Genomic DNA, 72089 nt, shown 5'->3' on the forward strand with positions numbered 1-72089 from the left:
GTTTTGTCTCCTGCAGCAGGAACGGAAAAAAGAAGAAGGAGAAAACACAAATAAGCAAAACGCAGCCACAATAATTCGTATCCAAACAGATACTAAATCAAATTTTAATACAAGTATTGATAATTTAAGGGTCATAATGGGAATGTTAATAAAATAATAGGGTTTGACTTTTCAAATAAGATTTAGGTTCTGTTTGGATAGAACTTATTGCTGAAAACTGAAAATACTGTAGCAAAATAATTTTTAAATGGGTGAATAGTATTGTGGGACCCATTTTTAATATATATATTTTTTCTAAAAAAGTGTTTGTGGGTCTCATGAACAGTGCGTGAATAGTACCTCTGGTCTCCCACACAGTAACTCCATGTGCATGAACAGTACCCGTTACTATTCACGCGCTGGAGGAAAAAAAAAAAAAAACTGAAAACGTAGCAGACTTAAAACGCAGCAGTAAAATGTGGATCCAAACACATTCTTAATTTTGAAATATCTCAAAATGGAATAGAGGCCAAACAATTTGGAACAGAGTAAGTATTTATTTATATAGAGTTTAATATCATAGTGTAAATTGATTAGGATTATACTCGTTAACAAATACTAAATTGTAACATGTGCTTACACACAAATGCATTCAACAATAGCAATGAACTGATGATGAGGTGGTCTTACCTATGTTAATGAAGTGATCATCTAGACTTTTACCGTAAGTATTATAACTAGATCACTAGGCCCATGTTGGAAAACCCCTTTAGACCATTTTGTTGATTCCTCCTAAGCCATTACCTGCAAGTACGCATAAAACTCAAGTTATGATTTTGATTAAAAGTAATTAACTTTAACATGAAAAGTGTATGAATATCATCAACACCACAAAATTTACTTCCAACTTGACGAGGGAAAATGAACTTTAAGTTGAAAAGTATTTCAATATCATTAACTACACAAAACCCACTTACAATTTAATGGGGAGAAAAAAAATGTTACAAACTTGAAAAGTGTTTAAATATTATCAACTACACAAAACTCAGTTACAATTTGATGAAAGAAATTAACTTCAACATGAAAAATGTTTCAATATCATCGACAACACAAAACCCACTTCAAAATTTCAATGAAAACAATCATAAACTTTAAGTTGAAAAATGTTTCTATTATCAACTAAAAATAAATAAATCCACTTATAATTTGATAAAAAGAAGTAAATTTGTATAAATCGAAAAGTGTTTGAATATCATTAACTACATAAAACTCACTTAAAATAGCTGGCCGTGGACTCCTTTAGTTCCAGCGTCAAAATTAAGAAAATTAATTTAACCCAAAATAGAAAACCTCTACAAATAAGCATGGAGAAAGAAAAAAAAAGCAAAAAAATAAAAAATAATAAAAATAAAAATATCAATTGGTTTGAGAGAAAGAAGCCGGAGGGTTTTTACTGTAGCCGGGGGTTTTTACTGTAACTAATGTAAATGCTCTTTAAGCAATAAAGTTTTATTTTATTTTATATTTTATATTATTTAAAATAATAATAAGTATTCCAAGATTCCGAGAATATGAAAATGGAACCATAAGTTAAATGATATTTTATTCCAAACTCTATTACCACGCACCAAACGTGACCTTACAATTTACGATGTCTGTAAAACAAAAATCCAAAAGGAAAAAGAAAATGGAATCCGTAACGTAAATTCTTTGGGTTTTTTTGGTTTTAAGGGATTTGCTTCAGCTTCAGCTTCAGCTTCAGCTTCTGCTACTGTGTCTGTGTCTGTGTCTGCGAGGGAAAAATAAGTTTGTTCAGCCAATTTCTTCACAATCCCAAAAATACTTTCTCGTCTTCTTCTTCAGGTATCTCTCTCTCTCTCTCTCTCTCTCTCTCTCTCTACTTTTCTTTCAATTTTTTTTTAAGGTATTATAACATTGAATTTGTGTGTACATATATGTCTATATAACTATTGATATATGTTGTTTTATTTCCTCGGATTGGGGATTGTAGGAGAGGAGTTACATAGAAATGTTGCTTAGAATATATAATAGAACACAATAGAATTTGATTTTTTTTTTTTTTAAATTTTTGTACACATGCAACTTTATTATGAACTCTCAATTAAAGTGCTTACTTTTTTATGGATTTTCATTGAGGCTGTCATTTTGCTTTGCCAGTTTGAGTTTCCCTAAATGACTTACTTTTTGCCATATTGGTGTATTTTGATTTTACAAAGTCAAATTCACACTACCCATTTTGATTTCTTTTCTTTCTTCTTCTTTTTTTTAGGTTTTTCCTAATGACTGCAGTGCACTGTGTATTCGGCTTCACAGAAATTGCCTCTCTGTTTTCTTTGGTTGTGAGTTGGGTATATTAGAGGATAATGAAAGATGTTATCAACACTGCATATGTTTAGTTGAAGAAAGTTGATACCGCACCCCTATATAAGAGCATTCCAATTCCAAGAGACTAAAAGTCGTGTGTGCACGCGTGCATGTGTGTGTGTGTGAGATAAAATGGATAAAAGAGTGGAACCTTCACCATTTGAATGGTTAGAGGAATATAATGGGCAGCTATATTCTCCCATGAGAACAAAACGGAAGGTAAGATCAAGGAAAAAGGAATTTATTGGTTGGGGATCGAGACAGCTCATCGAATTTCTTGCTTTGATTGGGAAAGATACCAGCCAGCAAATCTCTCAATATGATGTTACTGCCATTATAAATGACTATGTTAATAAGAACAACCTTCTTCACCCCTCAAAAAAGAAGAGGATTGTTTGCGATGAGAGGCTCCATTTCATTTTTGGAAGGAAAGCAATTAACCGAAACAAAATTTATGAATTGCTAGGAGCACACTTTGCCGAGAATCAATACGAATCTGACGATGATTTGTCATGCAGCTCTGATGAAAGGGAGAATGTTTTTGAGAGCAATGAACGGGAGAATGTTTTGAGTTTTGAGAGGAAAACCCATCAAAAGAAAAAAGTTTATGAAAGTCCAAAAATCGATTTAACTCCAAAAAGCAATTTTGCAGCCATAAGTTTTCCCAATATTAAGCTCGTCTACCTGAAAAAGACTCTAGTTGAGGATCTTCTCAAGGACCCTGAAACCTCTGAAAGCAAGCTAGTAGGAAGTTATGTGAGGATCAAATCTGACCCTTACGATTACCTTCAGAAGAACTCTCACCAGCTTGTGCAAGTTACAGGTGATCTGCTAATTTTTATTCTCTTCTAATTGACAGTAATTTTTATTTACAAAAAATAGTTGTTATGTATTTTCCTTAAATGATCACAATTAAACTTTTATTAATGATCACGTTTCTTGTCAACAGCACTACAGTCCCTGAATAAAATTCCTTTTTGCGCATTGATACACCATTGATAAATAATCCATCATTCCAACTGCTATTAGTGTGTGGTCAATTATGTTTATGTTACTATATACAGAGTTTAATGGGTTTATGTTTTGGTTAGTCCATAATCCATATATGCTATCTTTATTTTGTTAATATATGGTGGTGTTATTATATATTTTCTAGGTCTAAAGAAGGCATCTGGAACTGGCGATACAAATACGGAAGTCCTCCTCCAACTTTCCAATGTGGTAAAAGACACCTGTGTTGCCATGCTTTCGGATGATAATTTTTCTGAGGTAAGAGTTTTGCAGATTGATTTAAAGCTATGAGCTTTAAGCTTAATCTTGATAAGCCTAGTTTATCAAGTTACGTGCTGGTCAGTCAGCATTTGCATGCTTTTTTCTTTATGATATTGAGCCCTTGTTAGGCTCCTAGCCTGTATCAGCACTTTTTTGCACATTAGGGAAAGGATTTGCTGCAACCTTGTATGTTGCAATTGCTGCATAAAGGGTAAGGTGGCAGTCAAAGAGAAGTGACAAGTGTCCCATTGCCGCATAACTGAATTTTTTTTTTTCTTCTTCCTTTCTTTTGGTTTCAGCCCACGTCAATCCATGGGCCCCTTTTTTTAAAAAAATATTTTGTGATTTTACAAATAAACTGCTGTAGATGTAAATTGTGTGATTTTGTAATACACAACTATTCTGTGATTTATGGTGAGTAATTGTTTTAGTAACGCCTAAGTTCAGAGGCAATAGTCTTCTCGGAGCCCCAACTCTTATAGGAACTTCGTATCCTATTCATTCCTTTGCTTTTTGGGTTTATTTGTTTTCTTGCTCTTAGCTGCTAAGTTTGAATAAAATAGTTTTTTTGTGTTAAAAAAAAATGTTATAAAAAACCCATAAAAGTAAAGGTGGTTCTTTAGATGTTAGAAGTGCTAAGATAAATCATTAATAGGCTTTGTAGACTGAGTTTTGGACCTTTTGTTCATCAATAAACAACATCTTTATAGGTGAGCTGTAATTGTTTCTAAAATTGGGAGACTGGTTAGTTTTGCAGTTTGAAGTTATTATTGAAACTGCACTTTTTAACAACTTTTACTGAACGCTCTCAATTTTTTCAAAAAGCCTTACCAAACCCACCCTAAGTCGTAGATTTGAGGCATACGTACTCATTGCTGACTTTGGGTGGGATCCATGCCCGCCCAAGTTTTAAAATGTTGGAAGTCTCTGCGAGGCTGCCTTTTCAACGCCCATCAAATTGCTGCTTTAAATATAGTCCACTTGGTCTTAAGCCTTAGTAGATCTTTCATTGCGCATTTTAGTGAAGGCAGTTACTTTGCCATGGTCATTTTACTGTAAAAACAAAGAGGGAACTGAAAAAAAAAAAAAAAGGAAAATTTTTTTTTGGTTGGGGGGGGGGGGGGGGGGGGGGGCGGTGGGGGTGTGCAGATCAGAAACCATTTGGAGTCAATCAGATGGTTGTTTTCTTTCCTCTTTGTCCATCAACATAATGCTCTTGAATAACTGATTCTTGGAGGTTTGTGGTGAGGATAAAGTATGGTAATGGGTGGGGTAAATGGGATTCTGGATCCTTTTATTTAGGAATCTCATTGGGCAAATGTGTTTAAAGGCGTTGTGATATGGTGGCATATCTTACTGGTATATTGAACAGCATAACCTTGATCATCATATTAATTATCCTGAGGATGGCGAGCTCTTAGATCCCATGGCTTTAAATTCCCATTTTAGGTTGGTGTCCTTTCAGGTTTTTCTTTCTTTTTAAGGTAGGAGAAATCCTCTGAGACCTTGAGAAATAGGCTTAAATATGCATGTAATAAGTCGGAGGCTGGTGTCACTACTCTTTATGGTGTGGACAAAAGATTTGATTTGTTTCACTTGCTGGATGCTGTTCACTGAAAAATGTACTCAAGTACATTTGTGCTATTGATTTTGATTTGGTCTTAAATACATGGATGTTCCTGTGTGCAATATTACAATTTTGGTTGGATGTTGGAATCATATTTCAAGTGGTTTTGAATTCTTCTAAGAAAAAAAAAGTATTTTTTTGTTCCTTTTGTGGTCATCATCGTGAACTCAAAGTTTATTTTTCTGATTAATAAATTTGCATTGCTTACCTATCAAAAATAACAACAGAAAAACATTTGTTCTATTGTGCTTGTATGTGTGGTCTACCTTAGCTTTTTAAAGTTAATTGCAGGAAGAATGTAAGGATTTGCAGCGGAGAATAAAAGATGGCTTGCTCAAAAGGCCAACTGTTGTAAGTATTCTTATCTATACTATTATTTAATGGTCTTCCTCTGTTTGGATTCCTCATTTTTTAGTTCAAAAATGCCCCTACACCCCTATGTTTAAATAGAGACAAAACTAAATGACAATTCAATAATAATGCAACTCTAACTCCCAGTAAAACACTGCCTAAAAAATAGGACCACTCCTATTACTTTTTAAATTGATTTATTCACTTATAAATTAGATTTTCAAAATAAAAATTATATATATATATATAAAATAAAAAAATACAGTTTTTTTTTTCTACAAAATAAGACCACTTAAAAAAAAAGCCTCATCGCACACGCAAAGCGTGTGTGATGAGGCTAGTTGAATTTTGATTTTGATTTTAATTATATATTATTACATTTTGGCTTGGCTAGAGACATGTATTGAGAACTTTGTGCATGTTTGTGTGGTTATTGTTGCACCCTAAATTCTTGGAGGTAATAGAATAGTTCATGGACAGAGAAGAGAAAAATTCTCATAATATGCATAACAAAAGCCTATAGCATGTTGGTTTCTTTTGGCATGATTTATGACCCATTTTTGGAGCTTCTGATTTTCTGAAAATATTTGTGTAGGCATTAGAAAAGGCTTGAACCCTGGTAAGACATCTTAATGTTAAAGCAAATACTTAAGTCTTGCCCTTTGAGGTTTAAAAAAGAAAATATGTAAGGTTCCGATGTGTAATCATCTTTCTACCTCCCCACAAGCAGTTATTTTATAAATTCCTTGCCTAGGCTTTGAGCTGTGTGTCTTAATTGTGAGTAAAACCATCACTAGTGATATTAAGAAATATCATTTTTTTTTAGCTTTGTGCATGCACTCACAATATGAAGGGCCCTCTGTTTTTATTAATAGTGCCACCCCTTCTGTGATATCATACTTCTGCCATCATCTGCCATCACCACTGTTTGGGGAAATTATAATTTTCATCACTGAGCTTTGGTGTAGGTTCAATTTTGGTCCCTCAAATTTGACAACTTTGGATTTGGTCTGTAAAATTACAAATAGGGAAAATTGTGGCCCCTCCATATATATTTTATGTTTATATGACTAATGGGATGCTGAGGTACCTCATTTTTTAGGGACCAAATTTGAACTGACAAAATTAAACTGACCATAGACGGAGATGAAATTGTTCCATTTTTTAAATTTTAGAGACCAAAATTGACGGACCAAAATTCAAATTTTAAATTTAAATTTGAACTTTTATAAATTTGATGGACCAAAATTGAACTTACTCCAATTTTTAGGGACCAAAATTATAATTTACTTGTACTTTTTTTTCTTAGTTTTTATAAGCAAAGATAATTTTTTTTAATTGGAATTTTCTTGCTAAAGTTATAGCAATAGTAAGAAATGTTTTTCAATGTAAGAAGGCTTCAATGGCTGACCAAATGCATTATGCTAATGGCAACTTTCATATGTTCTGGACATTTTGTACTCCATCAAATTGAGGCAGGATGGAAAGTTATAGCAATAGTAAGAAATGTTTTTCAATGTAAGAAGGCTTCAATGGCTGACCAAATGCATTATGCTAATGGCAACTTTCATATGTTCTGGACATTTTATACTCCATCAAATTGAGGCAGGATGGAAAAGATATATAGTATCAGATCCCTTCCATAGAGTAAGCATTTGAGGTTAGAACTTTCTGTAAAAGCTTTGTGCTTTAGTGAAGCTTCCCCTTTCCCTTGGAAGAGTATCCAAAAAACAAAGGCCCCAACTAGAGAAAGTGCCAAATGATTGTTGTAGATTAGGTGCTGTATTTGTAAGAAGGGTGGGTAAACCACAAATCATTTACTTCTCCAATGTGAAGTAGGCAAAAAACTGGGGGACATGATTCTGTTTTTGTTTGAGATGCTGTGGGCTATGACTAGACGAGTTTTGGATTTGTTGTTGACAAGGTCAGTTGGATAGACACCTTAATGTCGGCATATGGAACACTATTCCATTGTGTTTTAAGCAGTGTATTTGGATAGAGAAATGCTCAAAGTTTTGGAGATTATGAGGAATCATTCTTAGACTTGAAGCTTGTGCTGATGAAGACCTAATATGATTGGATGGCTGTCAATGCATGTTTTTATTTCTCTAACTCATTCGAATTATTTGGCCTAGAGCTTTGTAGCTCAACTGGTTGGCATCTTTTTGTGTTTTTAATGGAGACATCCAAGGTTCAAATCCTCCCTCTCCTATTGTAACTATTGAATATAAAAATTAAAATTAAAAACTTATTTGAATTTTTTGATCTTTTTACTTTTTTTTTTTTGAAAGTTTTTTGATTGGCAAGTTTCACAACACAATGGGTCTTTTATGTTAAATGGCACCTCTACTAACCATGAAAATAAGGGGTGGTATGTGAGTCACAAGTTCAATCCCCATTAGGTGTGTAAGTTATAAACCAATAAAAAAAAAAAAAAAATCAAAATCTTATGCTAACAGCAAAAGGATACGTTGCATTTGCAGATTCTTTATCAGCTTCTTTTTGGCTAAACATTAACATCAGTTGCCTTTTTGATTGTCTCTAGTCTTTTGTTCATTTCTCCTTTTTTTGGTTATATTTGGTGTTTCAGTTTTTTGCTAATATTCAATATATTAATGTGGTTCTTAAACCTTTTCTATAGGTGGAGCTTCAACAAAAGGTCCAAATATTGCATGAGGATATTACAAAACATGTAGGTACTAAGTATTTGAAAAATTAACTATTAGCCATCAGATTTGCTTGCACTTTTCTTTGCTTATGTTCTCATTGTTTTTATTTTATTTTTTGAGGTGGGGTCCAAGTTTGTCAATTAAGTGAACGGGGAAAGATATTATCCAGATGGGTAAATAGATTAAACTTCAAACAATAACAATTAATTACTATTGCTATGAAGCAAGCTCATATTTATCTTTGTTACCTTTTCTTAATAACGAGAAACAATTTGAAAGAGGTGAGTCAATTGCTAGAACTATAGGTCCTAGAATCAAAATGAAATAAGCTTACTTTTCACTTGAAATGTTGATGTGGCAAGAACCCAGAATACTGATATGAGTTATAACAAGCCTATGTGAATGCTAAGTTCTAAAAAATATGAACATTTGTGCAAAATGTTGCTGACAACATGGAATTACAATTGATTTTTGTGAAATTATATATAATAGAACTGAATAGAAGAGCTCCTTGCTGCTGCAATAGAAATTTATAACAAAACAAGTATATCATGTTTGAATGGCAACTCTTTTCATTTGCGAGCATTTACTATGTTCGGAATTCCCTTCAAATGTTGCGTCTTATGTACATGTTTGTCTGTTTTGAACCTACATGATGTAAACAAGAACATTTGCAGTCATAATTATTAAAAGAGAAAAAGAAGACATTTCACAGAAAAAAAAAATGGAACTTCACATTGTTCATGAACAAATTTTCTTTATCGAAAAATTTATAATGGATATTGGTTCTATTAGCTTTTCCCTAATGTGGGTGATGTGCTTAGAGTCCAGGAATATATTAATTTTTAAACTATGCATGATTCTTCATTGTTGGGTGCTTTAATATCAAACTGCACATTTGACAAGCTTTGTCAGTATATTACAGTACTGCGTAATACTTTCTTACCTTTAATTAATCTCATGTTGAACTGCAGTTTTTTTTTTTTTTTGGGGCAAACTTTAAGAAATTAATTGTGGTATCTTCCATGTAAGGCTACATGCTCATCATTTCAGCTGTGAATTTTGTCTCATACTTTTGGTGCAATTTTGATTGAATTCATCATCAAACTGACACTTTCTCCATCCTGTCGTGGTTTTGTTCCAGTGGCTTGCAAGAGAAATTCCTATGTTACAAAACCTCATTGATCGAGCCAATGAAAAAGGATGGCGCAGAGAATATCCTTTTAATGATATTTTTAGATTACACACCATGGTTGAATGTTTTGGCCTATCTTGGTATTATTTCTGAATCTGACTCAACTGATGAATCAAGGGATGTGGTTCATATATATAACTGAGTCATTTGTTACACTATTGAACCAAAATCATTTATGTGGAATGTGCATTATGTGGGTGGTACATAAAAATGGTTAATAAGAGGATTTCATGGCTAGGAAATGAAATATTAGTTTGTTCAATGTATATTATTTTGTCCTCTTTTGAAGCTTTTTTATCGAATGATGGTAACATGTTCATAGAACAAAGAGCTTGTATTTTTTTTTCAGGTTAAAATCAAATCCAAGTCTTACACCTATACAGGCCGAATCCATGACCTTGCCCCATCCCTCCCCCCTCCCCCAATCAGTTTATGGGGGAAGGATATACCATTTGGTCCAAAGACCGTTGGCTCCAAAATAAAATATCTGAGACTGTCTTTCCTTATTGATATACTTTTTCTTATGATTTGATTGATAATACATGAAAGTAACTTTTTCCATGTATCTTAAGACTTTAAATCCGTATTTAGGTTGTAACTAAAACCTAATCTGAAACCTGAGATTGCTGGTTCAACTAGGATATAATTCAACCCTGTTTTATGGTTTCAACTTATTGTTTGATGCTGTGCTTGGATGTGGGATTTCAAGGTGAGATTTACTCAAAAGTTGTAATTTGAGAATTCCCTTTTTTTGATTTCCCTTGTTTGGCTTTAGCAGGAAAGTTATTTTAAAAATTCTGTTGAATTTTGAATTTGGCGTTTTATGTTTTTGCATTTTTAAGCATTTGAATCTTAATTTAGAATTCCAAGGGGGGATGAGTAATTTACAAATTCTACCAACATTCTCGGACCACCCACCATTACAGAATTTTGAATTTGAGATATTAAGCATCAAATTGCAAGTTCAAATTCCGAGGGGGAAGGGATCATTTTTAAATTCTACTGACATTATTATTCTCAAACCATATACCTATTTACACCATAACTACCATTATCGCGAGTCGTCACCAACACACAACACACCTCCACTACCACTAACACCAACAGAATGTTATCACACACCACTATTACCAATTCATTACCATCATTATTGTAGCTACTGTAATGTTCTAATTTTTAAATATGATCATCCAATTGATGGAAACTTAAATTGATGGGATTGAAATTCCTGTCAATTTAAAACCTGTCATTTTTTAAATTCTAAAAATTTTACCAGTTCTTCATCCAAACACAGCCTAGGAGTTTCCCAAATTAGATAAGGAAGTAGCGGTTACTGAAAAAATAGTTGGGGAGATGCACCCAACATTTGAATTTTGGCTATTGAATTTCTTGTGTTAGAGCAGGCATTGTGTTCCTGTAACTCGATGGTCTACTACTTCCATCATTTTGAAGTATGCATGTGTTCCCCCGAAGATTATGTTCGTGGTTCATAAATAAGAAAAAGGATGCAGCTAGGCTTGATGGTATGACCCACTTACTGAGAAACTTTTTATGATACATTGTATGCTGGAAATGATGCCAAATTTTTGGCCATTACATTGGTATCACTCATCTTTGGAAGCCGACAATGATGAGAAGAGGGTGGAAGTAATGATGACATTGTCGGTATTGGTTGTGATTGATCTCTGCCCGTGTGTACTTTTGCATCATTCCTATAAATGATCAATAACATGGACAAACAAGGCATGATTGAACCAATACTAGTAACACATGGTTACAAGGAATGTGATATATTCCCCCAGCAGATCCATACCATACACTTTACTGACAATGGTCAGAACACATAATTTTATGACTAGATCCATGGTGAGTTTTATATTATTTCTCATCAACGATAGGGTTTTTTATTTTTATTTTTATTATTTTTGCATAGGATTGGCATTGTGACTATCTTGGACTCAACCTAATATTTTTCTATTCACCCAAAGCAGTTATGAGCCACAACACAAAGGCTTACGTACTATGCTTGTTCATGTTATTTGATAAGCGGTCCAATAATTGCCACCCTGGGCTCCTAAATTTGTTCTCTGTTAAAGCAATTAGAAGTGGTGAGTTATAATTTAGTTAGAAGAAGTAATGCTTTGCAAGATTCCAATTAGAGTTTAGGTCTCTAGGAACTTTTCTCATGAGAGCTCAGGGACTGGAGCAGGGTTTATGATCTATAAGAGGTGCAATAGTTGGAGGAAAAAGTGATCCTTTAAGGCTAGTATGGGATTCTCTGGCTCCTTGGGTAGAGGTGGCGGCCCCTTGGGTGAGAGAGATGCTGCACGTAACAGAAACATAATATACTTTTTTCCCTTGGGAGTTTGCATTATTTGGGTTCTAACATTGTCACATTAGAAAATACGTCTGATAGGATAATTTTCTGCTGCATCTAAAAAAAATCTTCTCACCCATTATTACATTTATTGATACCTTTAGTATTGCTAACCACCAGAGCGTCCTATTTTGAACACTTAATTCACTATTTTGACTCTCTCAAAATGGAAGGAAATTTTGTGTCAGACTTTTGTTAAAGTGTCTTAATTGAATCTGCATGGATGGATCCTCTTTTTTCCTCTAATACTACTACATTTTTAAGACCATCTTCTCACAGCAATGTCATGAAAATTATCTGGTTTTGCATGCCTGCTGTATGTATGTGGTTTTATGTTGTTGATACCCATGCTTTGTTTAATACTTCATCACAAAAAGCAATGTACCATAGGAATGTCGTGTCTTGTATCTTGTAGAGAGAACTTGTGATGGAATTTCGACTTACATAACGAAAAAATTGTAAGTAAACTTTCCCATAAAGCATCTTTGATATCCTTAATTGATTTACGCTTGATCAATACCTGGAGAAAAAGCAGCTGCTCCAGAATCCAGATGAACAGTCACGGCTGTTGCATGAGGTCCCAAAAGTAATTGCTGATGAAATAGGACCAGAAGCTACACCACAGGATACTCCAGAAAATATAAAACAAGCAAACAGTGGTTCACCTAGGTCAATCCTCAGTGGAGCTTCTAAAATTCCTAATCATGTTATAGCAACAAATGGAACTGCATCAGCTTGGACGTCACATAGCACTGATTATGCAGGTGCATCATTTAGATTATTCATTTCTTTCCTTGAAGTGTTTCCCTGAATAGTTGAGGTCTTTTAATCTTGTGTCTGTGTGACAGTGATCGCCACATTTCTGCAATGTTCATGACTGCATTTTTTTATTTTTTAGTTGGGGGTGGGGGGGGGGGGGGGGGTGTTATTTAACATGGATCTTCAGAATTGACTGACCTATTGAGTAAGAAATGGAATTGGTGAAACATAATACTTTATTCTTAAAGTATCTTTGGTTATACTACAATTCATTCAGATGGAATTTGGAAGTCACTCTTCCAGAATCCGTGAAATAGTTCACTTTTTTGGTTTTCCCACGTTAATAAAAATGACTAGTTTTCCAAAGATCGTGCCTAAGATGACATCAAGTAATGAGAGAATCCACTTTTATGTCAAAGATTGTGGTGATGCAATGGAAATCATCATTGATTCATTCCATCTGACGTAATTCCCAAACTACCCTCAGCATCATGAAGAATGCCTTGCACTTCCTGTTGCACGAGTTCAATTTTGAATGATTCCAGTAACGTAGGATTAAATGAGCACACCAAATACATTGAGGTTGATTGCAGTTTTGCATAAGATTTGTTTGTGTGGTTGGTTGGAGAAAAAAGGAGGGGATGAAGAGAGAGAGAGAGAGGGACTATCTTGGTGTTTGGTGAATAAAGGGAATGAAAATTTTGGGAAACCATTACTAAAATTGCATTCCATAAAACCACCAATTTGATGCGTTGCCAAAATAGCTTTTGCAGAGCAATTTTAGCTTGTTTGGGAAGTTGTAACAATTTTTTGTTACAGGCTGACCATGATGGGCATTCATGTTCCAGTTTTGAGGGCAAGTGTCAAGACTCAAGATAGTGATGTTATGTTATATCTTTTAATTGCAAGTGATGACATATATAGAGGAGTCAATCAGTCTCTATTCTAGTTCTAGACTACCATTCTGTCTTACTCATATTTCAATTCCATAAAAGGGGAAATAAATGTATATCTTCAGGGAATGCCACAAGCCCCTTTTATCACCCGCTTTGGTGATATCTATAATTATATTGTTTCCCATTGTCCCTTGTTATGGTGCACTTTAAATTTGCAAGGGGCAGACTATAAAACAAACCGTTCCTCCCCCCCGGCCCCCTTCTTTTTTTTCTTGTCATGATTATCCTTTAAATTCTGATATCTCAATTATCCTTTAGTCTAATCATTTACTTAATTAATCATGCTTTTGTTGCAGAGTTTAATCACAATGTTATTGAAGAACAGTCAGTTCAACCATCACATTTCATAAACAAGAGTAATGGTGAGACACAGCTTGCAAATACAGAGGTGAATAAGTTTGTTGATGAAATGGTGGCAAAGCAGGTAATGACATCTCAAGTGATTGATTTGAGTGATGACGAGGAGGTCGAAGAATTAAGTGTTGCCAAGAAAGTTCCTGATGACATGCTGGGAAGCTTGTTATGGCATTACTTAGATCCCCAAGGAGACATACAGGGGCCCTTTTCTTTAACATCCCTAAAACGTTGGTATGATGCTGATTACTTTCCTCCAGATTTTCAGGTCTGGAGGGCAGATCGGATCCAAGATGGAGCTGTATTATTGAAAGACATACTTGGCCAGAATTTTCCCAATTGAATGTACTAGAGACTAGACTAGATTTGGTGCTCACTAAATCAGGGCATAATCTGTAAATTCAGTTTTAGATTTGAAGGCAAATAGTTGATCTCCCAAGATATTGGGAAATTAAAACAAAGTCTATTTCTTTTTCTTTTTCTTTTTTTACAAGGATTTTTGTTATTTGATGTCCATGAGAATGTGTATCATGAAATAAAAATGATCCTTTGAAACAGTGTATATCTTCTATTGAGTCTTTCTGAGATAGATCTTCACTTATTTAGCTTGAATTTACATAAGAAGGGTAACTGATTGTTTAAATTAGTAATCCAATGTCAGCCTAATTGATTTTTGTTTTGGATAACCAGTCAGAATAATTTCTCTTACCTAAACTTATGGTCCTATTATTATCAATATCTTATTTTGAGGCTGAAGTTCAATAAATCTCATATTTTGTTTTGTTGAAATTACTAGCTTAATTGGTACCAATAGTAGAGGCACCGGTGAGTTGAAGAAGAGATAGCCAACCTAGCCTAGGTGATGGTGTGAGTGAGGGAGACTGTCTGAGTCTCAGAGCATGAGTTAATTTACCTAAACAAAAGAAGAAGAAAAAAAAAATGAAGATCCTAGTATATCATTGCTCCGTATGCTTGAGTTTTCCAATATTAGGTTGAATTTTGATTATGCCACCCAACGGCCACTACTATAAATAAAAGTAAAGACTGGGCAATGGATAAAAGTACAGTAGTTGAATTTGAATTGAATTAATTGATCCATAGTTCATACCCGTGTCCGTGTGATATTATTTGTTCCAAGGTAAAGGTAGTGTGCCTTGAACTTGAAGAAGAGAGAGCCAACCTATACTATACATTTTCTGACCAACTTCTAGCCTTCCTCCCTATCTCCATCATGGGTGAAGTGGGCTTTCTTGGACTTGTTTTTCTAAGGAGTTTTGTTGGGTTTCTTGGCCCATGTCGTGTAGTCTAGTGAGAAAGTATAGTCAATGGGCTTTTGGGTTAAGTATGTTGTGATGGACCTTGAGCCCATATGGGCTAGTACTGCAGGCCCAAGGTTTGTTGAGTGATTTATTGAGTTTTGTTAAGCAAAACCCAACCCGTGTGGTGTAACTGTAGAGTGGTTTCAGATGCCTTTGGCCCTTTTTTTGCTGATTAGCCAAGTACCACCCAATGATATTTTTTCACGTGGTGCTTGTATTAAAAAAAATACATTTTTTCTTAGACATGTAAAAAAAAAAAAAAAAAGAGAGATCATGTTCAATCGAATACCCACTTAACATGTGAGTCCCTCTCTACTTAACTCTGCTTCTATTTTTTTTTTTTTTTTTAAATTTGGATTGTTATTAATTATTGAATTGGTGCTTCTACTTTTTTTTTAGAGTTTCAATCTATGGCATCCGCTTCTAATAATACTCTTTATCATTAGATTAAGACATCAATTAGTTTTTTATGTAAGTGAAGATTGAACCCTAAATCCCTTATTCAATCATCAGAGATTTTACCAGTTAAATTAATTGAAACCATATGAGGCTTCTACTTGAAATAATTATTCTTTTACCTTTTTTTTTTAAGGAAAAATTGTTCTTTTACCTTGAATAGCTCTGTCTACAAAATAACGACAATTTATCTCTAACAATCATTTCTTAGAAACAAACACACACACATCCACAAAGGAGAGGGAAATAGGTTATAACATAAAAGCACACTATAAACTCCACTCAAAATTCATGATCTTTAACGATTTTTTATGTCATGGTAATCAACAAAAGCTAAGGGCAAAATCTAAACAGTGTTAGATTTTAGACCTAAAATGTTTATAAAAAATAACAATGCCAAATAGGAATAAGAGTACACTAAAAATATACAAAGATGTACTCAACAACCTAGCAAAAGTAAAACTACTTTTTGATGTGTTTTTCCTTCTTTTTTTTTTTTCTTTTTTTTTTTCCGAAATAGAATTTTACTCTAACCTATATTTAAGTGTACGTGTGTGGTGGGCCTTTCTGTATTCTGGGTTGGACTGCTCCCGCCATACTGTGGCCCAATAGTTTTGGGGTATAAGAGTCGAGATTGGCTCAACTAAAACCCTCCTTAAGCTAGCTTGTGCACAAGCTAAGACCCTTTTATAGAGATCTTGATCGTGTGTCCACGACAAGGTATGCTGTCATAAAGACATTATGGCAAGAGAGACATATATAACATGATAATAAAAAGAGGTATTCTAACTAAAAAGCTTGCTGCCAACTAAAGATAACTTTGCAACAGGAAAACATGATAATATGAGTATGGCAGGGATAAGTTAGCAACAATGAGAAGAATAATGTTAATGCTTAAATAGTCATGATAAAAGAGGTGAAGTGGATTAGTCTGCTAAACTTGGCTCCTTTGCAAATTTAAGTCCAATAAGAGAACCAATCTCCAATGTGGGCAATCTCACAGGGAAATCCTACCATAAAAATTGCATACTTTGAAAGAATGGACCTAAGTGACTTAATCTTAAATCCTTTAACTTGCTAGAGAGTATGCTATTGAGAGGGAGAGAAGGGAGTAGCCTATTGGTGCATGCCCTATCACACTTTTGTTTTCTCGCTTCACTTCCCACTCTCCTATTTTCTTTCTCTTTGTTTATCTTCTTATGTTTTTTCTCTGTTTTCTATTTCTCTCTTCTTTCTATGTTTATTGTTGTTCTTCCTTGTTCTCCCGTTGTTGTTTACTGTGCACAGCTAAGGCATTTTTATACTACCTTTCGTGATAAGATTTATCGTTTTACCCCTCAACTACTTTGGGCCTAGTATGGGTGTCTTTCCCGGGCCACCCACTGGTTTGTTGGCTGCCCAGCCACCACCACCACTCTATGCTAGCTGCGCCACATTCCATCCCCAAACAAAGGGAGTTTTGTTTTATCTTCTTTCTTTTCGTGACATTCCCCTCCGAAGAAGGGTTGGGTATCCTCTCTTACCAACTCCTATGGCATGCACCTAGTGATTTTAACTCATCTTTCCCTTTTTTGGGTGGTATGTTATCCCAGTAGAACATTTCCCCAAAAAGAGTTTGAATGAGAATCCTATTATAGACTTCCCCCTTCTCCCTACCGCCAAACCATACCCTTTTTTACCTTTGACCCATGGCCCACCGCCTCTGAATTGGTTGAGTACAAGTGGGTGGTGTCTGAGCTTTGTGCATACTCCACTCCCATATGAGTCTATCACTTGTCTGGTGTTCATGAGTTTACCATTGCCTATGGGTTTTTCTAGTCTTACTGTGCGTTCTATTGCTTATTTTTAACTCTTTGTGGCGTGGATGAGTCATTAATCTTTATTCTTTGCATCTCGTTTTTCCTTTGGGCTGTGTATTGCTTGGGTATGGGCCTTTTCTTCTTTAATTCAGCCTCTGTCTCCTTTTACTTATGGTTTGTGAGTCGACTTGTATTCCTGCCACACCACTATATTACTTCTGTCATGATATCGCTTAACTTGTGCTTGATGGGCCTCCTTTGGGCCTACCACGTATTATTCATTTGCTTAGTTCACGCTGCCTAGTATTTTTGCTAGGTCAATTCTCATATCATCTTTGGCTTCCTTGGCCCATTTTATTCCTTTGGGAGTCCTCAACCCACTTTATTCGTTTGGGCATCCTTGGCCCATCTCATTCTTACATTCTCATGGGATTTTGCTAAATCATTCAGGATTTCTTGGCCCAATTATCATGTCCTCTACTTTTGGGGTTTGTTGACCTTTAAACCAATCCCATTTACTAATCTCTCTCTTTGGGCTCCTCTGGTCCATCTTTGCTTGCTTGCTTTCTGCTTCTTATGATTCCCATGAGCTTACTACTTCATTTTCTAGGCTCCCTCAAGCACATTTGCTTTCTTCAGGGCCCTTTTTACATGCCTGTGGACCATTATTCATGCCAATCGGGCTTAGTGGTTTTTCTTACTCTACTAATTCTTCTTCCTTCACCCCTTTTATATTGTTGGGCTTCTTCTTGTTATTGGACTCTTTTGCCAAAATTGGGCATCAACAACATGTATGAAGTTCCTTCCTAGGTACTTAAATCTTGTCCCTTTCGTTATTGTTATTGCTAACAAAAACGCAAATTACTTATTACAAAAGAGATTAAATTCAATAAGGATGCAGTGTAAAATCTTTGGTTTACCCCTCCAATAGCAACATGCCACGTCAGCATTTCACTAATCAATGAATAGGAGAAATCACACGCGATCATTCATGAATTCCTAACCCTCGAATGGAAAACCCAGTGATTGCCATAGACCCTAACAAATGGAGAGGTCACTGGAAAAATTGTTGTAGTCTAAAAAAGTGTCGAAGCCACTGTTTGGTGGTGATTATGACCTTCAGGTTTGGATTTTTCTTGATTTGTTAGAATACGCGGAGTATGAAGCCCATGAACCCAAGTTACTCAACCCAACATCAAATTTTCTTAGTCACCAACATCACAACATCAATTTAATCCCTCTCTCTACCCATTATTCTCTCACTCTCTGTCTCTTTGATTTCTCTTTAATCTGCTCCATACCTAGACACCCATGGCCAAAGACACCAAGCTCCAAACGCAGAAACCCATGGCCAAAGACCCCAAGCTCTACATCTCACGATTTCTTTTTAATTTCTCTTTTATTTAAACGATTTCTCTTCATTAGACCATTTTTTTCATTATTCCATTTTGAACCCGTGGTCTGGGTTTAGAGAGAGAGAGAGAGAACCCGTGATTTGGGTTTAGAGAGAGAAAGAGAGAGGGAGATAAGGTTGGCGGTGAGTTGGAGTAGATCCAGAGGAAGGAGGCCGGCGGTGATTTAGAGCAGATTAAGGGGAAGAAGGCCAGCGGTGGTCTAGAGCAGATCAGGTCCCCAGAGGGAGATAAGTTGGAATACGCGGCCTGTCTACAATACCAAACCACCAACAACAAAGCTGAGTATAAAGCCCTCTTTAAAGGATTAGAATTGGCTAAGTCCTTAGGAGCGAAGTCAGTGAATGGAATGAGTGAAGCTAAGGAAGATCGAATGAAGAAATATCTCAACAAAGTAAAGTGGCTCGTCCAAAAATTTAAAGAGGGTTGTTTTGTTCAACTCCAGAGGGAGAAAAACATGGAAGGGAACGCTTTGGCAAAAGCAGCTTCAACAGGAGGAGTTATGGACGAGTATGACAAAGTCCAATACATGTCGAGCATAGATCTTCCAGAGGTACAACAAGTAAAAGGGGAAGAAAATTGTATGACTCCAATAATAGTTTATCTCAAGGAGGGAAGGCTTTCAAAAGACAAGGACGAGGCTAGAAAATTGAGAATTAGGGCTGCCAAGTATGTCCTCATAGACAAAGTGTTGTACAAACGAGGTTTCTCTCAGCCTTACTTAAGGTGCCTAGCCCTGGACGAGTTAAACTACGTATTGAGGGAAGTTCATGAATGAGCATGCGGGAATCACTCGGGAGCAAGGTCACTAGTCCATAAAGTCGTTCGTGTAGGCTACTACTGGCCAACTATTCAAGCAGACACTAAGGCCTATGTCAAGGTGTGCGACCAATGTCAACGCTTCAGCAACATCCCCAGACAACCGTCAAGGTATCTAACCCTGATGATGACCCCGTGGCCTTTTGCGCAATGGAAATTGGATATCTTAGGTCCCTTTCTACTAGGAACTAGGCAAATGAAATATTTAGTGGTGAGGATCGATTACTTTACTAAGTGGGTGGAAGTCGAACCCTTATCAAAAATTACTCAGCAAAATGTCAAAAACTTTGTTTGGAAGAACATTGTGTGCAGGTTCGGAGTACTTAGGGTATTAGTGTTTGACAACGGACGACAGTTCGACAACACACCTTTTAGAGACTTTTGGGAACAACTAGGGATTAGGAATCATTACACCTCACCCTCCCACCCACAGGCAAACGGACAAGCAGAATTTGTAAACCGGTCCTTATTGAAAATCATCAAGGCCCGGCTTGAAAGGGCAAAGGGAGTATGGCCAAATGAGCTACCAGGTGTTCTATAGGCTTATAGGACAACTGTGAGGACCCCCACAGGGAAACTCCTTTCAAGTTAGCATATGGAAGCGAAGCAGTGATACCTACAGAAGTACACATGGCAAATCACAGGGTGATGAAGTATCAAGATGAGGATAATGAAGAGCAACTTTGTCTCAGCCTTGATTTGATAGACGAGATAAGGATGGAAGCAGAACAAAGGGCATCAAGGCACAAAAATCTTATGGCTAGGCAATATGATGCGATAGTGAAACCCAGGTGCTTCAACATTGGGGACCTCGTCCTTAAAAGGGTCTCTTTCACAACCAAGAACCCAACTCATGGAAAACTGGGGCCTAATTGGGAAGGACCCTATAGGGTCATTAATTGCAAAAGACAGGGATCTTATTGCTTGGAAGCCTTGGACAGACGGAAGCTGGAGCACCCTTGGAACGTTGAGCATCTGAGAAGGTACTATCAATGAAGGGCCAGCCTGGACGAGCGGCACCATAGACGAAATTGAAGTGCTTTCCTCGACTTTATCCATGTTTACTACCCTACGTTTATAACTATTATTGCGTGTTTTAAGTGTTTTTATCTTCTAAGCGTGTTAGACTCTAACTTATGCACTGTCTAAGGACAAGTTTATGGTGGACGAAGTTACGTACTTAGTCTATCTGTTTGTATAAGTATTTTCATTTCCCTAAGGCATTGGCTTCTAAGCGTGTGACATGCTTGTGGATGATGTTTTATACTATGTATATGCAGTTTGAATCTCCAATGTATGTGATACATAAGTCTAACTCCCATAAAGTCTTCCGCAAGAGGGCTAATACCCAAGACAAGAAAAAATCCTTGGATGTGACGTCTATGGGCTTTCCTTAAATGAGGATAAAGCAAAGAAAATAAGCTTAAGGCATACTCGTCCAAAATAATGGACAAGAAGATGCATGCTCGTCCAAAGGATGAGATAAAACCTTAAGGGTAAGCGTCCAAGAAATGGATGAGGAAAAGCATGCGTATAAGAATACTTGAAATCCATGGATAAATATAACTAGCCAAAACAGTCCAATCTATGGATGAGTAAATGCTGGAAGTGTGGCACTCAAAGACTAGAGTGAAATGTCCAGCCTATGGATGAGGAAAAAACTAGCTAAGTTTCTAGACAAATAAAGCTGGAAAATGCAACACCATTCATTGAATATGAATAAATTCCTGAATATAAACGAGCAAAACACCACGAGTGGACAAACCACTTAAAAACCAATATAACATGAATGGTGTAAGCAAGAGATGAACTCGTCCATACAATAACAATCAATAATGGATAAAAAAGTAATGGAAACAAACATTCATTCATCAAAGTTTTAAAAATGGTAGACGACCGCCGTCCAAAAGCCCATAAGGCAATTGTTTGGAAGCTCGTCTTAAAAACTATAGACGAGACAAATGTACTTGAATAAACTTGGATAGTCCAAAACAACGGACCTTCTACTTAAAAAAAAAAAAAAAGAAGAAAAAAAATAAACTGATCAAATTTTTATACTTTTCTTAAGGAATCCTCTCCAGTATTGGGCTCGTCTTGAATTGGTTGAGTGGAGGCATCGTCTTCAATATTGACGTCTTTAGAACTCATTTGGAGAAGAGAGCTGGCAGCACCACCAAGTTGAAGTTTGATAGAGCTAAAGTCAACTTTAGGAAAGTTTTCCTTAGCATTCATATGAAAATCTTCAAACTTAGCTGTATAGTTGGTGTCTAGCAAATCAGTAAATTGCTTGGAAGCTCTAAACTCCTTCAATGCATCCTCTTTGGCCTTCTTAAGGGAACTACTCAGCTCATCATTCCTTTTCTAAAAGTGGTCAAGACGAGTGTCCTTTTCAATAATATCAGTTTTAAGCTCTTCGACGAGAATTCGCAGCTCCTTGGCTTTGTCCCTAGCCTTAGCTACTACTTCAACCCAGCCTTTGAAATCGTCCTTGACTTCCTGGATCCTCTTTTCAAGCAAGATCCTCATCTTGTCTAGCTCCATGGCCTGCCTAGACGCAGTGATGAACTTTGCCATTACCTACACAAGTGATTAGAAATTTTGTTAAAAAACAAAATGCATGTATGTGCTATAATGATGAAGACGAGGTAAAAAAATAAAATTGACTTACCTTGAAAAGATCGCGAACACTTGAGTGCTCAAATTCTCTCAAGGACATGTCGTAGCACACAGCCACGTCCTTGCCAGTTACGGCCTTCTCAAATCTTTCCCAGGCCAAATCCTTGTTCAACAATGTTCATAGGGACCCTTTGAGGAGGCTGAGATGAGGTAGGCATGGTAGTCTTGGACGAAGGAACATTAGCAGGCTCGAATGAGTCTATGTCCTAGATCTGAATGGACGACTGCTGAAAGGTAGGGGGAATAGGGAGACCAGGCATGACAACCCCAATCTTGAACGACGTATGTTTTGCCCTCTTTTCCTTACGACGGCTTGGAAGATTCTCCAAGTCAATAGCCTTTGATAAATTTCTTTTATCACTAACGGCTGGACGAGGCTGATTTTGGACCTCCTGCCTGGTTGCCTCATCCACCACTTCCTTACCTTTGTTCTCTTTCATGGTTGCCATCCCTGAAGGGAAAAACTTTAGTCATCCAAGAAGATAAAAAATAAACTCTTAAAAAAGAAAGGAAAGGATAGAAAACTTACGTCTGCGGACAGTGAGCTCGTGAGCTAGAGCTTCTTTGGACGGCTCGGGACTAAGTCCCCAGATGGCAAGACGCTGAAGACTTACTAAAGAGTGAAAAGCCCTGTCAGTGTATAGACGAGCTTTCTGGATGCGTTCAAGATAGAACCTGCTCAAGGTTGGTCATCTAACACCTATAAAAAAAAAAATTAAAAAAAAAAGAGAAAAAAGAAAAGAAAGAAGAACGAAGAATTGTTAGACGACTACAGGCAAAAAATAAAATATATAATAATAATAATAATAAAATAATAATAATAATAATAATAATAATAATAATAATAATAAAATAATCATAATAAACATACCTTTAGGATGAAGGTTCTCTAACTCTCTAGTATAGGGGGCAAAAGGATCCCTGCCAACCTCGACAGGGTGTCCAGCCCAAAAACCAGAGACGAAGAAAAACTCCATCTTCTAGTTCCTGTCTGATGTGACCAAGGATTTTATTAGCCTACAATCTCTCCCTCTGGCTGTAAATTGGTAAAAGCCAAGGGATTGCTTAATTTATGAGGGCTTGTAGCAGTAGAGGAATTCGTCCACAGTAAGAGGACGATCCACCTCAAACACCTCCCTCCACAAAATTTGCACAGAGATGACTAGCCTCCATGCATTAGGGTTAAACTGACATATTCCTAAGCCTAACTTGGAAAGTAACTCCCTAGAGAAGACATTAAGGGGCAATCTCAAACCCCTTAAAAGGTAAGCCTGATAAATACCTACACCAAAACGGGGTTAACAACACCACTTCCCACGAACACCTAGCCTAGGGTTTAGGTCATCCAGAATTTTGTACCAATTCCTAAGGGATGTCAACCTCTTTTCATTCGTCTTGGAGTGGATCCCTACAGCACAACTATATATTGTTTCAACCTCGTTTTGAAGGGTAGACGAAGAAGTGCTTGAGGTACCAGCCCTAGACCCAGACGTTGCCCTCGTCCTAAGCTACTCCTGTAAAACCTCAACGGGAAACCCAGGAACACCTGACGTGTACTTGTCTGTAGTATTACCCCCAGAACTACTGTTACTACCACTACTACTATCGGTACTAGAGCCACTAGAACTAATAGTATCGTGATACTCGCCTATAGCCTTGTCAACGTTATTACTAGACGAAGAAAGGATAGTCTCAGACATGTTGAAATTTGAAGGAAAACCTAATAAGGAGAATGGAGAGAAAACCTGGCTCTAGACGAGTAAGGACTAAGGATGCGTGAATACTTCTAGACGAGGCTTTGGACAATGAATGTCAAGAAAGAAAATTTAGGAAATGCAAGGGGTAGGAGAGGAATTCTACTATTTATAGGTGTTGAAATTTGGCATCTGAAATGACATGCCCAACTAAAGAGCGCCGCGTGGCATTTTTCTTGAAAAACTAAATCGACACGGCAGGTCATCAATGAAATCATGACACGTGGCACAATCTGGGATGATAAAATTCAACCATAGAAATTGTGAAACATGGGACGACATCCAACTACTAGTGTAAAGGCACATGTCCAAAGACAATAGTAAATTCTCTAGTACTCTGGACGACCCTTGGACAAGGGGACAACTGATGGTGAACTAAAAATTAAACCAACTCCAATTTGTCCATAAGAGTCATCCGTGAAGAAAGGTGTCCCAACGTAAGAAGGTCGTCCATAGTAGGATGACTGTCCATGGGCGTGAGGGTCGTCTGTGAGGAAAGCGCACGGACGACCCCCTAACACTTGGGAAAATTCCAGGGAAATTTATCCACACAAACTAGCAAATCGAACCATGTGTCATTATCCCAAGGCGCAAGTAAGACCCTGGTTTGTCACTGTATCTTCTAACTGAGTATTCAACTTCCAATGACAGTTATAAAAGATGAAGATAAAATATAATTCCCATAGCAGTTGTGGAAGTTATTATTGAACCCTCTGACCTCCTCAAATACAGGGGAAGTTACAAATCATATAACCGTTTCAAGAGCACTCTATATAAATACCCTTTTAGACTAGATGAAGGTAAGTACAAAACAACTCCTGAAAAGTTGGAATTCTAGAATAAAAGAAAGAAACTAACTTTGGTATCGGAGGATTCTTGGCCGGTCCACCCCGTCACCTTTGATCGTGTGTTCTTTTTTAGGCTTTCCAAGTAATCACTAGTCCTTTGAAATCCGAAATATCCAGTCTATTGATTTTCCTTACACCATTAAAGTCTACAAAATTTTAGTTTAATTGGTTAGAGAAAAGCCTGATTCTGACTGGCGAGGATTTTTTATTTTTATTTTTTGTTTAGTAACGGGGAGAAGAATTTAGGTAGAGAAATGTGTATGTATTATATTATTTAATTTACTTTGACACCTGACAGTCTACGGTCGATTGTATGTATTGTACTATTATTATTATTATTATTATTTTTGGAGATATGTATATATATTTTTAATTTATAAAAGGTATGTATGTCTGTAATGTATTGTTGTTGTTGTTATAACCTAAACCCACGCGCACTCAATAGACATCATATATAGGCTTTAAAAAAAAAAAAAAATCATATGATATGACATGTATAACATAAAATTAAAAAAAAAAATTGCAAGTAATAATACAAAAAGATTTGATTATTTTCTTCCTTCCTTCCATTTATTTATTTATTTTCTCTTTTGCAAGTCAGTCATAGGCTGTTTTAAGAATTTTCAACTGCTTCTGCTTCTGCTTCTTCTTCTTCCTCTTCCTCCCAGCTTTGAATCCCCAAAACAAAAATCATTGTTTGTGATTCTGATATTTGATATTTGATATCTGATATTTGGGTTGGTATATTTATCTCTGTCTATCTCTATCTCTATCTCATTTGCTCCATTTCCTTTCATATGTATATCTCTCTACTAATTTTGTTTTCTATTTAGGTCATCTTCATTCATTCATTCATTCATTCATACATACTTAAAAAAGAGTAGTATGCCGACCAGTGTTACTTGTACTATTTTCACTTCCCAACATAGATTCAGGCCAATCGCTTTCGAACCCTAGCCCTAGACCTAGACCTACCAACACATCTCGAATTCGGTCTTTCAATTAATTTGAATCTGATTCTTTCGGACATGGAGAATGGCTACGATGACGTTAAATTGGCCGATAAATTCTCCGGCTTGGCCGTCACCGCCACCAACATCGTCGATAATGATCATGATCATGATCGCAACAACAACGACAATTTGTATCAGGTAATAAAAGCCGTGGAAGCCGCCGAAGCTACCATCAAACAACAGGTTGAAGAGAACACTCGTTTGCGGAACGAGCTCCAAAACAAAATTCTTGAGCTCGACAGATACGTATGTTTTTGTTTTTTTAAAATTCTTTGAACTCTACTCTCTGAAAGATAGCACTACGTTACACTACGATTTGACTGATTGCAGCAGAGGGTAGATGAATCAATGGCTCAAAGACATACATGGAATGGGCGGGGTCATGAATCTGCTCCCGACGATAGGTTTAGGAACATGAACATGAACATGAACAATGCTTCGATTGCTCCATCGGGTCCAATTATTCTCCATCAAGATTTAAAGCCCAACACTGAGGCTGCTGCTACTATGCAGAGTCACGCAGAAAGCAACACCGAGACCAGCACCAGCACCAGCACCAGCAGGCCTCCTCCAGATAATGCCTTCTTCTCTTTGCCATCTACACTACCTTTCTCTCCTGGCAGGTATAATCTTCATTTCCATTTCCAATTTTAACTCAAATGCTTAGTTGCATTAATATATTTATCTTCCAAAGATATCTTGTAAAAGATCAAAACAAGAAAGAATTTGATGAAACAAATCTAGAGTATAGTTCACTCTTTTTTTTGTCTATAAAATATGTCACTCGGTATTATTAATTAGAATTCGCCAATGTTGTGTGTTTGTCTTAGGTATCAAATGGAAGAACATGATGCGCGGTTCAATTTAACTGGACAAGGGCTGATGCCGATAACTGAAGTTAACAATAGTAGCAATCTCTGGAAGCAGGTATAATTCATATAGTTCTAGAAGAATTGGTTTTCTTCTTTTAAGGTAAATATTTAATGGACCAGATGTATTTGTGTAGGATCTTGCTGTCAAGATTCGGGAACAAGAAGAGGAGATTATGCAATTACGGAAGCATCTTGCAGATTATTCTGTTAAGGTAAAAACGGCAAGCGTATATTTCTTCTTCTTTATTGTTTTCACTTATATGCTAATTGAAGTGACTAATATTAAATATGTTATGATAGGAAGCGCAAATACGCAATGAAAAATATGTTCTGGAAAAGCGCATTGCTTATATGCGTCTGGTAGGCAGTATATATGTATATATATATATTTTTTAATTACAAATCTTATTACCTTCCTTTCCCCTTATTTCAGTTTGGGGTTTGATGTAAAGTTTTTTGGTTGTCTTGATACTAGGCCTTTGATCAGCAGCAACAAGACCTTGTGGATGCTGCATCAAAAGCTCTCTCATACAGACAAGACATAATTGAGGAAAATATACGTCTCACTTATGCATTGCAGGTAGTTTTATGATTCTCTTTTCTTATTTTCTCATACCTGGTGGATATTGATTTTGTGTTTGTATATTCAGCTATATTGTCAACAAAACCATCTGTTATTTTAATTATTCCATCCCCCCCCCCCCCCCACCCAAAAAAAAACCTTCAGTAGATCGGTTTTCTCAAATAGTTGTGTAAATTTGATGCTACAAATGGTGTTAGGTTGTTAGTCATATTTCCTGATTTTTTATAATTTAACCTAAGTATTATGGTTCTATTTTATATCTGTTAGGATGCACAGCAAGAAAGATCAACATTTATTTCGTCTCTGCTGCCTCTTCTATCGGAGTACTCTCTGCAGCCACCAGTTCCTGATGCCCAGTCTATTGTTAGCAATGTCAAGGTCAAGTTTAAATAATTTTTATGTGTTGTCATTTCTGATATAGACATTACTTCTGTCGTATTATAAATATCTTTGAAGTAGACCATAGTATAAGTACTGAACATTCATAAGCTTTCACTACTCGTACCTTTAGCTGGCAAATGAATTATTATTACGCATTCATTTACTCCAGATATACAAATTGAAGATTTTTTTTATGTTCTTGTAATTGTGTACCATTTATAATCTTTCTTTGTACAACTCTTTAGGAGAGTTCTGTTTATACACCCTGTTTACTTAAATTTCCTCCTATTCCAAAAAAAAGCATTATAGGTAAGGAGTTCCATTTATAATCTATCTTGTTAGCGAGATAATGAAAACCATTGTCATTAGCAGGGTAATTTCTCATACAGCCTCTCTCTCTCTCTCTTCCTCCAACCTCCTTAAGAAGGGAAGAAAGAAAAGAAAGGGAATTCTGAGATTAGTTGGATTTCTTCTGTGTCCTTTCACTTGCTTGAGAGAGATTATGGGTAGCATCCGCATCTCATTTACTTAATGTTGTCTCTCTTGTAACTTCCACTTGTGTTAACTTCTATGCTGAGATTTCTTTTGGGCGACGGTATAAAACCTTGACAATTTGTATGATATTGTAGATTGGCTTTTTCTTATTTTTCAAATTAAGTAGTCCAACATTGTTCTGGCATTGAAGGGAACAATGAAATCATGTGGAGTGAAAGGGTGGACAGTTATAGCTTGGGTCAATAGATTTGAAGGCCTTTTTATTTTTTTATTTTTAATATCAATTCAAGGGGTAGTAAGTTTGAATTACTTGCTTCAAGCTCAGATTATACTGGCTTGGTGGCTGAGCATTACTTGCTGAAAGTTAATATTTTAAGGAGATGACTGAGGATTTTATGAGAAACTTTACATTGCTTATCACAGAGAGAGAGAGAGAGAGAGAGAGAGAGAGAGAGAGAGAGAGAGACCTGAGATTGTCAGTAATCATTTCATAAAAAAACCTGAACCATTAGATTCTATCTAGATATAAATAGTGACAAATTTATGGCTATGCTCAGCCTTGATTTTAATTATGCAGCTATAGTCGTGGTCAACTAACTTCATTCCTTGTACATTTATGTAATATTGCATGCTAGCATGTTCCTCTCAAAGGAGACATGCATTTCAAGAGGGCCACTAAAATATTTACATGTTGGCCATTGGGCCATATTAGATGTGCCTTACTTCAAGGCATACTCTAAGCTCGCTTTAAAAAAAAATATTTCTCTTGTATGTAAGTTTTAGTATTCTCTCTAGCCTATATTATTTTCAATATAGGGAATGCCGGCATGATGCTTAGACTGTTCCAAAGCACACCCCCTCCCCTCAAAATTTGGCTTTCTGTTTAGTTTATTTGGTGGATGGTGGTAAAGGGGATGGAGCACTGTATTTTTCATTTGTTGATGTTATGTATATCTGAAATTATCCTTGCTTCTAGAGGGGTCTCCCCTCCCTTCTCTTTCTCTCTAAAAAAAAGAAAAAAAAGAGCTCTCATGGAGGATAATTTTTCATATTTTTAAAATTTGGCTTGTTCTAAAGAAATCCTGATGGAAATTATTAAAATTTCTAAAAAAAGTTTCTGCTTTATTGCAGGTCTTGTTCAAACATTTGCAGGAGAAGCTCCTTCTTACTGAGGTATGTTCTCTATATTTGAGATTCTTTATGGCTAATCTTCCGGTTCGAGTTTTGAATTGTTGCATCTGGCTTTGATCCTTAATTGATCAGTAAACTTAAACTTTGTGATGTTAGCTTAAGATATCTTGGATTTGGGTGTTTGCCAAGGAATTGGAAGTTTGAGGTTAGGTCTTACTTCTGGGCCTTGAGGGGGATGCTTTGATATCAGTTTTATCTTGGAGAAGCATTTGGCAAGCTGAAGTCCCCAGCAAAAGTGTTTTTTATTTCTGGGTTGTGGGGGTGGGGGGGTGTTGGTTGGACAGCGGCTCAGATGATAACCCTAATGGTGGATAATTTTGGAGAATGTAACAAAATTGTAGCTAATTCTTGCTGTGTGCAAATTAAGGAGACTGGACTTTGTCATTGCGCTATTGTGCAGGAATTGTGGTTACCAGTCTTCTCTTTGTTTGGGATTTTGGATGATACCTAGGTTAGTTGTGGCATTTTTGACTTGCTGGAAAGGTTCCTTCAGTAGATACCAAAATAAAGTGATAGGATAAAGTTTTCCTCCAAACCGGTGCAAAGGAATCTCCTCCAACCCATTATGTGTCTATTCATAAAACCATCCACATGTATTAAATCACATGACTCATTAAATTATTTAAACAGGTCACATGACTTATAAATAGGTTATGTGACTAAAAGTACACATAAATGTTTGTTGGAATTACCTTGTAGTGGGATGGACAAATTTTCCTCCAAATTGGTTTGGAGGTAAACCTTGTCCAAAATGATATCAAATGCTGACCCCTTACTTCTTATATGGTGCATGGAGAGGAAGAAACCTGAGGACATTTGAAGGCACAAAGTATTCAGTTATTGATTTAGTTGAAGACTATTTTTCAAAGTCTCTCCTTAATTGGGCGACAATAATTGATCTTACTTCTGTAGTTTCTTTACTTGAGCATTATTTGTTTTTTCTTTTTCCAAAGTTGATTATCTTGACCATGTTCATTTTTTTTTTTTTGGTCATAGTCAAAGCTAAAGGAGTCTCAATATCAATTAACACCTTGGCGTTCAGATGTGAACCACCCGAATTTTGCTCCACAATCACCAGCCCACACCATTGGTGCACCGTTGATGACTTCAGTATGCTCATATGCCTTCTTGTTATTCCTCTACACGTCTCTCTCCCTCTCTCTCTCCCTCTGTCGCTTTTTCTAATTATATAAATTCTCTGGATCAGAACAAAAATGAACTTGAACTGGTCCCTCAACCAACACATTCCCATGGAAAGATACCAATTTCTACTTCTGATGCTCAGACGGTCAGAGATTGGGATCCATTGAGTCACCATCATAGTGGTTTGGGTGGTGTTGCGGTACAAAATCTGGAACCCGAGGACTTGGGGAGGTATTCACCTCTTGCAAGCAGGTGAGCCTGGTCAAATGGAGACTGCTACTGTGAACTGAATGTACAAATTACAACCATCTGCATTTGTTGGTGGGTTCTGTTCTCAATGAATTTTTATGTTGAATGGTCATGTATGTGTGATTGTTGTCAAAAATGTGTGTTAATGAGAGCAAGTTGTGAATGCTCTGTACGAAATCAAATATCTACATATTCTTGTTGATTAATTGACACCTTGTTTATTAGGGCAGCCAGTTTGACTCCACTACCATTCCCTCTGTTGTTACCTTTATTCTCAAGTTAAAAATTTGATGCAATACTTATAAAAGATTCTGAAACTAATATGATCTTTTAATATTTTTTATTTTTTTATAATTTTAAAAAGAGGTTTAAAAACCTTAATCTATTTGAAATATATAACAATTGCATTTTGTGAATAAGAAGATAGCTAGGATTCTACAGTATGATTGTTGTTGCATTTTATAAGATATCAGCTTAAAACAAACTTAATTTGCATATAAGGTGTACCTCTGCTTCTAATGAATTGTTATTGATCTATCAAAAATGAAAGTGGATAATCTTGGTTAAGTGTAAGCCCCTAGCAGACTCCCCAAAAGGAGTACTCTAACTCTAGGTGGCTTTGGCACTCAATAAGCTCAAATACATATTGCTTCCATTCTTCTTTAATAAGTGAAAGAAACAGTCCCATAAAAACCCTTTCATTCTTTGTTCTTTATTAGGTAATATTTGTCTTGATTGTTTTAAGCATGAATGTTTTTAGAGGCTGGAGGCCATTCATCATAAAAATTTTATGGTGTTGTGTAGCCTTTTATTGAGTATGGTTTTGTAATAAGTTGTCAATGTTACAAGATGTCAAAAAATGAACTTGAACGGTATTCTGTTTAAACTGTCTAGGTAATAAAATGATTGCTTTTGAACAACCTATGATGGATCTTAATATATTGTTATGCAATTTGAATGATTGGATGGCTGCTTTTAGTTTTCATTCCTTCTCTAAATTTGTTGAATTTTCTTGATTTTTGTAATTATAATGGATTTTATTGGTTGTTGTGCACAACCTTTGCACTTGGAAGTGCTTTACTTATTAAAAAATAATAATAAGATTGTTTAATTTAGCACCTTTTGTGGTCTCTCCCCCACCTCCCCCCCGCCAATTATTAACTAAATCTTTTAGTTTCTTTTGATGCAACTGGTGTATCAGTGTATCAATATTTGTGCTAAAATAACAGATGCCAAGAAAAACAAAAGGCCTTGGACACGCAATGAATCTTGAAGTATAATTTCTGCATCCCCCTGACCAAATCCACAGACATTAGGATTACTTGTTAATGGTTGATCAAGTTGGACTGATTCTCCCTCTGAAACAAGTTCATGTCCTGGGAGGATAATATCAATCACTTGATGTCCATCCAATGTATCCACTATGGTTATTTCGTATCCTCCTTTTCCTTAGAATTTATAGATAGCTAAAACTTGAATATCTAAACAAGTTGTATTTTGTATTTCTAGTCCAATAATTTTTATTTATGTAAAAAAAATCAGTGGATTTGTAGTAAAATCATAGTATGGGCGCTATGTGAAACTTTTAGCCAGGCTAGGCTGGGATTCAAGAACAAAAAGAAGTGGAATGATTTTCTTGTAAAAATTGTATTCTAGTATTTTATGCATAAAACGGATCGGGCTTGTATCTTTTATTTTTTGAATTTTTTTTGGTAGATAAGCCCTTTAAAAAGGCTCATGTTAAAGGTGTAATGAGAATGATTATATATAATATGCGGTGAGAGCTTTGTGTATTTTGACTTATCCTAAACAAAAAAAAGGGGAGAGATAAAAAGAGATTCGCCACTCCCCTGACTTTTTCTGTGTCTCCCCCCTCCCCACCTCTTTTATTGCTAGATCCAGTGTTTATCTTCACAATCCCCCTCTTCCTTCACTATTGTACTTCTCTCAGTTCTCGAATGAATGAAACTGTTTTAGTTCTTTGTAATGTACTAAATGTTTGTTTTATTTTTGGATGTTTCTCTTGTATATATGTCATGTACTAGGGTTGCACACCTTATTTGCTTCTTGATGAAATTTTTTACTTATAACAAATTGCAATAAAGGTTTGTTTATATCTGGAGGCAGACAAAATTTTAGTTTCTGGGATAGCTTTAGTAGTGACATTCTGCCTTATATATATTTGATAGATAAGTTAGGCAACTGAGGTTGCAGTAGGTTTGTGACTGGGAAATGGAGCTAATTTTGGCTTTGACAACTTGGTGCTGGATGTGTGTTTGTATCTAAGTTTTGTTGATTTTATTTTACATTTTTGCTCGTAGGTTGTCTAATTTCTTTATGGTTCTGATGACTGTTTAAAAGGTTTTGGATGATAGTAGGGAGTGTCTTGGAAGGTAACTGATGGTAGTAGGCAGTGGAAGTGGGATTTTAAGTACCAATTTTTTGTCAAAATTCTTCTCATTATTTAGCAACGATTCAATGTATGCTACCATTTTGGGAATTTTTTCTTTGTGGTCGTTTTTTGGTAAGATGTGTTTTAGTTTGGGTGATATCTTTGACTGTTAGTACATCACATAGTAGAGATGGTTTGGATCTCACTTAACAGACTCTCTGTGCTTAAAGATTCAAGTATCTCATTTCTGGAGCTCAAATGTGGATTATTTGGAATTTCCTGGTTTTCACATAAGAAGATGATGAATGTTCTTGTTTTTATATTCTGAATGTCCAGTGATGGTTTGCTTGAGCTTCTAGATGATTGCTACTTTTTGAAAATTTATTTTCCATGATTGCAAGATAAAACTGGAAGGTCGAACATTTTTTAGCTTATTAAAGATGGCTTTCTCAGCACATAGTAGCTCATCTTGGCTGTTCGTTCTTACAAATTTACTTCTGGATAATTAATTCAATTAAGGATGATTTCGATGATGGACCTTGCTGTCCATGTCTCATTGTTCCTTCCACTGTTGTGTAATCTCTTCCCTTTGTTACCTTCAACAACTAATTTATATTCACCTAGTAAAACAAGCTTGCATTTCTTGGATTTATTGTGAGGTTATGTACTGATTGTCAGTGCATCATGATGATTGCATGGCAAGTGCTGCATACGTATTTTTTTATCATATAAATGTGTTGTCCTGCTCAAGTGTCTTGTTTGTCTTGCAGGATTCCAGCAGCCCATGGTATACCTGGTCAGCTTGCTGTTACTCAAAGTGAGGTACATCCAGCACGTTATGGTGAAGAAATTACCAGCAAACAGGTCACATTTCGTGAACCAGTTAGCAACAGTGAGATGGATGATCCAGAATCAGAGGCAAACCAGAATGAAAGAGAATCTTCAGCAAATTGGAGTTCAGGAAACTCACCTTACACAACCACAATTGATGATCCTGGCTCCTCGTATTCTCCATATCTAACGCCCGTACTTGAAGAACCTTCCTCATCGTTTTCTGAGGGTAACCTTATTTTACTTTCAGTTTTGCTGTTACGTCTCAGCACTGCTGTTGGCTATTTGAAACTGATTATATTTCTATATGCAGCTGCAGATGATGATCCGTTACCAGCGATAGAGGGCCTTCAAATTTCAGGCGAAGCTGTTCCAGGACGGGAGCTCCAGGCATGCGGATATTCTATTAATGGGACAACCAGTTGTAACTTTGAGGTGCCTTTTCAGGATCTGTTTGAATCTCTCATCTCATTTTATGGGATTTGGTTACAGAAATTTCCTAAATGCACCATGAAACACATAATATCGTGGAATACCTAGATGTGATACAAATACTAATCTATAATCTTGTGATTTTTTCTAATTTTTAATTTTTTTTACTGCCAGTGGGTACGGCACATGGAAGATGGATCTGTTAATTACATTGATGGTATCTTTTTGTTTTCCTTGAGCTCACTGGTTTTGTGTGTGTTTTATTACCATCCTTATCTAGATATGTGGGTCTTATGTTGTTTCCGGTGACAGGAGCAAAGCAACCAAACTATCTTGTCACAGCTGATGATGTTGAAACATACCTTGCTATTGAAGTGCAGCCTCTGGACAACAGGAAGCGCAAGGTATTGTTTCTCTTTTTTCCCTTTTGCTCCCCCCCCCCCCCCCACCCCACACACACACACACATTTATGTTGGGACGGAGTGGGTATTGATTATGGTATTCTATCTTATTCATAATAGTACCTATTTTTAGTTGTTCTCTGTAAAATATGAAGTCAGCCAATGTTCTCTCCCTTGAATATACTTATGCACTCTCCAAACTGGTGTATATTACACATCTGGGCATTTGGTGGTTGCAAAAGTTCTACTGCTTGTTTAACTTATAAAAAAAAAGTTCTAGATGTATAGACAATTTTAGTAGATTGATCATAACCTTTTTCTTTGTGAATGCAGGGAGAGCTTGTAAAGGTTTTTGCTAATGACAACAAAAGGATCACTTGTGGTAAGTAATTATAATCTGATGAATCAAGTCTTGCATGGTTCTCCTTTATTTTTTGAACTATGTTTTACTTTTGCACTGCTTTCCCCTGATTCTTTTTATTGGGGTGCTCATCAATTCCTGTGCTTTTGCCTGGTTTCCTAAATTTTCTAGTACTCCCAGGAAAAGGAAGGGGGAGGGGAGGCATCGTCTGGAGTGTCTTGCCTGTCTAATTTTGTTATTGAGCTTTTCTATGTTTTATATTGTAAATTTTTTCCCCTAATAGTTGACATAGGTTTTGTATTCCCGTCACTTGTTTGGTTGCTTAATGATACTTGTTTGTATATGCATACAGGACCCATTTCTAAATCAATTAAAGAAGTTTAGGAGAATTTCCTCAAACATTTTTGAAACATAGTATTTGTTTACGAAGAAAAAAATGGAACTAGAAAATGCATTTTGGGCACATTTGGGAACCATTGGTAATGGAAAATATTGTAGCGCAATAAGTATTCTCATTCCTGTGTTTGATATGACATGACAAATGTTGGAACAGGATAATATTTTATTTTAATTTCCTAAAATATCTTTATAAATTTTGTATTCATTAAGATCTTATTAACTTTTGTAGGCCTCAATTTTCATCCCCCCTTTTAAAAATCGAGAAATCCTTTATTTAAAAGGACATTAATATTTTATCTGATAATTCTAGTTTTTTCTAAATATTAACGATTGAAAAGATTAATATATAATTAAGTTTGTATGGAATTATCATAAAAAAAAAAAGTTTTCTTTATTCTAGATTGTCATATTGTGAACGTTTTCTATAATGATTTGTTTGAAGTAATTACATTTAATTCCATAGGTGGTAAGTTCTTTGCTGTGATGTAGGAAGTTTTGTCTTGTAATTATAAAATTTGAATCTGCTTTACCCTTTACTTGAAAGATGGAAACGATAGGGAGCAAAAAATTATATGAGATAATGGTTTAAATCTTCTGCTTGCACCAGCTCTTACTAATAATTTTGCTAACTGTTGATAGCTTCGAACAATATGATTGGAGGCCCGGCTACCTCGAATTAGCCAGAAATCCTGTTTTAGTTTTTTTTTTTTTATCTACTGGGATCAATATGGGGGGATTCCGAAGTTTCTTTATTGAATCTAAGTTATTTCAGTTGGTGGTGGAGGAAGGAGGGAATTTTTTTTCCCTTAAGATCTTTGAACGGGGAAAATTCTACATGCAATCGGTGTTTTTGGGCAAGAGTGCAGCCCTCTGGTTAGTGAGGAATCTGGAACACTTTGTGATTGGGGTTAGTCCTAAGCAATTTTTCACGCTCAGAGAAGGTGCTACGGCGTACACCTTGCAACGGGGGTCCAATTCTTTTGGGCAGTACGCATCAGTGACAGAGCTTAAGGTTGGTGGGCGGCGGCGAACTATCATTATTCCTGCCGGTAAATCACAACACGGATGGAGAATTTTTGGGGCTGAATTACGAAGGATGTTGGAACCTGCTCAATATGCGCTGGGTGGATTGCAGTTTGTACCGTATAGGTCTAGGCAGATCATCGAACATCATCCTCCCAGGTCTTATGTGGCAGCTGTCAAAGCTCCAGTGCAGCCAAGGTTGAAGCATGTTCAGCAGCCCCTCAACAAAGATAAGGGTAAGGCTGATTTTGTGAAGAATACTGTGGAGTTTCCTAGTGAAAAGTCTCATACACAGGTTGTAGTTTTTGAAACGCAGACTGGTAGTTCTCATCAGGCAGCCGTGGGTGGTGGAGAGGGTGGAGTAGGTGATATTAATGGCAAGAATAAATTTGATGAGAAAATCTTGGAAGGAAATAATTGTAATATTCCTTTGAAACTCAATTTGAATTCAAAAATGGTTGAGTTTGGAAAGTTGCGTGACAATAGGAAGGGACGTTGGCTGGGGAGAGGGCTGACTGTGAGTGTGAATGAATTTGGAAAGAGGCGGGTATTATGGGATGCTGTTAAGGGAGGGCAACAAGCTGGCAAATGGATTCCACGAAATACTGATTATTCTAAGGCAGTGGGTCTGGGTCCACCCAAGCTGAAGGCCCAAGCCTCGTTGGGTAATGAAGAATCCATGTTGGGCCTGGGATTGCTAAGCCCAACTGACTTTGAGGCTGGAGAAAGCTCACTTAGTGGATCTAAGAGTCTGGAGCCTTCTTTCCATGAAGGGGTTACGTTGCCAAGTCCAGGTGGAAATAAACATATTGCCATGAAGGAGTTTCGGCGCTCAGTGGTCAGACCCACCACATCGGAGCAACCAGCGATGCCGTCGAAGGTATCGGCGAACTCACCCATCACATCGGAGCACCCGGTGACATCGCCGATAGCTCCGATGGTCACACCCATCATCTCGGAGCAACCTTCGACATTGCGAAGCCGGCTCCGATGGACTTCGCAGCGACGGAGGCTGAACTCGAGGGTGGTCAGTTCAGCTCGGTTCGTCTAGTCCAGCCACCCACTGAGCCGACAGCACCGGTGGTGGTGGCCCAAGTCTCCCAAGAACAGGTTTCACTAATCGGTGCTCCGTTTGGGTCGAGGTTGGGGCCGGTGGTGTCATCGGACACAATATCAGAACAAGTAAGGACTCTTGATGACCCGATAGTGTCGGAGTTGGTGCATCTGTCGTCTTCAGTGGCATCGGAGGATGGGGCTGAGGAACTTGTGGGTTTGGAAGGATTGGTTTATTCTGACTCTGAGGGAGTTCATCTCCCTGGCCCAAATATAAGGGAATTGGTTGGAGATTTGGATAAGACTTGGGGTAACTCTAAAGACTGGATTTTACAAATGCGTGATGGCCGGCAATTAGTGCTCCCATTGTCACTGTATCGTTCTCCTGATTGTTTGTCAGTCTGCTCAAGTATAGAGGGTGAGTGTGTACCAGGCAGTGTTCCTTGTAATAATGAAGGGCAGAGGGTTACTTGGGCAGATGAGGGGCTAGTAAACTCCTTGGCTGTGGTTCCCGGGTTAGTAAGTGAGCCTTGGGAGTCTGATGAAAGGTTGAGGTCTTCTGAGGGAGGTGTTGAGCCATTAGTTGTGGTACCTTTGGCTACTGAAGGTCCGTTGGAGTTGGAGTCTAGTCCTATGAAGAAGATTGGGTGTAAGGAGTTTACAGATAACTGTCAACTTTCACAATGGGTAACAAATAGGATAAGGGCTTTCAAGAAATCTGTGGGCACTTCACTAGAAGGTTTTGAGGAGCGGTCAGGAGTTGTTATTAGCCATAGAGGCCGAGAAGAAAGATAGACAGAAACTTGTGGTGGGTGATCAGACGAGGTTGGTTAAGTCCGGACAGAAAGGTCAGCGGGAGTTGAAAAATTTGCGGTCATCTTTGAATGTTGAGTATGATACAAATAAAGAAAGGAGTGCAAGTTTTGAGCGGGCGGTTGTGTCTTATCAATGAATGTGAAGATTATTTCTTGGAACGTTAGAGGGTTGAATGAGCAGGATAAAAGGCTCAGGGTTAGAAACTTGATTAGGAAATGGGGGCCAGATGTGGTTTGTCTTCAAGAAACCAAAATGGGACTGATTAATAGAGCAGTGATTCGTAGCTTGTGGGGTGGCCAACATGTTGATTGGTCATACTTAGGCTCTTGTGGTGCTTCTGGTGGGGTATTAGTGATGTGGGACACTCGGGTAGTGAATAAATTGGAGGAGGCAGTGGGGAGATTTTCGGTTTCCTGTAAGTTTACAAGTGTGTCAGATCAGTTTGTATGGGCATTTACGGGTGTTTATGGTCCTAATTTACACCGAGATAGGAGATTATTATGGGAGGAACTTTGTGGCTTGAATAGCTGGTGGAGTGTCCCATGGTGTGTGGGTGGTGACTTTAATGTGGTTAGGTTTCCTTCTGAACGATTGGGGTCTACTTCTTTCACTACTGCTATGAGGGAGTTCTCCAATTTTATCTCAGAACAGGGTCTCATTGATCTGCCATTGCAAGGAGGTACTTTCACTTGGTCTAATTCTAGAGAAGTTGTTTCGAAGGCTAGGTTGAATGATTTTTGTTCTGCAGATTGGGAGGATAAGTTCCCAACAATTTCTCAAAGACGGCTATCTAAATTGTGCTCAGATCATTTTCCAATTGTCCTTGAGGGTGGATTTTTTCAGAGAGGGAGTATGCCATTTAGATTTGAGAATATGTGGCTGAAGGATGAAGGTTTTGCGGATAGGGTTCGGTCATGGTGGGATTCCTACCAGGTTCATGGTGCACCGAGTTATATTTTGGCCAATAAATTAAAGCTCCTTAAAAATGATCTGAAAAGATGGAATGTGGAGGTGTTTGGTCATGTTGATGTCTGGATTAGAAAATTGTGGAAGGACCTTAGTGTTCTAGAGAAAAGGGAGGAGAGTCAGGGATTGTCAGCAGAGGAAAGGGTGAAAATGGGAAGAATTCGTGATGAGTTAGAGAAAGCTATCCTGTTGGAAGAGATTTGTTGGAGGCAGAAATCCAGAGTTCTTTGTGTTAGGGAAGGAGACAGGAATACTAAGTTTTTCCATCGTATAGCTAATTCTCACAGGAGGGTTAATTCTATTGATAGGCTTATGGTGGATGGGGTGTTGTCATCGGACCCGGCTGCGATAGCAAACTGTATCTCTCAATTTTATAGGCAGCTTTATTTTGAGGAGGTGGCTCACAGACCTGTTTTAGATGATGTGGATTTTTCTAGCATCTCGGTGGAAGATGCAAGTTGGTTAGATAGGCCTTTTGAGGAAGAAGAGGTGTTTCAGGTGGTCCATGACTTTAATGGTGATAAGGCACACAGCCGGATGGCTTTTCCATGGCATTCTTCCGGTCTTGTAAGTGTTTTGAAAAATGAAATTATGGCTGTATTCCACAACTTCCATACTCAGGCGGTGTTTGAGAAGAGTCTTAATGGTTCATTCCTAGCCCTTATTCCTAAGAAAGTGGATGCTGTGGAGGTTAAGGATTATCGGCCTATTAGCTTAGTTGGTGGGATGTATAAGATTATTTCTAAGGTGTTGGCTAATCGGCTTCGTAGGGTGGCGCATGGACTTATTTCGGATTCACAAAATGCTTGTGTGAAGCGGACGAATTTTGGATTCCGTCTTGATTGCTTCTGAATGTATTGATAGTAGATTGAAGTCAGGAGTTCCGGGGGTGCTATGTAAGTTGGATGTGGAGAAGGCGTATGACCATGTGAGTTGGGATTTTTTAATGTATATGCTGCGGCGTTGTGGTTTCTCAGAAAAATGGAGAAAATGGATAAGGTATTGCATTTCAACTGTGAAGTTTTCCATTCTGATCAATGGTAGCCCTTCTGATTTCTTTGGAAGTTCTAGGGGGCTTCGGCAAGGGGATCCCTTATCTCCATTGTTGTTTGATATTGTGATGGAGGCGTTGAGTCGTATGTTGGATGTGGCTGTATCCACTGGGCAATTCTCAGGCTTTTTTGTGGGCAGTATGACTGGTTCTTCAGTAATGGTATCCCACCTTTTATTTGCAGATGACACGTTGATTTTTTGTGATGCTGAACCTTCTCAGATTGCTAATTTGAGGGCCATTCTTGCTAGATTTGAGGAGGTGTCAGGGCTTCGTATTAACTTAGGGAAATCTGAGTTGGTACCTGTTGGAGGGGTACCCAATTTGGAGGATTTGGTGGGTTTGTTGGGGTGTGGACAGTCTTCTCTGCCCTTGAAATATTTGGGCCTTCCTCTAGGTGCAAAATTCAAGGACTTATCTGTTTGGAACCCTATTCTTGAGAGAATGGAGAGGAGATTAGCAGGTTGGAAGAGTATGTATTTATCTAAAGGAGGTAAGGTGACACTCATTAAAAGCTCACTCTCGTCCTTACCTACATACTTCCTTTCCCTTCTTCCTTTACCGGGTAAGGTGGCTAAGCGGATGGAGAAGCTACAGAGAGATTTTTTGTGGGATGGGATTGGTGGTGAATCTAAATTTCATTTAGTTCAATGGGCCAAGGTTTGTAGGCCTTTGCAGGATGGGGGGTTGGGTATAAGACAGTTGAGTAATTTTAATTCTGCCTTATTAGGTAAATGGTTGTGGAGGTATGGTACCGAGACTGATGCTTTATGGAGGAGGGTTATAGAGGCAAAATATGGGAACATGTGGGGTGATTGGTGTACGAAGAAGGTGACAAGCCCTTATGGGGTCAGCTTGTGGAGATATATTAGAAGTGGTTGGTTGAACTTCTCTAAACTTCTTGTTTATGATGTGGGGGATGGTACTAGAGTAAAATTTTGGAAGCATGTGTGGTGTGGGGATTGTACTCTCCAAGAGGCCTTTCCGGAGCTATATTGTCTTAGTAGGTCCAAGGACTCCTCGGTGGTGAAGTTATGGGTTGGTCTGGGAGGTTTCAAGCTGGAATGTGCAATTTCGTCGTCCACCACAAGAGTGGGAAGAGGAAGCCTTTGACCGGTTTATGGGGCTAGTCTCTTCCTCGTCAGTGAGAGGGTATGGTCCAGATAAGGTTTGTTGGAAGTTACGCAAGGAATACAAGATTTGAGGTTAGAAGTTATTACAGTTCCTTCTACCCTCATAATCTTGTTTCCTTTCCTTGGAAAATGATATGGCAATCGAAGGCGCCTCCAAGGGTAGCCTTCTTTTCTTGGTCTGCTTCCTTAGGTAAGATCTTAACAACAGACAACCTTCGTAAAAGACGAGTGATAGTTCTTGACTGGTGCTCTATGTGTAAGAGGTGTGGGGAGTCGGTGGATCATCTTCTACTTCATTGCACCATAGCTTGGGAGTTGTGGTCTTTGGTTTTCTGTTTGTTTGGCATTCAGTGGGTTATGCCTCGTACTGTTATTGAGGTGTTTGAGGCTTGGCAAGGAAAGTTTGCGCGACATCGTCACATTGATGTTTGGAGATTAGTACCTCATTGCTTGATTTGGTGCATTTGGCGAGAAAGGAATGCTAGAAGTTTTGAGGGCTGTGAACGATCTTTGCTGGAGATTAAGTCTTTTTTCTTACACACACTCTTTGAATGGAGTGTGGTTTTTTCTCATTTTTCTTGTTCTTCATTTTCTATTTTTCTTGACCGTTGTTCTTTTGTTTCTTGATTTTTGTTCCCTTAGTACATCCCCAATGTACTCGCCTTGGCATTTTCTTTTTTATTATTAATAATATTCTTACGTTATTTATCAAAAAAAAAAAGTTTGTATGGAAAGAATGGGAGTTCATTTGTATTGAACACAACCCCTCTTTGCTTAATGTGGACTATATGGAGGGAGAGGAATAACTGAACATTTAATGGTGTGGAGCTAGTTGTTATTGAGCTGAAATTTGGATTCTTGACATTGTTGTTCAAGTTGTCCCAAAACATAGGCACAAGCAATGCGAAATCTGTTGTAGGTTTTATCGATGGCTTTTCTTTTCACATGTAATTCTTTAGGAGTGTTTTGTGCACATGAAATATGTCCTCTATATCAGCAAAGTTTAAGTATGATAATTATAAAAAAATAAAATAAAAATAATAACAAAGTTTTAGTATGACATTAGATGGAATAGAATGGAGGATAAGTATACATGTGGCCGACCCTAACTAATCTGTTGAGGATCCATAGTCGACACCAAAAAAAATTTGGGACTAAGGTTTTGTTGTATCAACAATGTTTTCGTACCTAAAAAAGTTGCTCTATCACAAGCCCACCTGCCATCAACTACTTGATCAGCCACCAATACTCATATCACCAAATCCAAAAGTATTTCCACCATCTTATTAAGACCCAACTCCAATCCCAAAAATATGAAATTCATTTGCCAACAAGTCACCATTACCATCACAAATCCCATCTCTTGGGTTAAAGGCAAACTACACGAACTCCATTTTAGATGGACCTATCACCAACCCGTGAACTGTGGAATTTTTAGATCTGAAAGGCACCGTGGAGTCTCAAATGTTCAAGTTCACGTTGGTCACTGCTTTGGTTGACCAATCTCCAGTAGTGGTCTTTTCTTTTATTCATATCCACAAGATGGTGCTTCCATGGTTCAATTCAGTGTGGTATGCCAGCCATGAAGGTTGATGGAGCTAAGTAGGGGTCTATGTTCATCAAACTCCAGTAGAGCTCTTTTGTTTTATTCATATCCACAAGATGGTTCTTCCATGATTCAATTGAGTGTGGTATGCCAGCCGTGAAGGTTGATGGAGCTAAGTAGGGGTCTGTGCGAGAGTTTTTTTTTTTCCTCTCTTTTGAATTTGAGAGAGGAGAGGGAGAGATTTATAAGGAATTTATATTATGAAGCTATTATGGCAGGTCACGTAATAGTTATTCCTCTTATTTTTAAAAGGAATGGCTATTCCTTAAAAACGAGGAATAGGCTAGGCAGTGAGGGTGAATAGCTATTCCTTATAATGAAAGTGTAACCAAACGATTGAAGAACTATTACTTTTCCATTATAGGATCTATTCAGCGTACCAAACATACCCTTTAAGTTTTCAGGGATAGGTTTCCCATCATTGAGGTAATATCATTAGTATATGCGTTTTTAGTTTAGTTTTTCAATACCTCATAGACTCGTTTTAGTATTTTCCAGTTTCATTAGTATGGTTAAACTGTGCAATGTGTACTAGATATCTAGGAAGCACAGACACAGAGATAGACATGGACATGGGTATGGGTATGGATATGATACGGCGACGAGCAGTTTTTGAAAAATTATAATATGACATGGCAGGTACGATACTAGTATGACATGGGTACGACACGTGGACAGCACCTCAAATGAAGTGTCCGTGCTTCCTAGCTAGATATCATAAGGGCTCAATATTTGACAAGCCCCTAACTCTAGAGCTTTGCATGAGCTGATTACCATATTGTATCTGGTTTGCTTCCTCCTTTTGTGTTTTATATCACACCATGATTCTGCTTCTCAAACTGGTGGCCAAGGTATAAATGGAAAGACAAATTAGAGTTCAAGTCTATCTTGTTTCCTAGTTTGGGACACTGCTTGGTTAATTATATCTTTGGTGGTGAATTCTTCCTTGGTTGTCTCACTGTGGAATTGGAAAATTGAACCAAGGTTATTCAAATTTAACCTCAAGCGACGTTCCTTTGTGGAAGTAACTACAACTGATGTAGGGTGTTTTTTTTATTTTTTATTTTTTAAAGGTTGTTAAAAAAGGAAGGATATCATCTTTTGTTGTGGGTATCCTACATTATAATTCTTTGATTTGTTTCCTTATTCCGTCACATTTGATGAGATAGCCTCTGTGTCTGTTTGGATGTTTTATTTCTCTTGTTGACTAGAATTTAATTCTACTTTGTGCTAGCATATTTCGAATGTTTTTGGATATATAGTTGTCATTGAGACTCTCAGGGCAATAAATTGCTTGGTTCTTGAGGTATAATATATTGTAAAGCTAAAGGCATACCATTCTTTTCAACTTGTTTACAGATCCTGAGATGCAAAACCACATTGAGAAGACTCTTTATAGTGGTCATGCTTCATATAGAGTATCCTATTCGGTATGGCTTCAATGAAAAACCCCATTTTGTCATTCTTTGTTTCCAGTATGTTAATATTGAGTTCTTAAATCCTTTTTTTTTTTTTTTTTGGTTTCAAACTGTCATTTTCTGAAGCTTAAGCCAATTTTTATAAATAATTTTTTTACAGACAGGATATCTTGATATATGGGAACCAGCTACCTTGTCCATAAAGAGGGAAGGTTACAATATCAAGTGTAGTGGACCAAGTGGTGTTGTAGCCTCTGAAAAGTTTTCTCCCTCCACAAATGTATGATTCCTTATTTGCTTAATCTTTTTTGAGGATATTAAGAGCTTGGCCAGTACCATGAACCAAGGCTTTCATAGCCTGGTTAGGTCAATATCCTATTTTCCTTGGTTTGTGAAGGAAATTAGTGTATTATATACTAATAAGATATTTGGTGTCAAATGGTGCATATGAACATGGACAACATTCAAGAAAATTGGAATTATAATGATCACTTGACAACTCATGCTGTAGTAAACTCAATCAAGTTCAATAACTTGGGGCCGACTAATTCTATACAATACAGTCTAAAGTTCACTGCATTTTGATATTGGTCATCCTTGATACTACTGCATAGTTATGGGATCTCATTTATTTTGCATCTCATATCATTATCAAGTGTCAATAGCTAATATGATTGACCAGCTTCTTCCATTAACTATTGGAATTATTTTTCAACAATTCTTAGTTTACCTAACTTATGTTCTATTTTTTTATTGGTAAATTACTCATGCACCTGGTGGCTCTTAAACCCATGACCTCACCATCTACCTGACTCTTACAAAGGGAGGTAGTGCCATTTTGAGTTAGATCTCATTGGCCAACGTATGTGCTATTTGTAAAAAAGAGAATTATTTGTAAAGGATTGTACTTTCAATCTTATAAGAGAATCCTTAAAGTCTTCTTTGAAACCAACTCCAGAATTCAATTTAATCCATTGTGCTGTTTAGAACTAGGGAGGAACTTAATTGAGTTAGTCATTCTAATTTTTTACCATTATCCCTATATACAGATGAGAATGACAGCCGAGTTTCTTTCTTCTTTTTTATCTATGTGATGGCACCTCCACCACAATCATTAGTGTGACAAAATCCTCCCATCTTCTTTGTGTTCAGCATTTTTCCATGGCTACCATAACAAAATAAATAGTTAAAAACATAAAGAACTAAAAAATGAGAAAGACTAGATAAACAAACTGTGTTTTTGAGTATGTGAGAGAGAGGATCTGTACCAATTAGGGAAGAATATGGACCACTAGTGGAACATAGGAATTGAATTCTTCTCTAATCCAACCTATTCTGGTCTGATTTACTTTTGTACTGAACAAAATCAGTTCCCCGTTTGAATTACATCAATTCCACAATGACCAAGTCAAATTCCAATGGAATTGAATTCTTGTTTTTAAGATTTCAAAACAGGCTGTTAGTGGTGTTATTGTGAACCAGGATAATTTATTGAATATAAAAGATAGTCAATTCAAGATGACCAATGTCCTGAACTTGAGAGATGAAATAGACATTTTTGGTTAATTTTCTGCTTAATTCTCATTAATGCATTCAACGTACATTAATAGCCAAGGATGAGATAACCTCATTAACAAATCCTAAAACATAGGAATTAATTTGACTTGGGTAAAGTATTGGAGGTTGAGTTCGGGGAAGGAGATGCTCAGGCAGAAGTGGTGGATTCAGTTGGGGCTACTCAGTCAGAATCTGGGTTTTTTTTTCTTCCTCGGGAGTCCAGTGGGGTGGTGGACAGTGGTTGTGGCAGTGGAGAGAATGAGAATTGTGTGTTGGAATGTGAACCTCTGTCTCATTGGGTTCCTAACGATCTCAATGTGGGTTCATTGACTCTGGATTCTGCAGAGGGAACACAGATGACTGAGGCTGGTCCCCCCTCGGATTGGGTATCCAAGTTGATGAGAAAATTCTGTAAAATGGTGGGCTTTCCTATTGTGAGACATGAAGCTCAATGTTTGGCCCTTTTTCGTATCCTGGAACAGGAGTGTCTCAAGGTGAAGGACGAAGAGGTGTCTAAGAGACCCGCTATTTCAGGGACACGAGGCCTCAGGGAGCTTAAGGGGCTGATTTCTTATGTCAATTATGAGGGTGCCACTGCTAGGAGTAAGTGCAGAGATGCTTTGACGGACTCGGGGGCTGCTAGTAGTTTTAAATGACACTACGACTACTTTCTTGGAACGTAAGGGGGCTTAATAATCCCCGGAAGAGAGAGGTGTGTAAGAACCTTCTAAAAGAGTGGAAGTGCGATTTTGTGTGTATTCAAGAAACGAAAGTATCGTCTATTGATGGGGCATTTGTTCGGAGTTTATGGGGTAGTCCGTACACTGATTGGGCTGTTTTGGATGCTGTGCAGTCTTCAGGTGGGGTCTTGCTGATTTGGGATAAGAGGGTTGTTGAGAAGTTGGATGTTATAGTGGGTCAGTTTTCTGTCAGTGTATTATTGAGAGGTGTGGTGGATGATTTTGTTTGGGCTTGTACGGTGTGTATGGCCCTAATGACAATGGTCAACGGCCTAATTTGTGGGGGAGTTGTCTCGGGTGCGAGCCGGAGGTGGCCCATGGCATGGTGTCTTGTAGGTGATTTTAATATTATCGGATACCCAGTGAGAGACTTGGTTGTGAGACTTTCAACCTGCTATGCTCGCATTTTACGATTTCATAGAGAATAATTCTTTAGTTGATTTACCTTTAGAGGGGCTTCCTTCACTTGGTTTAGAGATTCGGTCTTCCTCATGTCAAGAATTGACGGGGCTTTGGTTTCTCTTGATTGGGAGGAGCATTTTGAGAATGTATCCCAACGGGTGCTTCCTCGAGTTCTTTCGACCCCTTTGCCCACTTTTGTTAGAAGGCTCGGTGTTGTTCGGCGTGGTCGCGGTGCCTTTAAATTTGAGAACATGTGGTTAAAGGATGAGGGTTTTGTGGATAGAGTTAAGCAATGGTGGGATGGCTACGGTTTTGAGGGTTCTCCAAGTTTCATCTTGGCCCAAAAATTGAAGGCTCTAAAAGCGAGACCTAAAAAGTGGAACGGGGAGGAATTTGGTGATTTGGCTTTTAGAAAGAAGAATAAGCTAAGCGAGGGCGATGGGGTTAGATGTGAGAGAGGAGCTAGTGGGTCTCTCGAATGAGGATCGAGTCGGCGCATTCAACTCGAAGGAGGCATAGAGCATACGGCTTCTCTTGAGGAGACATCTTGGAGGCAAAAGTCTAGAGCCTTATTTGTGAAAGAGGGAGATAATAATACTCGGTTTTTTCATAGATTAGCAAACTCCCATAGAAATGCTAATCAGATTAAAAGGATGGAGGTGAATGGTATTCTTTATGAGGATGAGCACGATGTACGCTCTCAAATAGTCCATTTTTACCAAGAGTTGTATAAGGAAACTGAGGTGGGGCGTCCTTACATGGATGGGTTAGAGTTTGCTAGTATTGAAGAGGATGATCGGGTGTTATTAGAAAAGGAGTTTTCGAAGGAGGAAGTCTTTCAGTTATTAAAGGAGATGGAGGGGGATAAATCACATGGTACTGATGGCTTCACCATGGCCTTTTTTCAGAAATGTTGGAGTGTCGTGGAAAGGGATGTAATGGACTTTTTTGAAGATTTCTATAGCCATTCTTCGTTTGAACGGTCTTTGAATGCTTCGTTTCTCACTTTAATTCCTAAGAAGTGTAGTGCCGTTAATATTAAAGACTTTCGCCCCATTAGTTTGGTGGGTAGTGTTTACAAGCTGTTATCCAAGGTGTTGGCTAATAGGATGCGGAGGGTTTTGGATAATCTCATCTCTGAGACTCAGAATTCGTTTGTTGGCGGAAGGCAGATTCTGGATTCAGTGCTTGTTGCAAATGAATGCTTGGATAGTAGGTTGAAGAGCAGAGTTCCTGGTGTGGTTTGCAAGCTGGATATTGAGAAAGCTTATGATCATGTGAACTGGGAGGCCCTGTTTTATTTGTTAGGCCGGATGGGTTTTGGGGTGAAATGGAGGGGGTGGATCAAGGCTTGCGTTACGTCTGTTTGTGTCTCTATCCGTGTTAACGGTTCCCCTGAGGGTTTTTATGGTAGCTGACTTGGGGTGAGACAAGGGGATCCCCTATCCCCGTTATTATTTCTTGTGATAATGGAGGTGTTAAGTAGGCTTTTGAAGAAGACAGAGGAGTGTAACCTTATTCGGGGTTTCCAGGTGGGAGCTGTGAACTCTGCTGGGGTGAGTATTTCCCATCTGTTATTTGCGGATGACACCATTTTATTTTGTGAGGCCTCTAGGGAGCAGCTACTCTCAACTAGGCTGGTATTGTCTTGTTTTCAGGCGTTTATGGGTTTGAAAGTCAATGTGGGGAAAAGCGAGATTGCCCCCGTGGGGGAGGTGAATAATATTGATGCTTTGGCTAATGTGCTTCAATGTAGAGTAGGCAAATTGCCTATGAAGTATTTGGGGATGCCGTTGGGTTCTTCTTTTAAGTCCCCCTTGATCTGGAATCCTATTTTGGAAAAGATGGAGAAGAGGCTCTCTGGGTGGAAGCGTCTCTATTTATCTAAGGGTGGGAGGCTCATGTTAATTAAGAGTACTCTATCTTGTCTCCCGACTTACTTTCTATCTCTCTTTACTATTCCTAAAGCAGTGGCGGCTAGATTGGAATATTCAGAGGAAGTTCCTTTGGGGGTCTTCAGAGGGGGGTTTCAAATATCCTTTGGTGGCATGGGATAAGGTGTGTCTTCCCGTCGAGATGGGTGGATTGGGGTTAAGAAAGGTGGTGTCGTTTAATCAGGCTTTATTAGGGAAGTGGTTGTGGAGATATGGCCTCGAAGATACCCACCTGTGGCGTCGTGTTATTTCTTCAAAATATGGCGAGGGTCAAGGGGGGTGGAGGTCTAGGGCTTGCAGGAGGTCCCATGGGTGCGGCCTTTGGAGAAGCATTAACGAATGTTGGGAGGACTTTTCTAAGCATCTTTCATTTGTAGTGGGGCAAGGTTCTCGTATCCGATTTTTGGCATGATAGGTGGATTGGTGACGATACTCTAAAATTTCTATATACTGAGCTTAATGAGTGTTCAGCGGTCAAGGATGCCTGTATCTCAGAGGTTTTGTGGATTCCAGAAGGAGGTACTGTTAGAGTGTGGAATTTAACATTTTATAGAGCTTTTGAGGATTGGGAGTTGGCGGCTTCGTATTCTCTTCTCCAGCTTATCCAAGCTCGTATTCCTCAGGGTAGTAGGAGAGATACCCTTTACTGGAGGCTTAAAGGGGATGGTATGTTTGATGCTCGGTCTTATTACCTCGCGATCCGGGGAATTTCGAATTCTTGGCTTCCTTGGAAGGGGGTTTGGAAACCTAAGATCCCTAAGCGGGTGGCGTTCTTTCTGTGGTCTGCTGCTCATGGCCGGATTCTCACCTTAGATAACCTCATGCTTAAGGGTCGGACTTTGGTTAATAGGTGTTGTTTGTGTTGCAAGGATGGGGAGTCGGTTAACCACCTTCTCCTGCATTGTCCTGTTACAAACGCCCTATGGTCTTGTATGCTTCAGGCCTTTGGGATTCCTTGGGTTATGCCAGGATCGGTGGCGGATTTGATTCCTTGTTGGTATCGGTGGCATGGAAAGGATAAGTCGGACATATGGAACTTGGTTCCAGGGTGCTTAATGTGGATTGTGTGGTTAGAGCGGAATCGCCGTTCCTTTGAGGACAAAGAGAAGACCTTGATTGAGCTAAATCTTTTATGCCAGCGTAGTCTCTTAGAGTGGTCTCGTTATTGGGGGTTTACTAATTGTTCTTCTCTCTCTGTGTTTATGTCCTCTCTTAGCTTATCTCTCTAGTAGCTTTTCTCTTGTTGTTCATCATCATGAACTCCTTGTATGATTTATTTCCTTTCATTTATAAAAGCTTCCAGATTACTTATCAAAAAAAAAAAATTTGAATACAAATAAATAACAATACTAATCTAATCTAGGAAGATTTATTTTATCACTAAACTAAATTCAAATAACTTATCCAGCACCTGGGTCATAACAGGTATAATCTTCTTTTATAGAATAATTTAGGCTGTAATTGAATATTATATGTGAACAACCCAAATTAGTTTGTTGAGGAGCTATAGTTGACCCCATAGTTCTGGGACTAAAGATTTGTTGTTGCTGTTGTTCTATAAAATTGTGGGTATTTATTCATTCTGATTTCATTCTTTTTCCTTTTTGTAGGTTACAATTCCCTATGGACCTAATCCAGAATTTTTAATTATTGGTTCTGGTGGTGTTGAGCATCTCTTAAGAGCAGATAGCAACTCAACTGATGTTAGCAGGTACGTAACAAGTTTTTCTCATACTGTTTCTTTTTCTTTGATCATATTGTATTTGATGGAGATTTCATATTCCCATGAAATGCACCAAGTGATTATTTGCTGATTTAAAATTGATATAACTTTTCCTTTTTGTTGCACTTATACAAGGATATGATGGATGCCTTATGTGAAGTTGACGATTAACTCCTGTTTTCATCCTTGGCATTATTTTTCTTATAAACGAAGTTTTACATACTCTCTCTCTCTCTCGTGTGTGTGTGTGTGTGTGTAATAATTAGACTAATATATAAATATAAAGAAAAAAGTAAAGTAGGGATAAAAATAATAATCTCAATAAAGATGCATTGGGAATGTAGAAACACATACAAATATACACACACGGGACAAATAAAAATAGAGACTATCTACACCAAGCATTGCAAATAGGTAGCCAATTATTTATCACTCATAATCTACTAATCTACATAAACTATCAGACAGATGGCTCAATGCACATCTTTGTCAACATGACCCCCAACACCAACAGCCACTTGCATGTTAATCCTTTCATGAACAGCTGAAATGTTACCTCCCAAAGATCCAAAGATTGCAAAATCAAAGCTCCTTTTCCTACTGTGATTTGTTCCTCTGCGCTGGCAAAAATTATTTCAGAAAGCAGTTAGCAAAATCAAAATTCTCCACCACCACATCTTCACCACGAAACCATTTCAAAGCTCTAACAGCTTCCCCCACTAGGTCAACCTAAGCTCCAAAGCTTCTTTCAAGCATACCTGCATTGATAATGGAAACACTCATGAAACCTTGTCAGGTTGATTCAAAATTACTACTTGATAGAGAGGGAGGGCTAAGGACATGGTGGAGGCTAGTCGCAACCAGTGTTGTTAAAAGCATGATTAGGTTCACTTCAAGCTCAAAGCTCGAAGCCCCAAGGCTTGAGCACTTTGCTTGGGCAAAAAAAAAAAAAAAGCTCACTTTGCTTGGGCACTTTGCTTGAGCACTTTGCTTGATCATGCTTATGTATTTATATAAAGCACTTAGCAAATTATATAAAATGTTATATTTAAACTTTCTACGACTAGATTACTGCGATATTGTCCATTGATAATTTTTTTAATTAACTATATAAAATTTTAAGAATTGAAATAACTTAAGTAAAATTTGAATTTACAAACACTACAATTGGACTTACCCAATAGGTAAAATATACAAATTTTGAGTTTTTAATTATTATTATTTTATGTTACAGATATGTCTTTTTAAAGGTTATTAGATATTTAATTTGAAAAATATGCACTTTACTTCAATCACGCCTAGGCTCTAAGAGGCCTATGTGCTTATGTTTGCTAGATGCTTTTACAAACACTGGTGGCAACACCATAGAACTAAGGCCAGGCAAGCATATACCAAAAGTATCCTCTTTAATTTCAAAAATTACAAAAAAAAAGAAGAAGTAAATCTTGTACTAGTCCAAAATTCTCATTCAGGCGAAAATGAGCAAAATTGACCGAAATTGCTAAAATAAGCTGAAATACTCTGATATTTGATCCAGTACGTTTCAAGGGGGTTAACTACTAGGAAGCACAAACACTTCATTTGGGGTGCCGTCCAGCCTTGTCAAGTTATAATTTTTTTTTTAAAAAATTCTTGTTGCTGTGTCGTACCTTTGTCCGTGTCCGTGCTTCCTAGGTATGATAATTTCGGCCATACTGGTTGGTATTGTACAAAATTTCCAACTTTATTAAAATTCCAATCTCTGCAGTGAAGTACAAAATCACAATTTTTTATTGCAATTGAAAAAATCCTTTATCTCCACCCCAAACAAACAAAAAAATACGTAAGTTTTTGTTGCTAGAGGTAACCTGGATACTGAAGTAATAGTATGACATAAAATATGGAATGGGAAAGTTGGAAATAAAAGAATATGGACAAAGTTTAGCCATAAAACTGGTTGTAGGATAAGGTTACAAACTTACTCAATAAAATAAACATTACTACATATTTTGGAAATCTAACCGCTGAATTGCATGTTCTTTACGCTCGTAATACACATGTCAAATTTGGTGTCAATTGGATATTATTTACTTTATGATCTATAAGTTTATAATTTATGTAGAATTTTAAACTACAAAAACTTGTAATTTAAACAATTTATTGATGCCATAGCTCTTGATCTGTAATTTTCTAGAATTTTGCAAGTATGGAGAATATAAGAAAAAGATGTGATCCAATGGTGGATTTGTCAAAATTTACCTCCAATACAAAGATATTGAGTAAGGTTGTAGCCTAAGGCTATAACCAATTTTGTAGCTAAAGTTTGTCCAAAGAATATTAACTATGTGTTCATATATTAAATTTGATAATTTTTCCACATAAGTCCAGTATTAATGATTTTTTTTCCCAATATCGTTAAGATAAAGCCACTACAAATGGCATGTCTTTCCCTTGTAAGAGCAATACATAATAACATTTTAACTATATATTATCACATATAAATATGTAAACCCGTCTTATGTATTTATTATTACATAATAGTGTGGGCTCATGGCCTCCTCTCCCCTCACTGAAAAAAAAAAGAAAGAAAATTGGTCAGTTTTTTAAACTCATTTTTCATGTGTTGGTGGCTTGGTGTTTTATATTATATATAAATTAAGCACGGAATATTTATCTTGCCACCTGAGAATAGCTCCAAATTAAGTTCTTGAGTAATTAGGGATAGCTTGCTTCTCAACCTGCTTCACCTTCGTTGATGTTTTAATCTGTTTCAGAAGCTTCTCTTTATAATTTGGAATTGTTCTTATCTGTTTATTGTGATTTTTTTTCCTACTTAACAAATATCTTGACGGACTTTTTATCCTTTTCCCCCCCTCTTCCTGCTGCAGTTCTAGAGATACAATTGTGCTCACCTTGAGATTATTCATCCGAAGGGTATGATTTTTCATTTTCTACCTGTTCTTGCCTGGGTATAACTGACATGGAACTTTGACTTTTGTCCATGTAGAACAGCAAATTCGTCTGCTATTCTTTGCTTATACTTTGATATACCATTTCTTAGAATGTAGATGTATCTTTGTTTGTGTGTTTGTGGCATGTATATTTGTGCATTAATTTTCAAATGTGGATTTATGCAGGTTTGCATGTAACAAATCAGGTATTTATTAGGTGTAGAACTTGCAGACCTGATAGATTGTGATATTGATCTTACAGGGTATTAAATCAAAGAATGTATAGACTTGCTAAGGCCCCTTATGTGGTCTTTCTAGGGTGACCTACATCTTTTTCTTTAGAGTTGGGACTGTATCTTGATCTCCTATGCATGAAATCCAAGGGACTTATTCCTTTTACACAAGGAGATGCTGCTGCTGGATGTCAGTTTCTTTGGGTACCATTATGTTTCTCTCTGAAACTGTTGCCAACTATGAAGAGAGAGAGGATAGAAAGATGGCAAGAGAAGGGAGGCTACGCCCTAGTCTCAAATTGATAGATAAAAGGGGAGAAATTAATGGTGGAGAGGAGAAATAAAATGTTGAGAAAGAGAACAGAAGGTAATACTGTAAGAGGTAAAGAGAGGATAGAGAAGACAATGCTTCTTACACACAAAGAGATTCTCAGACATTCTTAAACTCGTTAGATTCATCTTGAGAGAGATTTTTTTGTACTCCAATTAGCCTTACTGATTGGTTTTATAAACACCAAAAACCATGTTGGCACCATTCAAAAATCTTCCCACTATATTGGGCTCAGATTTATTTCCTATAAACCTAAAAACTGCTGAAATATTTATTTTTGATATCTTTGTACAAATGTCTATGTGCTTGGGGCTGTGTTCTTATTTCTGTTTTTGTAGGTAGATGAATAACTAATGTGACGTATTACATAATCTGGCTTTCAATGATGACTGCAATCAGGGTAGGATAAATAATACATTCGTCTCCATCCCTTTTCGCCCTCCAATGTACCTAGAGTTTGCAATTTATTGTCCGATTCCCAACAGGCTCTGCTCAAACATGGAAAAGAGCAGTTCAGAACAATCTTATGATTTAATATGGACAAATTTGTTTGTTGAGATTTAATCTGAGTCTTTTCTGGATTTGAATATTGGACAATCTGGACATATACAGAGATCCAGATATATGTTGAGATTTGATTTGTGGACCTTTGTTTTTAGAATTCTTTGGATTTAGTGGGTTTTACTGGAAATGGTCAAACCTTATATTTGGATAAAGAAATTGGGTTGGCAAGTATTCATTGGATATTTGGAACATTGTTCTGTTATATCTGATTTGGACTGTAAGGAACGAACGCAATTGGTGCACTTTCGAAGATGCGGAAAATACTAACCTTCACTTGTTCCTTATATGAGTGGTCTCGAGCTTGGTCCTTTACAAATAGCAATTCTATTTCATTGTTATAAAGCCATTGCCATTTTGTATATAATTCTTTCATGTTGTAATTCATTAGGCTTCTGTGTGTCCTTTGTAAATGAAGTAGCCTTTCTTTAATAAATTATTCTTACCTATCAAAAAGCATTAAAGTTGTGATATAAAGAATGGTTAAATTTTCTATATTTGCTGAGAAATATATACTAGGATTTCATAATTGTTTCACACGTTAATCATTTAGGTGTGTTACATATTTGATATGTATGCTTCTGACCTTGGATAAGAGATTATACTTATAAATTATTACTTTAAATTATCCTTTACATATTTTAATGTGTTTTGCAGGCTGGTGAGAAAAGGAAAGGAAAGAAGAGGGGTATATTCTTTAACAAGTAAGATACATTTTGTTCTATAGCAAAAGAGAGGATCTGCTTATGTGCTATCCAGTTAGGCAGTTACACACTGTGGATTGGGGATTGCTGCTCAAGTTTCCAGAGTGACTTTGTGTGCTATTTTCAGTATTTATGATGTGAGCTAGAGTTGTAATTGTAATTGTAGGCAACGATGCTTTATTTTTGCCCTCCATGCTGTAATATCCCCTCTCTCTCTCTCTGAAGTGCAGGATGCGCTTGTGGCTGCATATCTATGTACACAAATTCTTATGCATCTCTTTGCTCTAATTGTAATTCAGGATATAATTTACAGGGAAGAGTATAGAGGATTTTTTTTCCAGGATAAAAAAAAAAAAAAACCCTTCCTAGAATAAAAGTTGTTCCTAGTTTATATAGATTTCTTACCTTGTTTTTGGTAACTTGAGTAAGGGAAGCGAAAGGAAATGAAGAATTAAGAGGGAATTAAATAAAATGAAATGAAATAGGGTTCTTTTCCTTTGCCTGTATGTTTAAGGTCAGGAAAAAAAAAATTGAAATACATGATTTGACAACTCATTTAGCAAAGGGGATCAGTACGAATTTGCTAAGATTGTAACAAAAAAGGATGCATCATTTTAGGCTGAGTTACTAATTCTCTTAATTGGTACATTGTTTACAGTTACTCCAAGGATTAGGTTATTGGTGTGTAGTATCTTGATTTATTTGCTTATGTTTTTCTAGCTATTCGCTTCCTTAGATTAGTAGATGACAATTAATGTATATATAACTGCATGAAACAACCAGCCCGCCTAAAAATGTGGGAGGAAAGCAGTGTAATTTTGAAAGCAGGTCACTTCTGTTTTTTCTTGAAATTTCGAAAGCCCATACTATTCTGTTAACGTAAACCAGAGTTACCAAAGTCTTCTATTAATAATCTTTAATTTAATGTTTTTCTTTTGCTATATGAATGAATGAGTTAATGAATTTTACTGATAAACAGAGCAAAAGAAACAAATATGGCCCAAACGGTCTCAAGCTGCAAACACAGGAAACAAGGAGCTCGTCAAGCTGCAACCAAAACCACCCTCTTAAAAAATATAAACAAATTTCACAACCAAAAATGATATAGATAGTAGCAGTAAAAGCAGCCAACTTGCAGACGGTTGATTGATGCTATTTTTTTTTTTTTCCCGCTAAATTGATTGAAACTATTTATATCACAAAAATTACCTCGACTTTGATCTTGACGTCAAGGCCGACAAAAGAGTCTCGAGATCGAGACCAACTTGTACTCGATATAAAGATTGTGATGCCTTGATCAACAGCCAGAGTGTTGGTTAAAATGGACATTATATGAGATAAATGTCAAGATCAAAATGTTGTCTCAAGACTAAAATCAAGGCCAACATGTATTCTATATCGAGACCATGAATCTTCCATCAACCACATGTCAGGAATAGTGTTAATGATTAATAATTATAAGTGGCATAAGTCATGTATGTTGGAAAATTTGTATCGGCGAAAGTAACAAATATGAATCTATTTCATTCATAATTGACAACATGCACTATGTAAATTTTGGAATTTAAGAACAAGATAGCGTACCTTAGTGTGAAGAAATTCAAAACAAAAGATTTGAAGTACTTGGGAACACTTTTAATCTTTACTTCACTTTACGCCCAAGAAGTGTGGTCTCTCAATCAGTTTCTAAGAGAGAATAATTGAATTGAGTGGCTTCACTCACACATACACACCATTCACAGTGATGTCTCTTTTTCTTTCTAATAAAAAAATTATGTATGTTTATCAATTTATATCTAACTGATTATCTAATTGGGCTGGCCTATTGAGCCTTTCCAATTGGGCTTTAGTATGTGGCTTGGAGTGAAACCAAAAGGGACTAATAAGACACTAGCTCCAATGAGTTTTGGACTTTTCTGTCAACTCTTGACAAGTCCAAAGTTACCATTAATTATATTTAATACCACGATATAAATATAATTGCACTCTAGGCCTTATTTATAAATTAAATCCTAAGACTTTATTATACATGCAACCCCTTTATAAAATATTTGTAGTAATACAAAGTCATAAATATAGATTGCTACTTTGAAAATTACATCTTAATCCTTTAGTACCCGGTTTAATCCTTTAAGTTATTCATCATATATTTATGAAATCAAATTTCATAAATATATACTTTAGTAATTCTTTACAAAAGTGGTTAGGTCTAACACTTTGAATAACCAAATCCATTAAACTTATCTCAAGGGAATATTTTATAACTTCGTTAAGAGATTATGAATTCCATCTTGAGAATATATGTTCCATCAACACTACATGTGGTTGCCCAACATACTGAGGTTTTGATCATGACTTTAGATCTCACTCCTGATATATCAAAGCAACCTACACTTTATGATCAGATCCATTATTCTCTCATGATTAAGAGTTCATGCAAATAGAAGTCGTGAGATTTATTATTCATTTGACAGTCGTTAGGAGAATAATAAATCTCACAGCGGTTCAGTTCAATATGTCTTAACTCTTAAAACATATTAACATATCAACTAGAAGTTTCCACTTCCATGATTAAAATAAATCATCTTAGTTGATATCTTATAGTCTTCGCAAATGAAATGCCCAATTTCATCACTGACTACAAACTTTAATTCTGAGTTTACAAAGAATTTGTGATTTATATCTTCTGTGACTTTTCACTTAAATCACATACTATGCATCTCATGGACTATATAATAATGTCAAAATATTCATGTTACCATTATTTTAGATAATAATAAAACAACTTTATTTATCATAACATTAAGTCATACATAATGTCATACATAGCATCATACAATAGGATTTAAGGGCACACATCCTAACAATGTATAAGCTTCCAGAATTATGTCACATGTAAGTTTGGCAATTATACCCTGTGAATCTTAAGGGGAATGGTTACAACTTAAAAGAAAATAAAAACATTCCTTTATGGTAACAACTTACAAGAAAATAAATACCTTTATTTATTCAATGATTGTGTTGGTCTAAGGACACCTCCCTACATCCTAAGTATCCAAGGGCAGAATTAGGTGGTGGCACAAGCCCCCCTAACATTACTGTGGGTGCCTTTTTGCGCTATTGGGCTAAGGCTTTCTATAGAGGATAGGGAAGTTGGGCCTGACTCTCTTCACGAGATTCTCCTAGAACCAGTCTGTACACAAGATCAAACACTCCAAACAAAGAGAAATATATATACGTATATGTATATAGTAACAATAGAATAACTGTTAGTCCGATAATGTTAGCAGCAAAAAATAAAAATGTCCTCTTTATTGAGATGACAAAGAGTATAGTTTTGTATGAGGGAGGGAAAAGGTCGCCAAGTGATGCATGTTAGGTCTGCAGTGTATACTCTACTTTCTCAACTCCCTGTTCTCTCTTACGTTTCACTTTTTTTCCCTCTTTCTCATCACTTTCAACTTATTGTTCTAATTCTCTTGGGTACTGTGTTCTTCACACCATTGTTGATGTTTCTCTCCGTTGTCTAATGATTGATGTTATGCTCTTTCCTCATTCTTGTTGCCGTTCTTTCTTGTTCATGGGTACTATTCCTTTTATACCCAAGATCAAGTCTAGGTGATTTCCCATTTCGCCCTTGCTTTCCACCAATCATTTTGTTTGCTATAAGCATTCAGCCAACACCCACTATGTACCATTCTGGCCATGTGTAGGTGGGTTCACTACCATTATCTTCTGTCCACTAGAAGTGGGTTTAGTTCCACTACTTGCTTAGTGACAAACTTCCTTCCTCTTTTGGGAAAAAGCCAATCCGGCCACCAATTTTCTACCCATTTTGGTAAGTATGCTTTCCCAGCAAAGCATCTCCCAAAAAGGGTCTTGGTAAGATACCAAAACTAGGTCTTTTTACCCCCCTCCACCAAATAGTACTCTCTGTTCCTCTTTAGTCGTGGGCCTTGCCTCCTTTGCGTTGGTTGGGTTGTAGGTCGACAGGGCTTTAGTTGCTCCAACTGTTCTGATTTTCGTTCTTTGGCTTCTTCCTCTTCATGCGCTTCTCGCTGCCTTTGATTTCATCTCGTTTCCTCTTCATGTGTTTCTGTTGCCTTTGGTTTTGTCTTGTTTCTCCTTCATGCATTTCCTGCTGCTATAACTTTATCTTGTTTCTTCTTCATGTGTTTCTTGCCGCTGTGGCTTTGTACAGTTTCACCTTACTTTACTTTCCGTAGAATCAGAATTCATCCTTATTCCCTTATACAAAGGCATTATGGGCTTTCTGCCATATATTGGGTTAGGATTGCTGACCCATTTTGCTTTCTTTTCTCTTCATTTATTTAATACGTTGGGTTGGGTCTGCTGGCCACTTTGCTTTCTTTTCTCTTCATTTATTCACTTCATTGGGTTGGGCCTACTGACCCTTTTACTTTCTTTTCTCTTCATATATTCTGTTGGGTCTCACTTATTGGGCTCCATTTTGTTTCTCTACCTTTGGGTTTTTCTAATACCCATATTTCTCTTCGAGAATGGCCTCTTATTACTTATCTCCCAAAAGGGACCTGTGGGCCTACTTTGAGCTTTATTTTCTATTGTCGACATTACTTTTTCAAGAAGGCATTTTATTTCTCCACTCCCAAAAAGGGCTTGTGGGCCTACCTTTGGGTTTTATTCTCAATATACTCTTCTTTTTTAGGTCATCACTTGGACCTTATTTATACATTCTCTTCTCTTTGGGCCTTTGGAATATAGCCCAATTACTATCTCTTTGCTCATACTCTAACCCATCTTTTAGGGCTTTCTTGGGTTTTTCTCCTCATAGGCTTTTGGATGCAAATTTACAAAAATGGGTATCAACAATTACCATCAACAACAATATAGTACATACAATATATCCATATTCAGTTTGGGCCCAAGAAAAATTAGAGTTTAACCCCCCCCCCCCCTCCCTTGCTTCCAAAGCTTGGTCCCTTCTGCAAACTTAAAATTAAAACTTGTTGATACCCAAAATTTAAGGTTTTTACATAGTTTTTATACAAAGCCCAAACTAAAATATTGGCCAAAAGACCCCAAAATCTAATGCACAAGCAAAGTCTTGAATAAGGCAAGGCAAGCCCAACAACATGTGCAAATAAAAGATGACTTTAAATCAGGTTGCAATAAACCCAAAAGATGGACCAACAGGACTCTAAATGGAATAACATGGGTGGCCCATGAAGAATTGGGTCCCACCATGGAAATTTCCAAAAAGAGGGGGTAAAAAATTGCTTGCTCACTCCCAAGTGCAGGAGATCATAGCAATATAATTCTCGGAGTAGCAAGGTTGAACCACAAGGAGCAGGGTAAATTCAAAGATAATATAATTAAACAACAATTTGGGTGAAGAAGAAAAATACTTTTGCTTGATGATTTTTAACAAGAATAATAATAAAAACTGATTTAAATCAATAATGTAAATACTAGGGTATCAGCGTGTTTCCCTATATCGATATGAAATTCTTTGTGATCTAAAAAATTATATACTTCATAATTGATTGTTATTATACAATTAAATACTTATGTTTCGCTTGAATTGATACAATTCAAGAACACATGATAACCTAGATTAATAATGCGGTTAGAAAAGTTTTCAAAAAAACCTATTCACTTTAAAACTTGATTTCTATTTGAAACTATTAGAAATTCATCTAAATAATAAGAAAAACATATTGAACTTATTAAAAGCTTGGAAGAACTAATATATCAAAATAAATTTAATTGAACAATCAAATTTGTTGTTGATAAAATCCTAGAAAGAATCACATTGAATATTCATACCGTATAGAAGAAACATAACCCCCAACCCTAGCAAAGAGTTAAGGCTGCCATTAGAGAAAGGAAAATGCAAGGTTTTCTCTACCAAATTCGTTCTACACAGCCTCCCTTCAAAACCCTAACGTCAAAGTGTCCAAAGAAAATAATGCTTTTACTATTTTAATTTTCGTCCAAATTTACAGCAGCAACTTGTGAGTTAATTTGAGACTTCAAAAATTATGAATTTTGAAAAATTAAAAACTGGAAAGGTAGATATATAAGTCATGGTTCCAACCCATCTAGCCTTGTGTCAATTGGATTTTTGAGGAGAGAGATGCCCAAAATACTGATTAGTGCTCAAATATGATTTTTCCTTTTCAGATTCTACCTCTTTGTTTCTTTCCTTATTTGAAACTTCCAAACATGGTAGATGACCTAAGCACTCTAGCTGCACCTCCTTAGATGTTTAAGCATGGTCCTTTAGTGCCTATTTAATTCTAGTTTGGCCTTCATTCTCTCACAAACTCCTGTAAACCCATCTTTCTCACGTGATTTCCTAAAAGTAGAAAATTACATGTAATGAATGACATCTTATTCAAGAAATTATGTAAAGATAAATAATAGGGACTAATGCAAATCATGACTTAATTATACAAATTAAGTATAGTAATAAGGAGATAGCGCCCACATAAACATATAAAAAGTATACATTTTAAGGCATTATCAGAAATACAATAAGAAAATTAGTCCTATAGGATCCAAGAAGAGCAATATAGCAAGGCTGAAGCCTAGCCACAAAATCTGAGAAAAGAGACATCATCCATGAGGTATGACGAGGGACCACTCTTCAGACATAAGACATGGTGGTTCAACAAGAAGGGAAATCCCAAAAATGGCTACCCAACCAAATACTTTAGCGTAGGTGTATTCCTTATGAAGCATTGTAGACACCGCATTTTGTACATTTTACGACTCGGGCTCTCGTTCCCCAATGATGCTGAAATTCTAAGGTCCAAGGTTGGTTTAAGGCCTAATTAGATTATAAATTGACTTGAGAGGTGTTAAAATAGAAAATATAACTTTTTTTGAACCTGTGTTGGTTTAGGGCCCAATTAGATTATAAATTGACTTTAGAGGTGTTAAAGTGGAAAATATAACTTTTTTTGAACTTGCGTACGTAGGCACGGACCTACGCATGTAGCTAGGGTTTCAAAAACCTATGAAAGACAAGTTTTCTGCATTAATGTTGAGGTTTGGAACGAATCTCACATTGTCTAGGAGTCATTCCAAATCCATATTTTCTCACTATATAAAGCTATACATGACACATTTTCAAAAGACACAGAAAATCCTAAGGGAAAACCTAAGATTAAAATGGAAAATATAACTTTTTTTGAATCTGCGTACGCAGGCACGGACCTACGCACGTAGCTAGGGTTTCAAAACCCTATGAAAGACAAGTTTTCTGCATTAATGTTGAGGTTTGGAACGAATCACACATTGTTTAGAGGCATTTCAAACCCCTATTTTCTCACTATATAAAGCGATACATGACACATTTTCAAAAGATACAGAAAATCCTAAGGGAAAACCTAAGATTCACTAGAGATAGTGAATCAAAGAGGGATTTTTTCACAAAACCTTGAGTAAATTTTATTTGATTGAGACCTTTTCTAGTCTTGAGGTTTTAAGTTTAAGATTACTAATCACTTTTATATTTGATTGTGAATAGAATGACTGAGGGGAATGGTCAAAATCAAGCTCGAAAAGCTTCTTGTTTGAGGTATTGAGTTTAAGCTTTTATTTTTCATTTCTTTACTTTTCTTGCTTTAATCCTTTTGTATTCCTTGCTTCCTTTGTTTCCTTATATTATAACATGTTTGTTTAGCCTAAGTTTTCTTTGCTTTATGATCTTTTGCATGTTAGGTTGTTAGATTTAAGTTTTGTTAGTTTTTTTGCGTTTCTTTGTTTTTGGGTTAGGGTTTGGGTGTGTTTGAGTGCGCATGCTTTTGCATGTGTACGCAGGCTCAAAGTATGCGTACACATACAATTGGCATGTGTACGTAGGCCTATGTATGCACACGCATACTCATGCCCAGAAACCTTAAGCTGAGTCTTTTTGCTTCTGTTTCTTTGCTTCTTTCACATAATGTGTCTCTGTATTTATCTTCTTGTATGTTTTTTTGAACCTCTATTTCTTTATTTATTTGTTTGGTTGGTTTAACATGCTAGATTAGGGTTTTCTCTTATGTTTCTCGCTCAATGCCATGAACATGCATTCACATGTCCATTCATTGATGTCATAGGTGTTGTGATGTAGTGAGGTAAGCAAGATAAGACATGCAGTGGTATAAACATGCATCTAAGTGATGGATATGTTTTTTTATGCTTATTTTCATGTCTAAAAGTTTGGTATATATATTTGATGATTGATGCTTTTGTTGCCATGCCTACTTTTTTGCCATGATTTGTTTTGCTGCCTTGGATGAGATAATATGAGATGCCATGATAGATGAATGCTCAGGTTGGTTGGTGAGCATGATAGATTAATGTTAGGTCTTGGGATGGTTGATGCCATGTTGTATGCTAGTGTGTGTGTGTGTTAAGATGCAATGTCGAATGTGCCTTTAATAGGATTGGGACTAGGACACAATGAGTGGAAGCTGACCTAAGAGAAAGGGTGGAGAGCGAACTTGTGAGACAGAGGGGTAGTTGGCATCTACGGTGAAGTGGAGACACAGGGAGGAGGGACGGCTTGAAGGGAGTGGCTGGTGGCGGGCTGAGAGAGTGAGAGTGAGCCGTGAGGGTGGGTTGGTGTCTTGGTGAGAGTGAGAGCTGAGGGGGGTGGCAGCTAAGAGAGATTGAGAAGTGAGATTGATTAGAGTTTGGAAATAGTTAGTGCTACACACACGCACACACACACACACACACATATATATATATAGTTAGGGTAGTTTAGTAATTTTAATGTATATGGGTTTGGTTTGGGTTCAGGTTACTTGACCTGAACCCGTTATGAGTTGGTTTATAAAAACCCAAACCCACCCCTAATGTTTCACAGGTCGGGTAAAACCCACCCCATTAGAGTCGGGTTGGGTCGAGTACCCACAGGTCTAGTAAAAATTGTCATTCCTAAGTAGTAGTAGTAGTATTAGTAGTAGTAGGTTATTGTATTGAGTTAAAGATTAATATTTTAAATTGTGACTCATAACAGATGATAGAATTTGACCTATATATAAACTAGTAGTAACCTTAAAACAGTACACCAATATTAATTGGTACCGAAGTATTTTATTTTCCTGTCCAAACTGAAACGACCTCCAGTATGATATTGACTACATTGGCCCAAATAACAATTATCAACCACATTAACAACCGAGATTAACAACAAAAAAAAGAAAGAAAGGAAAACAATCATGACTCATGAGCCTTGCCTAACCAACCACGACTAGACTAATGACGGTGACGTCGCCTAGCCATCGCCTAGTCTACCCTAATTTCAAGTATTTATTCTATTTTTCTCTCTCTCTTCAAAATCTAATTGATCTAATCTCTCTCTCTCTCTCTCTCTCTCTCTCTCTCTCCATATATTTATAATTTATGTGATACAGTAATAAGGTTGTGATTGTGTTCATTGTGGGTTTATGGTTGTTTTTTGGCATTTTTGCTAGATGTCAATTGACGGTTATGAGACGAGAATGGGATAGTTAGATATGTGAGTTGTGAGATTAAAGTTATGTTTGTACCTAGGGGTTGTTGTGGGTTATGGTTCGAGACCTAAGGGTATATTTTAGTATTTACACATATTTTTAAACCAAGCTCAAAACAACAACAACAAAAAAATCCTTATGATACATGCTAGGAAGCATGAACATTTCATTTGGGGTGTTGTACCCATGTCGAACATGGGACACTTCTCACTTTTGCATGCATGTCCCAATTATGTCATTTATGTAATCTAAAATTGCAGGACATGGTCTGGACACTTATCTTTTATTTCTTTTTAGTTTCAGTCTTGAACACTTATTTAGTTATCTTTTATTTACTCTTTTGGGTCTCATTCTTAGTTTGTATTCTAATTTATAAACATCATTTATTAGTCAAGAATTTATTATATTATCTGTAAGTGCACAATTGCACTTGGCCCCAAGAACAGTTACGGGCTCAGGCCCAATGAGCCTTAAACAATATGAATTTGTAGAGTGTGGGCTTGAAACCCAGGTTAGAAGTGTTTGAGGATTAAATGACAAGCCAAAGATTGCAAACACTTGAAAACAACAAGGAATATTGTAAATCAACCTGCTCGGACGTAAGCCGAGAGCTGTTCTTATATTATCTCTTTCTCTTTTTTCTTTTCCTTTTTGATTACCAAAAAAGGAAGGCCCATTCCTGTTCTAGGTTTCTTCTTAAATACTCCTCTTTTTGATACTTTGTACACGTGTTGCCCCAACTCCCCCTTAACCCAGATATATCTTTTCTCAGTGCCTTTGAATAGTAACCAGAAGTTTCCCTTCCACTGTTCAGGTGTCACTTCCCCATTAATGCGGCCAGGGTGGTAGGTGCAGGGTCTTTAATGTGGAGGTGACAACCTTTATCTTTGGTATTTCTCTAACATCGGTGCTTCTAGGACATTCAAGGGTTCACCCCCTTTAACCATTGGTTTTGACCGTGTCATTCCCTAACCTTTACCATGAAGTCCCGGGTTCTCCGGTGTCCGTCCGAAGGGAAATTCATCCTCGGCTGGACCCTCGGATCCTCGGTGTATGGGCCGACCCGTAGTACTAACAAGTTCTAAACCCAATAGCAGGTCGGCCTTCCTTAGCATGGCCCAAAGGCCCACATCGCCATCAGGGTCTTTTTACTCCCCACAATAGCCCCTCAAAACTCTAATTTTTAATGTCCGAGGAGAAAAATAGGGTTTTGATCTGACGAGAACCTACTCCACACACTTTATGAGTGATTGCACGTGTGGAAATCGTTTCGCGTCCCAGAAGATGCCACTTGGCGGTTTTATTTTCAAAAACGCGTGCATTTATTGCTGTAAGTTACATTTTGTCCCCCACGTTCAACGGCGAGATGGGTATCCAACGGTCCTCGTTACTTCACGAAAATTTGGGCGGGACGAATATAATTTCGAGTCCGCTTTTCCGCACATCGTGACGCTTCGGGAACCTGCGCCTTCATTTAATTCCCCAGGGGCTAATCCCATCAAAACATCAGCAATCATACTTTACCTGCAGAAAACCGTGGAAATTTGCACACCTTCAACTTTGTAAGTTCTTGCTCTCTCTATTCTTAACCTTTTCTCCTCGGATATAGTCCTCGGCTGTCCTTGTAGATATTCTCCCCTTTAGAGTTTAGCCTTTCGTTCTTTTCTGATGGGTAGGTTTAAGTGTCTAGTTGATACCGCCGCAGGAATGGAAGGCTTCAGAGCCCAGTATAACATTCTCGGCGATGTAGGTTTAAAATATTGCCCGGCAGAAGCCGTGGCCGGTTCTAGAAAAGAGGGAGAGGTTATCATCCCAATGATAGCCTTTATAGAGGGTGGGATGACCCTCCCAATGAAACCTGTAACCAGGGAGTACCTTCGCAACCATCGGTTGTGTCCCGATTAGTGCCTCCCAAACGTTTTTAGAGTCTTGGGTAGCGTCGATGCTCTAAACGAGCAAATGGGTCTAAACCTCACCTGGCACGACGTCGTCTTTCTGTACGAGTCCCATAAACTCTCCAAAGTAGGTTACTACATTAAATCCCGCTCCAGCGTCGTTAGGCTAATCTCCTGTCTGCCCAAATCCAACAAAGGTATGAAGGATGACTACCGATCGTCTCGGAACCGGCACGACGGCCTCCCTTGCCCCGGTTGAGTGGGGAGATCCAGTGTGCGACACCTTAGGATTAACCTCCCCATCTCACAAGTTCCTTTAATACTCACGAAACGTGCACACTAACATGTATTTATATTTGTTTAACTTTATCACTTCTTTGTGTGAATGCGACCATGTTGTTCACTTTCACGTCTTTCTTTGCGGATAAGCAACACGTGCGTCCACGCTTGAGCCTTTGCGGCGTTGCCGATCCTAAACCGAGTGCTTCGCTCCTTTAGGTGTTTGTCGGCGAGGACTTACAACTTAGAGCTGCTCATCCGATTACGGGGTACACTCCTCATCTCTTCGGACTTCCGGGGAGATAGAAAACGCCATAATCGCGGGTGACCGAAGATGAAGGAGAATAAACGTAGCCCGACCCCACTTTTTGGTCGACCACGATCTCCCCGACGTCCTCGCACCGTTTTGTACAACCAGCCCCATAGCGGCAATTCCCCTCGCCGTGCACTTTCTCGGTAAACTGTTGTTCCAGAAGAACAGGTGTCTTCTTCACATACACTAGACGAAGAGATAGATCAATTCCAACTTGAAGACACCGAAAGACCTCGAGGGAATCAATTCGTCGTACTTTCTAACGAGGAGGAAGAAGCCACCGAGGCCTCTGGAATTGCAGGGTTGGTAGTTGCCGTCGGAAGACGAATCCGAGGAAGACATGGATAGGATGCGGGGATCTCCTAACCAAGAGAGGTGCGAAGGTCGCCGAGAAAAAGACGAGGGCGTCCCAAGCTTTTCCATCTTTGCCACCTCCCCCTCCTCCAGTCGAGCCAAAACTTCCAGCCGAGGATCCCAAAAAGAAGAGAAAGGGGGAGGCCGAGGGGACAATCAGCAAGGACCCCAAGAAACCACGATAACAACCTCCACCGGTTCAGCAGCAGAAGCTGGACAAAGGCAAGGGTAGGGCCCGCTCAGTTGAAAGTGGGGAGATCAGGGACGAGGCCGAAGTGCGCCGAGCACCGGCCACCTGGTCCCCTGACTTAAGGCTGGACGGTGCACCCATCTCCTGCCAATCCAGTATAAGGGCGGTTCAACAAGGCCGTGCCCACCACTTGGCCGAAGTGTTGGAGCGCCCTCTTCTGCTGCCCAAGGACATGGAAACCTTGGAAAGAATGAGCCAGCCACAACTATTCCTCTCTTTAAAAAGGGATTTAGCGCTGGTAAGTTTAACCCTTTTTAGGAAGATTCCACTTTTAACAATATTCATAAGTTTTTTACTATTCCTGATTCCATCATACTTTGTTACAGGCCATTCAAGAGGTCTTTGTAGCCGAGAAGTTCATAGAAGACACTCGGAAGAAGGCCAGAACTGAGCTGGAGATTAGGATGGAGACTGAGAAGTCCTTGGGTACAGCCCTTGCTGAGAACGAGAAGCTTACCTCGAGGTGGGTGATCTAAAGAGAGAGAAGAATGGGGCCGAGGCGAATCGAAGACCATGAAGACCCGGATAGAAGGGCGGCGCAAGCTCCTTCACGAAAAGATGATGAGCTCTCCCGAGCCCAAAGGGAACGCTCGGATTTGGAAAAGGAACTTGCGGCGATGAAGGAAGAAGCCAGCTCATTCCAACGCTCTTTCTGAGGCTGCCAAGCGGACGAGCTACGAGGAAGGGGTAGCAACCACCGAGGAGCACCGGTGACAGAGGCCTTCGCGGCTTTGTGGGGAGACCGTCGAAAGGTACGGGAAGCCCTAAACGTGTTGGAGTTCCTCTATCCTCGGATGCGAGGAAGTCCGAGAACGTTTGGCTTCCTAGAGATACGGGGAGATTGAAGAGGCTCCGTTGCTACTCCTACCCACGAGTCAACTCTCCCCGCCCGCCTCCGATGGTCCCACAGCTAATTCCAGATCCTACAGAACCTTCAGGTTCCAACAAAGAGAAGGAAGGAGGCGGGGATGCAGAGAAGGACTTGAGCAAGAAAGTGGAACCCAACGTCCTTCCAACGAAGACAGCAGACAAAGGAAAGCAAGTCCTGACCCCCTTTGAGCTGGAGTTGAGAAAGACCGAGGCCACCAGTACCTCTCAGCAAGACCCCCCTCCAAGAGCTTAGGACCTAGCTTTAGGACTTCTCTCTTTCTACATCTTGATTAAATATGTAATGTACATTTAAGTGATTAATGAAGAACTATTTCGTTTGATTCTCATTTATGTCGCATCCATTTTACTTTATTCTTGTTATATTGGTCATAAAGATTGCCATTAGTACATGGTCAAAAAGGGGCAGAGCAAACAAATCTAACTTCAAGTTTTGCACAATCATAACTTCCACGCAGTCATTCGCGTGTTATTAAAAACTTAATAAAAAGTGATATGGCTAATATGTTTAAACAATGCCTTGGTTAAAAAAGAGAGACCTCATATAATGATTAAAACCTTATAATGTGTAGCATTGTTTTTAGTAGGATGTAAGATCCGAGGACCACTCCTTCCTCACATAAATTTTCTTAATACTTTTAAAGAAATAAAACTTAAGATCCGAGTTATTGAACGGTAAGGCACTAACTCCCAGACACAATAAGAAGTTAACTTTGATCAAGTTTATAGTCCGAGGACAAGACTTAACTAATTTTCCATTTGATTCTTTAGACCATTAACTTCAAATGTTAATTTTCCCAAAGTAGGAGGTCCGAGGACCCGGCATAACTAAGGTTCTGTTTAACAAATGACAAGACATCAATTTCCACAAGGTTTGTGGTCCGAGGACTACACTTAACCAAGTTTCTGTTTGATTCTTAAGAAGAATAGCTTAAAATGTTAATTTTCCCAAAGTAGGAGGTCCGAGGACCCGGCATAACTAAGGTTCTGTTTAACAAATGACAAGACATCAATTTCCACAAGGTTTGTGGTCCGAGGACCACATTTAACCAAGTTTCTGTTTGATTCTTAAGAACAATACCTTCAAATGTTAATTTTCCCAAAGTAGGAGGTCCGAGGACCCGTCATAACTAAGGTTCTGTTTAACAAATGACAAGACATCAATTTCCACAAGGTTTGTGGTCCGAGGACTACACTTAACCAAGTTTCTGTTTGATTCTTAAGAACAATAGCTTCAAATGTTAATTTTCCCAAAGTAGGAGGTCCGAGGACCCGGCATAACTAAGGTTCTGTTTAACAAATGACAAGACATCAATTTCCACAAGGTTTGTGGTCCGAGGACTACACTTAACCAAGTTTCTGTTTGATTCTTAAGAACAATAGCTTCAAATGTTAATTTTCCCACAGTAGGAGGTCCGAGGACCCGGCATAACTAAGGTTACCGTTTTAACAAATGACAAGACATCAATTTCCACAAGGTTTGTGGTCCGAGGACTACACTTAACCAAGTTTCTGTTTGATTCTTAAGAACAATAGCTTCAAATGTTAATTTTCCCAAAGTAGGAGGTCCGAGGATCCGGCATAACTAAGGTTCTGTTTAACAAATGACAAGACATCAATTTTCACAAAGTTTGTGGTCCGAGGACTACACTTAACCAAGTTTCTGTTTGATTCTTAAGAACAATAGCTTCAAATGTTAATTTTCCCAAAGTAGGAGGTCCGAGGACCCGGCATAACTAAGGTTCTGTTTAACAAATGACAAGACATCAATTTCCACAAGGTTTGTGGTCTGAGGACTACACTTAACCAAGTTTCTGTTTGATTCTTAAGAACAATAACTTCAAATGTTAATTTTCCCAAAGTAGGAGGTCCGAGAACCCGGCATAACTAAGGTTCTGTTTAACAAATGACAAGACATCAATTTCCACAATGTTTGTGGTCCGAGGACTACACTTAACCAAGTTTCTGTTTGATTCTTAAGAACAATAACTTCAAATGTTAATTTTCCCAAAGTAGGAGGTCCGAGGACCCGGCATAACTAAGGTTCTGTTTAACAAATGACAAGACATCAATTTTCACAAGGTTTGTGGTCCGAGGACTACACTTAACCAAGTTTCTGTTTGATTCTTAAGAACAATAGCTTCAAATGTCAGAGATACTCATAACTTTAAAATGTTCACTGACAAAAGCACATTTTATTAATAATAATACATTCTAAGATTGTTTACATTCCATGGGCGTGGTACAATTTTTTCATCTAGGTCAGCTAGCCGATATGACCCTATGCCGTGATCTACTGAAACAATGCGATAGGGGCCTTTCCAGTTGGGTCCTAGCTTACCCCAAGCTGGGTTCTTAGAGGTGCCCACAACTTTTCTTAGTACGAGATCACCAGGTGCAAGTGGCCTTAGCTTCACGTGGGCATCATATCCCCGTTTTAGCTTCTGTTGATAATAAGCCATTTGGACCATAGCTGCCTCGTGCCGTTCCTCAAGCAAATCTAGGCCTTTCTCCAAGAGTCCCGCGTTATTCTCTGGATTAAAAGAGCTCGTCTTTAGGGTGGGAAAACCAGATTCCAGAGGTATCACCGCCTCAGCTCCATAAGTCATAGAGAATGACGTTTCTCCAGTGGACCTGCGCGGTGTGGTCCGATACGTCCACAGAACATGAGGGAGCTCTTCTAC

At 37.7% G+C, this 72089-nt stretch overlaps 2 protein-coding genes across 4 annotated transcripts; both read left to right on the forward strand.

Annotated features, from left to right (window-relative positions):
• Window positions 1–1608: 1608 nt before the first annotated feature.
• On the forward strand, window positions 1609–14481 carry LOC142631218 (uncharacterized protein At5g08430). Its single transcript, XM_075805334.1, has 8 exons — window positions 1609–1842; window positions 2270–3187; window positions 3521–3633; window positions 5555–5614; window positions 8256–8306; window positions 9428–9498; window positions 12363–12619; window positions 13867–14481. The coding sequence occupies exons 2-8, from the start codon at window positions 2497–2499 to the stop codon at window positions 14265–14267; spliced, it is 1644 nt and encodes a 547-aa protein (XP_075661449.1). The 5' UTR covers window positions 1609–1842; window positions 2270–2496; the 3' UTR covers window positions 14268–14481.
• An 11125-nt stretch (window positions 14482–25606) lies between these two features.
• Window positions 25607–56327, forward strand: LOC142631236 (uncharacterized). Of its 3 annotated transcripts, none has more exons than XM_075805352.1 (20): window positions 25607–26266; window positions 26351–26643; window positions 26851–26947; window positions 27027–27104; window positions 27193–27252; window positions 27368–27472; window positions 27743–27853; window positions 29483–29524; window positions 30539–30652; window positions 30750–30937; window positions 34097–34386; window positions 34471–34592; window positions 34764–34806; window positions 34902–34993; window positions 35325–35373; window positions 44759–44829; window positions 44978–45097; window positions 51061–51161; window positions 54041–54086; window positions 55886–56327. In XM_075805352.1, exons 1-20 carry the CDS (start codon window positions 26036–26038, stop codon window positions 55934–55936), a joined length of 2304 nt encoding a protein of 767 aa, XP_075661467.1. In that variant the 5' UTR covers window positions 25607–26035; the 3' UTR covers window positions 55937–56327. The 3 variants fall into 3 exon arrangements, with proteins under 3 accessions (XP_075661467.1, XP_075661469.1, XP_075661468.1); XM_075805354.1 differs by having other exon boundaries at window positions 34477–34592; XM_075805353.1 differs by having other exon boundaries at window positions 25613–26266; window positions 26354–26643.
• Window positions 56328–72089: the final 15762 nt, after the last annotated feature.

Source organism: Castanea sativa, chromosome 4 (assembly GCF_040712315.1).
Source record: "Castanea sativa cultivar Marrone di Chiusa Pesio chromosome 4, ASM4071231v1".
In the NCBI taxonomy this organism is placed as follows: domain Eukaryota; kingdom Viridiplantae; phylum Streptophyta; class Magnoliopsida; order Fagales; family Fagaceae; genus Castanea; species Castanea sativa.

Bases quoted from the DNA above. Each gene is read 5' to 3' on its own strand.
- LOC142631218 (XM_075805334.1), top strand. From the start codon at position 2,497: ATGGATAAAAGAGTGGAACCTTCACCATTTGAATGGTTAGAGGAATAT. The intron at 3,188-3,520 runs GTGATCTGCTAA...TATATTTTCTAG, and splicing joins CCAGCTTGTGCAAGTTACAG to GTCTAAAGAAGGCATCTGGA. The intron at 3,634-5,554 runs GTAAGAGTTTTG...AGTTAATTGCAG, and splicing joins CGGATGATAATTTTTCTGAG to GAAGAATGTAAGGATTTGCA.
- LOC142631236 (XM_075805352.1), top strand. From the start codon at position 26,036: ATGGAGAATGGCTACGATGACGTTAAATTGGCCGATAAATTCTCCGGC. The intron at 27,854-29,482 runs GTCAAGTTTAAA...GCTTTATTGCAG, and splicing joins CTATTGTTAGCAATGTCAAG to GTCTTGTTCAAACATTTGCA. The intron at 34,994-35,324 runs GTATTGTTTCTC...TTGTGAATGCAG, and splicing joins TGGACAACAGGAAGCGCAAG to GGAGAGCTTGTAAAGGTTTT.